The sequence below is a fragment of the Tachysurus fulvidraco genome, chromosome 5 (genome assembly GCF_022655615.1).
Source record: "Tachysurus fulvidraco isolate hzauxx_2018 chromosome 5, HZAU_PFXX_2.0, whole genome shotgun sequence".
In the NCBI taxonomy this organism is placed as follows: domain Eukaryota; kingdom Metazoa; phylum Chordata; class Actinopteri; order Siluriformes; family Bagridae; genus Tachysurus; species Tachysurus fulvidraco.
In genome coordinates this window covers 27,723,476-27,795,096 of record NC_062522.1, presented here as the reverse complement: position 1 = coordinate 27,795,096, position 71,621 = coordinate 27,723,476, and the positions used below count along the sequence as shown (strand labels likewise).

Below are 71,621 nucleotides of genomic sequence, written 5' to 3'. Positions count from 1 at the left end.
GAGGGGGCATGGTGGCTTAGTGGTTAGCACGTTCGCCTCACACCTCCAGGGTTGGGGTTCGATTCCCGCCTCCGCCTTGTGGTTGTGGAGTTTGCATGTTCTCCCCGTGCCTCGGGGGTTTCCTCCGGGTACTCCAGTTTCCTCCCCCGGTCCAAAGACATGCATGGTAGGTTGATTGGCGTCTCTGGAAAATTGTCCGTAGTGTGAGAGTGTGTGAGTGAATGAGAGTGTGTGTGTGCCCTGCGATGGGTTGGCCTGCCTTGATGGTGTATCCTGCCTTGATGCCCGATGACTCCTGAGATAGGCACAGGCTCCCCATGACCCAAGGTAGTTCGGATAAGCAGTAGAAAATGAGTGAGTGAGTGAGTGAGTGAGTGAGTGAGTGAGTGAAATTATGGGTTTTTTATGGGTAAGTTGTAATTGTTGTAGCAGAAACGTAACAGCACTGAACTGTTGAATTATGCTGAGTTATGACCAACAAAATCAGCCATTGTGATAGAATAATGGTTGATCTTAAAAAAAAAAAAACATTTCAAAGCAGTCATAAATCATGAAATCATTTTGTTAACAGCTCAAAAAATTATATATATAATTTTTTTTTTTCGGAGGCAAAAACTTTACATTCAGAATAAAAAATGTTTCTAGATTGTCTTGGAATTCTATCTTACATTTCACAAAATCTTGATTATTGTTGGATTTATCAACTGGCACAGATTGATTGTGAGATTGTGAGTTTAATTTTTAAGAATGACAAAATGAATGAAACATTAAAAACATTACAGAGAACAAAAACAAAAATAAACAACATTTTTCAAAGAACATATTTAAAAACACTAAAAAAAATCAATGAACATAAAAAACAAACAAAAAACAATCGCATCATTGCTTAATAATGTTATTTTTCTGTTATGGTATCATTAAAAAAAGTAGAGTATAGTCCGAATTTAAACATAGTCCCAATAGGGATAATTTCCTGTCCAGAATATGTGGTCTTTATGCCTAATTACAGGAAGATATGATGTTAGAGTTTTTTGAAAAATGGGCAACGGCATTTATTTTCGCTATGATTCTTTAAGAAAAAAATCAGAATGAAAGAAGAAGGAATACAATTTTTTTAGTCAAATGGTTTTATTTTAGGCTTCCTATAAACAGAGTTCGATTTGATATCTTAAACACTTAAAATAATGTGCTAGTAAGGGAAGAGGGCATGTTGACTCTTTATACTGTAACTGTGGCAGACATTAAGTATCATGTCAAGCATGTTTTAATCTGTGAAAAAAGAACAATAAGTAAATCTAAGATGTTGTGCACCAATTGTTATTGCCTGATATGTTTCATACGCATCTGCACCCTTGATAGACTCCAATTATGTTAAGTCATGTGTTCAGCCAATTTCTCCCTGCAAAAAAAAATCAGGCATTTAAAATAATCACTTTTCCCACCTGATCAGAGATAAGGCCCAGAGCACAGCTTACTAAGGCGGTGAAGTAGGCAGAGCCGCAGGAATTTGATTAATTTTCAGCAGCAATTAGATAAAAGGTCTTGATAAAATAAAGCACATGTTTTCCTAATCCTATGTAAACAATGTAGGAATTTAAAACAAAGATGAGCGAAGGGAATGTGTTCTCTTGAGCTGCGATGCAATTTTTTCCTTCATCTCTTTCTTTACAAATTTCATATATGAAAGGTCTCGTTCAGTTTAGTTTAGTCTGAGGGTTTGAAAGTGGCCTATTTAAAAATGGATATTTATGAATCGATAGACTTTCAGCTGAGATATGAACAGACAGCCATAAAATGCTGACAAAATGTCTGATTAAGAGACGCACCGCAGACAGGGTTTAAATCAGACTTATGCTTTTAAAGAAGTCATGAATAATTTAACAAATATTCACACACTGTCTGTTTTTTTAAGTCTTAATTATGCCCAGGAAGCATCTGTAGCTTAATGAGCTATGGCTTCAAAAACATGCCTTTGCATATGGTGGATTAAGAAACAGCAGAAACTTTTTAAATGAAGGCTCTAAAAAGGCAAGCACTCATCGCTACCTCTGTAATTTGTCCCATGTGATTAGTATTTGGTGATTTGTGACTCGAGTGTTACCAAAATGTGCCAATTCAGTATTTTCCATGTAATTAACCTTTCCATTTGGGAACATTTTCCTAATCGACAGAAAACTTGAAGGCAGCTTTTCTTTCCATGCAGAATATCTGCCTGTAAAATCCGTTTATCAAGATGAACCGAGATTTAGTTCTTTCTTTATAGCCTGTAATAAAGATGGCAGCTCTGTGTGGTATGAAGAACAATTTCATAAAGGCTCTGATTTCATTTTCATCTGAAAGCAAAAATGCTCCATTAAAGACCTCATTAACTGCCCACTGACAGAACAATAACACAACTGGCACGTTATTAAGCCAATAGCTGGTAAATTGTTAAAATGAATGTACAAAATAGGTGAAATTGTGCTGCAGGGAAATGAGTTTATCATTAGGTGTGACAAACTTTCCCTCAAACAGGTCAGAGAAATAAAGATCATAATGCTGTCTGCCTTGATGATTTTTTTTGATACGTTGATATACAGTATAATCGATAACATGATATGTGAGCATCTTTTAAGAATCGTCTAAATCTCTCTCCTCTTCAATGCTAAATATTTGTTATAAATAATATATATACATAACTCTTTTTATATTTATTTTATATTTATATATATAAATGAGTGCTCAAACTGTTTTCTTGTTAAAGCAAGTCATTATTATCTTGATATTAAAAAAAGGTTATAAAATCTATTTGCGTTTAATTTACTTAAGATTTGAATTCTGATTCTTCCTGTTTCATGTATATGCATGGATGTGCATAAATAAATAAATCCATCAATTCAAGAATGAAAATTTATTTTTGATTTCTTAGTCTAAATGTACTTTTCAGTGTGAGATTAAACTAATTAACTGTTGACATTTTTATAACCTTTTCTCCACATCTTTACAGAAAGGTGCCAGTAATTCTGGAACTGTATTTTCTCCCACTGTAACTTTATCTGTCTCTCACACAGACACACAGAGACATTTTTTTATAATTAGCTCTCTGTAGATAAAGTTCAGGATATTGGCCTCCTGTGAAGAGGGAACGTGTTAATAAGTCTGAGGATTCGCACCATGAGATTATTTTAGCACAGAGGAACTTTGAAGCACTTCTTTTTTGGTTCTCAGTAATGTCTTGCAAAGATTTTTCAATCATTTGTCAACTGCATATTGCAAAAGAAAGTTTGCTGGTTGTAATAGAAATGTGTCAGAAAACACAGTCCATTGCAGTTTGTGGGGCTGCGTAGCCAAAGCTGACCCTTGTCGACCACCAAAAATGACATACAATGGGTCTTCTGCTAACGTCTTGGTGCCAGATACCACAGCACACCTTCAGAGTTCTTGAAAAGTCCATGGTTCAGAGCTGTTTTGGTAGAACAACTGGTTTTAATGTTATGCCTGATTGCTGTACAAGTCAAACACATGTCCAAGCACCACCAACTAGAATGGAAACACATTAAACCACAATATATTTTCTATATCCAGAACCAAAAGTCTCTGATTTGAGATCAATTGCATTCATGATATTTTTGTTTGTTTATTAAAAATCCAATCCCTAATCAGAGATCAATTTCCCAAAATGCTGATTATTGTTGGATTTATTTTGATTTACATAAAAAAGATGGCATAATATAAAATAAGAATCAAAGTGCATGATATTTGTCTTAATTAAATAAGAAACGAATTTTCAGTAAATGTCACTAAAGCAGAAGGTAAATACTTTAATATGAAGGATTGTTCATGTAAACAGAGTTATCTGGTAGAAATAGGCTAACAGGACAATGTCCGTCTGCTTTTTGAAAGAAAACATACATAAAATAAGGTTCAGTTTATTTTGTGTAACCAAGCAAAGAAAAAGAAACAGAACAGTATATAGACATATCCACAGTATACAGGCTGGGGCTGATTACTTTCTAACCCAGACTGTAGACATAGTTGTGAAGGCATGAATTAAAACACCAGGTGTAATAAACTTGAACGAGGTGGATCACTTTGTCAATCCCATCTTTTTAAAAATGTCTTTGGAGAAAGTAGAAGTAAGGACTGAGTCAGCATTGCCCACTGAACCTACAAATTACACGAAGGAACAAATTGCAGAACCAGGTTTTATGAGGCTTGGACACTACAGGCAAGCTGACATTTCTGACTATCATGCTTGCTATTTGGATATTTTTAAAGACATGACTTAAAAAATAGCAAACAATATCCTTCAATGTTTAAACTCCTATCCTACGACTTTTCCATAAAGCTGTTTATAATTTGAAAGCAGAGCTGATCGGTGGATTTTGGTAGTACATGTTTTTGTAGCCACCCTATTTTTTTCTTGGCCACCATATAATGTCATTCGACACTTAGTTGTGTTCTGAGTCACATCCTTTTTTAACACAGAGGCAACACGATGAAAACATAAACAACTTTATGAATAAAATTAAATATAGTAATGATGTCACAATTAAAAACATCTAATATGCTCAGTAAAAAGCATTCATTTGAAGAAGGTGTGAGATTAAAGATGAAATGAGTAATTTATGGTATTTTGCTTCTAACGTTGATCAGTGTCTTCAAAGACACAAGATAAATCTTTCCATCTCTTTAAAAATGCATCATGCACTTCCATATTAGAAGACTTATTCAAAGTACTAAATGTTGACTTTGAAAGGGTATTAACGGGAAAAGACTTTGAAGCAATATTTAAGTAAGAGCTCCATCATTCAGATAGCTGTCTATCATCCACCATCTGCATTCAGACACTTACATTTGTGCAACACATTTATTCCAGTGTTTAAAAACTCTGTAATTTGGCACATTCAATTTTGGCCAGAAATATTTCTTAAACCAAAACATTAACACAACACATGTACAAGAATGTTCAGTCAAAAGTATCACGGAAATCCGAAGGATTATTGCTTCAGCTTTCAAACACAAAAACCATTACAAATTAGAAGATTTCTGTTTTTTTTTTTTTAAATATGTGAAAAACAAACACAATTTTAATGCTCTAGACTCATATCCAGTAAAGCAGCGCATCACGGTGAGTAAATACATCACACAGTAATGTGCTCTGTCTCACATCATACAGAGAAACACAATTCCTAACAAAACATCATACAAGTTAAGGCTTGTTCTTAGATTTGAGATCATATGTTTTTGGTTATGGACAAATATTGAACATGCAATAGAGTATTCACGAGCTCGAGGCAATTTTTTGGATACTAAAATGCCAGACGTTAATTCATTTTTTGAAAGTGATGTGTTAATATTAAATAATAATCTTTTTTCTTGTGTAATAGATGGAGAACCTCAGAGCGGACATAACGAGCGACGAGTAAATCGGGCATACAAGGAGTCACTGACTTCTTGGATTTCTTACCATACATTGAAGAATAGAGACCATAAAGAACATTTGAATATTTATGGTGTGAAACATCATAAACATAATGTTAAACATTTGATAAGTGAATCATTTAAATGCTCTGGACTATGTGGTTAATATTTCTCATGTTTCTCATGTTTATGAATAACATGTTGGATATGTATCTTATTTCATGCTGTTTGTGGAAAAAAAAACCATGCCAGATTGTGTTAAGCAATATTACTGTAGGTCAAAGTTATATTAATATATAAATTGTTCCATATGTAACATTATTGTCCAGTTTACAAAGGAGGTAAATGAAGTACTGAAAGCAAGTATATGTTCATTTCAGACTTAACCCTGTGAATCTCTCTGAGTTCATCTTTCGCAGTTTGGGAGGCAGGTGCCCGTCCATTCGTCCTCCAATTCCGACCCCAACTCCTCCTATACCTCCGGCTAGTCGCTGTAGCTTCGGTGGCAGGTCCGTCACTGATTGGCTGATAGGATCAACTCCGCCCCCTATTAGACCTAGCTTAGAAGACATTTTGTCCTCTACTGGGCTGAGCAGCGAGCTGATTGGTGGAAGCCTGTCCTCGGCTACGCCAGGGGCTGAGCTGATTCGCTGAAGTTTGGCGGGCAGCTCACCCAGGTTGTACGTGATCTCAGAACTCATGCGCATCAACTTGCGTGGCATGCCGTCCCTTCCTGTAAGCCTCTGTAACTTAGCTGGAAGCTTGGTGCTGGCCAAAGGGGCAGCCATGTTAATTGAGCCGGTCTCGGTATCGCTCTGCAGGGCTTCTAGTCCGTCCATGGTGCTGCTGCCTTCAGTCAGGCCTCCTGTGCTTTGGCAGAGTGATGGGGCGGTGAGTGGCGAGGACAGCAGCAAACTTTCCTCCTGCTCCTTAATGCTGTGTGGAGGTGTGGGCACCTCGAATGTACCATGGAACTGTGAGTAGTCCACCTTGAAGAAACCCTCCTCCAAAGAGATGACTGGGTAAAAGCGGTGACCCCAGAGGACTTCGTCCTCAGTATATGATGTTCTTGCCTGGCAGGTCATGCCTAATACAAACCAACAAACACATATATACTTATAAAAAAAAGCAATGGCATGACACAATGCTGAGACCCAGTAATGATAAGTTTAGACTTTTAACTGAAAGTCGGTCAGGGTGTAATTATAAATGTCAACACTTCTCAAGTATTCTCTTAGTAATTTAGGTCATTTATTACCTAAACCAAAGCTTGCACATATAAACATGAACAAATAAACTGCAGAACATCGAGTTCTTCCTGTCTACACTCTTCTACAACTATATACCATGATTAATTATAAACCTTTGATTTGCACTGGCTCATAACCATAGATTTAGTTTTTATAACCATAGTTGCCAGGTTGCAGCACATTTTCTGTGCAAGTTCATCTTAAGAACCACACAAAAGCCAAAAATGTTCAGGTGCTGGAAAAGAGAGACAGATTTTTCTTTCAGCTTTTCAGTGAGAAACAAGGTCACAGTGGTCCTCATGTATTTCTGATGTACGGTCATGATCCACCCCTTAACTCCACTTCTTGTCTCTTGATCTTTGCAATATACTGTATTTTACAATAGATCTGGATCTGTACATCATAGACACACTGTCTGAACACTTTGCTTAGCTTGTGGAAATTAATTAGATGTAATTCCCATTTTTTTCTATTAAACAGCAACAGAATATTTTTTAAACTAGCTTAATTGAGTGTACAAAAAACTGTTACCCTGGAAACCCTGTAATTAACCGCATTGTACCTCCGCTGAAAACATTCACAGAGTAAGCATGTAACAGCGTATTTTCTGGACCCTGTAGAACTCTCTGGGATGCTTTTTGAATCATCTTTTTGGATCACTAGGTTTAAAAAGACCTATATCATAATAAATGGGGCAAGGTAAAAACATTGGATTAAATATGTGACCATATACATTATGCAGATTCAAGCCCAGAGCTTCAGGTAATGTTCACATCATACATTAGAATGAAGAAAAAGTGACTTTGATTACGGCACAGTTGATGGTGACAGAAGAGCTGGTCTGTGTTTCCCACTGATAATGAACTGAAACTGATGATTTCCTGGGATTTTCATGAATGACAGTTGTATTGGCGGAAATGCTTTGGTCAGAAGAGGTCTGAAGGAACTGGTTAGAAAGACTGGATAGAAAGGATGCAGAATCTCATATAAGCACAAATTACAACTGTGGTGAGTAGAAAAGCACCTCGGGATACTTCAGAATCATTATATCCTGAGGATGGATGAGTTACAACAGAGGAATAAAGCAAAAATTCCACTCCTTTCAGCCAAGAACAACAATCTGAGGCTATCATGGATACAGACTCATAGAAACTGGATTGTTGCAGACTGGAAAAAGAACAGGTGAAATATGGGTGGGGTTGTCCAGGGGTTTGTCATGTTTGGGTAAAACATTTTACTCCATTTAGAGGCTGTTCTGTGTGAAAATTTCAATGATATCAGCAGTATCTGCGTAACCCGGCCCATCTGGAACCAACAACACTGCCATAGTTAAAGTCAGTTTTTCCTCCCATTCTGATGTTTGATGTGAAGATTAACTGAAGCTTTTGACATGTATCTGCATGATTTTATGCATTGCTTTACTGCCATAATAGATAACGGCATGAACGAGCAAATGTACAGGTATACAGTACAGGTCTGTCTCACTTGCCCCTGTAGAACCAATGCCACCATTCACCACTATCCTGTGTCACCCAGAGGAGGATGGTTTCCATTTTCAGACTAGAAATATTCTGAACTCAGCTGAACTGCATAGAACATTTGTCAGTATTAATTTTCACTAAGGTATCATTCTTTGTTGTTAAGAACAAATTGTACTGTTGTACACAAACAAAGCACGCACACACACACACACACACACACACACACACACACACACATATATATATGCATGCGCATGGGAGTAGCATTTACTGTTGAGCAACACCCACGGGAACGTCTGTTCACAGACCATTTGGCTGCATGAAAACAAGAGCTTTGACAGAAGGAAATTCGTTAGATCTGTGGATCAACCACACTGCATCACCTTAATTAGAGCACATAAAACAAAGACTATTAAAAGATTTTTCACAAACATCCAGAAACAGAACTTTTCTGTATAAAAAAACAACAAAAAAAAAACAACATAAAGGTGTTTTTTGTCTCAGAAGGCCAGAAAAGGTGCAGTATGCAATAGTTATCTATTTTCACCAAAGACCATGGATGTAACCGTATATTCAGAGCTGTGGTTTGATCCCCTCATCAACATTTGCTTGTTCTTGTGGTCAGACAGACAGTGTAGATGTGTTCTACAGAGAGCACATGAAGTTTCTCAGCCATCCAGAAGAAATCTAATGGGATAGTGTTAGGAGTCCCGCAGAGGAGTAAAAACCACTGTTTAATAAATGACTCATTGAAGTAAAACTGCACTGACAAATGAGTTTTCTTGACATCCAACACACCGACAACAAATACGCACCCCCTCGCTCTGCCTCTCCTTCTGCTTTTTTAATCGCTTTTGTTGTAGTGCATCGAAGTAACAGAACATCCTGCTGTGTGATATTGATTGGTTTTCAACCCAATCACCATCTTTGCCAGCCAATCCTAATCAGCCGTATTATTACAATGTTCCAAATAAGGCTAAGAGATTATCCCCCCATTTTCTCTTCAATTTGGGTTTACCAGTTCTCACGCATTAGTTAACATTCCTCATCACCCAGCAGCTAAGGAGAGTGGGGCATACACGCAAAACCAACGTCCACGTCTTTTCACACTGCTTGTGCTGTGTCCCAAGGTGGCATAAACCACTCAGAAGTATATGCTATCTACCTTGTGCTGAGTGAATGACTGGCTAGTGTCATTCTGAAAGAAGAGAATATGCCATTCCTCCCACGATAAGAGTTTGTTTGCTTGACTCCCGGCCATTGACAGCAGTTTGGTAGCATCGTTGCATTTTTCCTTGCAATCACCCAGCAATAAGACAGATACTGTTCTGTCCATATTATTTGAGGACTCAGTTCCTTGTAGGAACAAACCTGTAGAGAGAAGAGGCATTGATGGTACAGCATTGTGAAATTACACCCCATTTTTCTAGCAACTGCATAGGATAAAGATATAGAAATAAAGCGTTTGTATTACTGCGACTGCGAACACAAGGTGACTAAACACAGATCTAACCTAGAAGGTTTTTAAATTAACTATGTACCTTAATGCTATTCCCCTACAAACACTGGAAAAAACCCAGAGGTAAAATGGCATATAAGTATAAGCGCGTTCTGTGAATTCTACTCCCGAGAGTTCCTCAGCAACATCAGTTCATAAAAACCAGTGCTTTAGTTCTGTGATATATTTTTTTAACAAATGTTGGTTAATTTTTCCCAAAATCGAAACAAATTAGTAGCCTAAAGTAAAGCACCATGAGGCAGAGCAGACAGATATTGATGACTGCTACAGTACATGTTTATGTTAATGAATGTGGTCAATGGTTATCTTGCACACTGCTCACTCACAACAAGATACAACTCCTGCATGGGTGATATCTTTTGGACCACAGGATTTCAGTCCTAACACATACATAAAGACCTCTAGTCTCAACCACCCTGAGAATTTTTCCGACAAGCTTTCTAAAACACGCACACACACATACTGTACACATACACGCATGCACACACACAAACACTCACACCCACAAGAATGCCTTATTCTTATGTATTCTGTTTTTTTTTTTTTAAATAAATAGGTCAATCAAAATAAAACACATTTGCCCTGCCAGCCATATTTCATTCCATATAAAATATAAATATAGTCATAAATCAAGAGATCAACAGAACATAAAGGCATATTTCTAATTTTCACATAATTTAAATCCTGTGCTTTGGCCTTCATATTTACAAGATCTCCACCTACTTGAACTCCTATAAGAGATATTTGGAGAGACTATCATCATAAAAAAATTACTTACTGTAAGTTCTAGAGATTTTTAGATTCTGCGCCAAGGCTCGGTGAAGCTGTTCTGGCAGCTTATTTTTTGACCCGACACCTTACTAAAACACTTGACCTTTTATGTCAATGTAAGTACATGTTTATACTGTATAAAAAAGTAAACAAATATGACATAGTGGAAATTAGAATATTACAAGATGCGTGCTCTTAATACTCTGACATGGATCTGCTGTAATCATTTGTAGATGTAGTGTCATCATGTATGTGAGCTGAGATTTGAGAAAATTTAACAGGAAGCACAAAAATAAATAGGTGAGATGGTTAACCTTAATAGATCAGGCTCAAAACAGAAGAATCTATCGGAAGTAGAATGGAAGGATTTACTCAGTGTTCACAGTCAGCACCATGCACCAAAGATAAGGAAATATTTACAGTAATGAGACAAAATCCAAGGTACAACAGTAGTAAATGAGAGCACCTGGACTTGTGTTTAGAGTTTTTGGTGCATCTGAAGGGTTCTCTGATCTTATGGCAGTGTTAAAGGCAGTGGTAAGAAAGGGTATTTGGATTGTTTGGGGATCACTGAATGGGGCTCTGAGCTGCTTAAAGTGGCACTTAAAGTCATTTGGAGAGCAAGTCTGTCTATCACTGCTCCTGCAAACACAGGAAAGAAAGCTCAGGATGGAAACGACAGAGGATCATCCGAGACCTTGCTGTCTGCAGCAGAGAACACACACCTCCAGGTTACATAAACTAACGCAGACCATGATCTAACCATTAGACACAAACGCACCCATCACCCAGCCTCTCCAAAACACAGTCTGTCTCTCACCCACACCATATGAGAAAGTTTACTGTCCGTGCTTGCCCATTGTAAAACCCCCATTTCTGACTCGACAAGAGTGTGAAATTTTATTATTCAACTCATGAAATATTAAACAGGCTTTCTGATGTTTACAGAGTGTGTGTGTGTGCATGTGTGTGTATGTGTGCATGGCAAGTGAGGTTCCAGCCTGATTTTCCTCTAACGGTGCTTACATAATCACCCCATATTCACCCATTACAATGAAATTTCATTACCGGCGATTGTTTGAGAAGCGGTTGCGCATATTATATCGTGTTCAGATTAAAAACAAACAAACCAAAACATCATATCACTACACTCCTCTAGATGACAGTTACGAGGGCAATTTATATTTCCAACAGAGATAATGTGTTTCTATGGTGACCGTCATTAAGCGCGCTGTTCGCTTAGCACAGAGGTGCTCTCGATGACCTGGTTCTGTCATCTTTTTCTCGCTATGCTTCACCATCGCTTGTATTTTTTCTCGCTTGCGTTGTTTTGCTGCTGTGCTCATGCCATTTTTTGTTCTCCTTTGATCCCTCTGCAGGTGGGCAGGCTCTCTTTGGATACTTTATGTCTCTTTCTAATAAGCTACCTCTACCTATCATCATTACCTCCATTATGATCATCATTATCTGTATTGATGTCTCATTTTGTGTGCCATTATGTGTTCGCTGATCTAAGCAGCTTTACTATAATCTGTTTCTTTTACTCTTTCTGTCTGTGTGTGTGTGGTGACTGACACGGCACATCACTAAGCTATTGGCTGTAATCGACCATCCAGCTGAACTCAGTCTTCCCCACTGACACAGAGTACAAGACTTCAGGGGTTTTGGAGTCGAGAAGTAGCTGAGTTCCTCCAATTTGCCAAAGTCATAAGGGAGTCTAGCACAAAGCCAAATTGATTATCATCTCTCATTCAGAGTACCATTTGCAATACCTTGTAACCTAAACATCCCTCTGCTGAATACATGAATAGTCCACAGAAAGACAGTGACTTTAACACATTGTATGTACTCTATTTAGCCTAACGTTCCTCTTAAACACGATATGCTAATCTAAGTCTCTGCACAGGTCTCTTAGTCAGGCAGTTTTCAAAATATTGGCTGTAAGATAATAGGCATCAGCTCTGGAAAAGACACAGAGGAGCCGCTTACAGTTTCAGAAAATGCATTGAAGTATGAGAGTGCCTCTGACTGGAAGCTGAAGTCCCAGTTTTCAGCCGATTAATGACAAAATCTTTTCAGCATCTTTTAACCTAATTGCTATCCACTGCATCTGTAGCCTCTGAGTAACATGGGCAAGAATTTCAACACATTATCCTGAAAGAATTGAATGTTTCTGAGTTTCCGTCTGATTTCTGGTATATTCCTTTAATTCTTAATGGGTTATATATACTGTAGACTCTCAAAGTTGCATCTGTTGAGCATAACCTGGAGGTCTGTCATTATTTTAGTTTCCTACAGCAGGAGAAATAGCTACCCTATCACTATTATTAGCGCTAATATGCACATACATAATGCATCAAATCATGCAGATAATGCAGTTTAACAGCCTCAGGTGATGTTTACATCAAACTTCAGAACGGGGAAGAAAATGTGATGTCAGTGAGTTTGATAGTGGCATGGATGTTGGTGCCAAACAGGTTGGTTTGAGGAGCTGATGAATTTTCAGGGTTTTAAAAACATAAAACTGCAGTAATCACTTTACAACTGTGATAAGCAGAAAAGCCAAACAAGACCTGACAGGATGATGGGGTGGAACTTGATATACAGTAGTCTCCAGCCCAGCCTCAATGTTTAATGCATTTTGCATTCTGAGATGCCCAACTTTAAGAGTTGTTTGAGTAACCATATCCTTCTTGTCAGCTCAGACAGGTCTGTTAGTCTGTCAATTGACCTCAACAACAAGACATTTCTACCATCAGGACTACCACACCGTTCTGTATTAACAGAGAGTGTTGCATGTGAAAATCCCAGAAGTTTCTAAAATACCCAAACCAGCCTCCCTGGAACTAATAACTGTGCCAGAATAAGTCATTGAGATTACAATCCAAATTTTGATGTTTAATCTAAACATTCCCAAAGCTCTGTTTTTTTTTGTTGTTGGTTTTTTTTTTATACATGTGGTGTTGTCACATAAACAGCTGAAGAAATAACTGCATGAATTTTCAAGTGTTCCTTATAAAGTGGCCAGCACATTCTTTTAGATAATTGCAGTGTTCCTTCCTGCTCACAACTGCTGAAATAATTTAATCTAAAACTCAAAACTTAAAAAAAACCCACATCTATAAATAATGTCAGCAGAACCACTGTTAGAACCATCTATTAGTGGAAGTTATAGGAATTAAAAAGTTCTATAGCTCCAATAAATAACCAAAATATCTTTATACACTTATTTAAATAATGACACTAATATTTGGAAAATCTTATTTAGGTTAAAAAATAAATTTGTACTGTGGGGCATGGCTGTAAAAGGTTTTGAGATACCCTGATTTAGAATTGACAAATTGCTTTGACAAGATATTTCTTATTCATTTCTCTTCAAAAAAAGAAAGAGGAGTCTGGTGAAGAAACGACCATTAACACCTACTAGAATTTAAGTGATTCGAGGATCTAATTCATTTCATGGACATTAAATGTAACTACATATAGTTCTAATATAAAGAAATAACTGTATTGAATATAAAATAATAAAAATGTGTACATTTCTGTAGAAAATGATGTGGAATAAATCAGTGTTGTTATAGGTAAATAAGTTGCATATTACATCAATAATCTCACACTATATGATGTTTTAGTACTTGCTTATATTTTATATTTAAATCAAATTGATTTTTGCATTTCTATATTTACGTGTATGTATATACAGTTTAAAAAGGGTTATTATTATTATTATTATTATTATTATTATTATTATTATTATTATTATTATTATTATTATTATTATTATTTAATTCCACCTCTTTTCAATTACAAGTCTATACCATGACAATAAAAAGTGTAACACTGAGCTTATCAATCATTAAAACCTCAATTTTGTCCATCTCTAGTTTATGTGTTTATGTAATACACACGAAGGGAAAAAAAACAGATCAGTGTTCCTCTCACATACTTCTCTGTACCTCAAACAGGCTGTGCGACTTTACTGTACTGAGCCCACTTAAGGAGGAGGAGATTTAGTTGCTATGGAAACTGATTCACAATGGGGAGAACAGTGTGCTGACTAACTGTACATAATTCTGTTTTTACCTACAAATCCGTTCACTTTCTGTGGGTGGAATATTCAGACTGCTTGCTGCTGTGCATGCACTGTTCATGTGGAAGACCTGTCAGTGGAACACCACTGTACACTATGTGGAGACTGTACTGTATGAAACATTCAGACACACTGTGTGTGTGTGTGTGTGTGTGTGTGTGTGTGTGTGTGGGGGGGGTGTTTATTGGTCTTGGTATGGCTCAGCGTGCTTTGTATATATTTTTTCATTCTGCTCTATTCAAACTGGTATGCTTGCATGATTTGGTACATTTGAAGCCTGAGGCACTAAAGGTACAGGTGAACTTATGATTGACAGGTTTGCTGATCCTACACCATGTAAGACCACTGAGATGCGGCGTGCTAAATAAAGATTCCCTTTATGTTTCACACGTCTTACATAACAAGGCTGTTGCTCTCGCTCCCTTTTGCTTTCTCCCTCTTTTTTTAGTGTTCCGTTCAACACTAACAACATTCTCAACTCCTCTACAGCACGAAGGAGTCAGTCTAATGCTTTAGAGATTAGCCACCTACACCCACTGACAACAGTGTACATACTCTCAAACACCCCAAACAAAAAACAAAAACACAGTTTTTTTCCTTTCCTTTCTTTTCTCTTTCTTTTTTTAACTAGAACAAAAATAACCCTGTGGCGGCTAACTCTACATTCTCTCTGTAGAATCCCTGAAGACACATGTTTGGAAAGTGTTAGAAGACTCAAGAACGATTGAAAGAGAGTGTGTGTGGTACAAATGTAATGGTCCTTTTTGGTTTAAGTTTGAGTGCCAACCCATCGCAGGGCACACACACACTCTCATTCACTCACACACTCGCACACTACGGACACTGTTCCAGAGATGCCAATCAACCTACCATGCATGTCTTTGGACCGTGGGAGGAAACCAGAGTACCCGGAGGAAACCCCAAGGCTCGGGGAGAACATGCAAACTCCACACACACAAGGCGGAGGCAGGAATCGAACCCTCAACCCTGGAGGGGTGAGGAAAATGTGCTAACCACTAAGCCACCGTGCCCCCACTAGTTAACAAAGTTCATTAAATTCTCTCTCATTATTAGCACTTTCGTTCTTAACCTTATGCCTGACATACCAATAAGTTGCTCTGAAAAATGTTTCTTGTCTCGTCGAATGAACAGAAATGCATTACATTCTATGAAATATGTAAAGGTTTGCATCCCTGGATATTACTGTCAGTCATTTCACAGCCCTTCACAGTTAAACCTAAAGCTTTTGTAAACCCCGACTTCTTGTTTTGACACCAATGAGCTCTGCTAGACCACCAAGGCAAACCGCGCTAAAAATTTAAATGTTTTTTTGTTTACTTTTTGTTACCTGAACATCATACATACTGTAGCTGTGTGTAAAGTAATGCAGGAGAACAGAATCAAGACTGTGAAATGAGGGGGACTAATTGGCCACATCTGATCAATGTTACTTACAGCCCTGTTTGGTATTGCAATGATCGGATGTATTATTTGGCACTCTGTTGCAAGTTAGCCTTAAATCTTTGCATCATTGATATACTGTAGAAACCTCTTTGTTGCACACTTTCTAGCAATTCCGATTACTAATACCACTGGAGCTGCTTATACTTGTTTATACTTCATTATTCTGCCTTTTTTGTATTGATCATTGACCAGTAGGTGAAAAGTATGTTCAAATGACAAAGAGACAGATGACAATTAATTTCCTATGTATCTGCATGACACTGAGCAACAGCAGCAAGCAACATAGCAACAACACAAATAACAGAATTCAGAGTTTCTTAATTGTATTCAACTTAAGTAGGTATAAATCAGTGAACTGACAAATGCCATTTCGACATTTCTTCAGTTTGCTTACTCAGAACATTAGCATCTACCGGCAGTTATTTCCTATTTACTGATTGAAAATTTGATAGTTACATAAATTGGGTGAATGGCTTTGTGAAGAAAAATAAAGCCTGTAAAATACTAGCAGAGGTCCTTTGTGCCTTTGATAAGTGTCTGTAGCTTATACATTTAGCTTGCTTTGCTAATCTGCCAATGCAAGACATGTAATGTCCACACTGATAAGTACATATATAAATGGAGTTCACCTACTGTAGTTACAGTAGCTAGCTTTATATAGCTTCTACCATTTCTCAGCGTAGTTGATAGTACAGTAGTACTTCCTACATTACCATAATGATAAAAAATTATAATTCCAGACCACAATCATCAAATTTATAAATGTAAAATGTTCACTTAAACCAGAACAAAACAGCCAATAGTCATAGGTGTGGTTTTGCATGTGTTTTGTGGAGTGAGTCTTACCTGTGGTCTCCACAATGCCTTCCAGGATCACCACAATCTCAAACTGCTCGGTCTGCATGGACCGCAGTGAAAGGTCATAGAACGGGCTCTTCGAGTCAATTACATGGCAGATGGTGAGAGGCGACACAAGAAAGAGCTGATCGGCTCCTGTACTGAAACCAACGTCCAGCTCCAGCTGGTCCAGAGGCAGGAATTCACCCTCAGGAGTCTGTCGAGACTACAGACAGAGAAGATCTTAGAGAAAGCGAGCTTAATTTCGAAAATAGCATTTGAAAAGGTACACCAGACTTCATCGATGATGCATGGCTAAAATGATGGCTTACATTTTCATCTGTGCTTCATTCAAAACATATAATTTATACTACAATAAAATCCACACCCAACTATCGGGCTAGAGAGAGAAAGAGAAAAATACAGAGTGAAAACCAGAGACGACAACCAACAGCGTAATAGGACGGGTGAGGGGATCGCCAATGGATCATTATACAATGGATCATGATATCTTCAGCATTGCTCTAATGCTTAATCTTAACCCTGCACATTTTGGTATGCTTTAACACCCAGTTTTACTCATTTCTGGCATTTTAGTTAAATGATGAGTCAAAAAAGGTGAAATCACTGAAATATGCAGGACAGTTATAGAGTCCTGACTAATTTCTGTTTTGAAAATTTGACAATATCTATAATCAGACTAAACTAAACTACAGAGCTGAAGCGGTAGGGCAGTGTTATAAATGCTCTGACTATACCCACTATGCTATCCTTGATAATATGTTTTATGTATATAGAAGAGGTCATAAATGTTTCATGATTCATTAAATGTGTATCTTACTTCATAAGAAAGATTTAGACCAATTAATACAACGACCAGTCTCAAATTAAATCTGCATGAACAAACAACTGGATACCAGCCTGTTATGCACTTATCTTGTTTCAGATATTTCATCTGTAGGTTTGTGGTTAGAATGAATTTCTTGTTGGAATAAAATAAGAAGCGACTTTTACTGATACACTGTTCCGGTCCAACTTCTGATCAAAGCTCAGGAAAAGACTAAAAGCGTTACTATTATATACGCTGGAAGTTAAAAACAAATTGCACAAATGCTTTGTTACTAATTTTTTATTCATGTTCAATAACTATTTTCAGCCTGGACCTATTCAGAGTGAATCCTGAGCCTATCATCGGATGTCATGCTATCGTTGTACCCCATGCACACACTCATTCAGAGTTAAGGGCAATTAACAGTAGCCAGTTCACCTACTGGTTTGTTTTTTTAAGACTATGAGGAAAAAGAGAACCAAGAGCAAACATACAAGAACATGAGGACAACATCTGAAGGTCAACCCGGACTGTACCCGTAGTTTAGGACTGAACGAAGGACACTGGATCTGGAAAGTGGCAATGCTACCTACTGTGCCACCATGCTGCCTACTGTGCCACCCACATGACTAATACAGAACAGCACATGCATGTTTGCTGATATAGAAAAACACACATTCTTATGATACATCTCTAGACATTTTCATATAGATTTTTTTAAATATAATTTCAATATAAGCATTACTGTCAACTTTTTTCAAATACCTGACATTATTGGCTGTGATGCCTCCCCAGACACTAATGCCACAGTGCTTTACAGTTGCATGCATGCATGTCTTTATTAACTCGCTCCCTAGCATCCTTCTCACGTAGCTTTTCTATCCATCTGGACTCTATACCCAAAGCCAATCTCTGCTTTAACCTAAGAAGAAGTTCAGACATGCCTTCAGACAAAAATGCTATCCTTTCTCTTTCTCCCACAAATTGTTTTTGCCTGCAGCCACCTCTGTGTGTCAACAACCTTCCTCTGCCGACACAACAATTTTCCTATGATTTTCTCAGCTTATTCTAGGTTTTTGAACCCATTATGTCACTTCTGTTCAGCACTGAATCACATATCAGTCATCATTTATTTATACCCTAACAACTTGTACTTTCAGACCTTAGGTTGCAAACCTCATGTTTTAAAATGAGCATAGACTATGTCCTTCTTATGCAACCTATACAAAAAATTATGGCACACTAATAACCTCCTCAACACACTCAGATAATCGTGAATCACTCTCAGCCCTGGTACTGTACATGATCTTACATGGAAGCCTTAAAGATTCCACTGTCTTCAAAATATAATCATGAATACTGTAGATTTCTGGGAACAGTTGCCATAATCATTAAAACTGTGTTGCTCACACCAAACGTCTTTTCTACTCTATTACTGCTGAGTAATGACTTAATAAGTAAATAATAAATCACTATCCAGTCACACACAGATAAGGATGGGTTCCCTTATGAGTCTAGTTTCTGTCAAGATTTCTTCTGCATGTTACCTCATGGAGTTTTTCCTGCACCTCAGGGTTGAATCTAAATAGAAATCTGTAAATTCTAGAAAGCTGCATTGTGACAGTGTTTATTTTTACTAAATCAAATTAATCTATTTAAACATGGCAAAACCAGATGCCAGAATAAATGGATAAATGTTAGACTAAGTGACAAAACAGCTGGATTGCCATTATGCGCATCTGTTTCTGTGCGTAACGAAGCATCAAGACATAAGACTCGCGGGTTCATCAGGTAAACTTAAACGGTAGAGAAGTACTCTAGAAGTAAACATGCTCACTTTAAGAAGTTTGCATCGGATTTGCGCGGATACCATGTGGCTGTTCCTCAGGTTGCCCACCCGGAACATGAGCGTGAGCTTGCCGTCGCGCATCGAGATGGCCGCGTGTTCGCTGAACATGAGCGTCTCGGCGCGTTTCTTCGGCTGAGACATCTTGATGAACATGCAGCCGATAAGAAAGGCGTCGACTATGGAGCCCAGGATGGACTGGAACAGGAAAAGGATGATGCCCTCGGGGCATTTGTCCGTGATGTAGCGGTAGCCGTAGCCGATGGTGGCCTCGGTCTCGATAAAGAAGAGGAAAGCGGACGGAAAGTTGTGCACGTTGGCCACGCACGGCGTATACTTGTCGTCGCGCGCGCGCTCCAGGTCACCGCGCACGAAGGCGATCAGCCACCACATAAAGGCCATAAAGAGCCACGCTACCGTGTACGTTAGCACGAAGATGAACAGGTTCCAGCGCCACTTGAGGTCCACCAGAGTGGTAAAGAGGTCCGACAGGTAGCGGCTCGTCTCGCCGCCAAGGTTGCCGTGCTGCACGTTGCAGCGTCCGTTCTTGTCCACGAAGCGCTGGCGCTTTCTCTTCTTCTCCTGCTTATAAGCGCCGCCGCTCGAGGACGTCGTCGCTACCTGGAAATCGTCCCCGAATTTCTTCCGCAACGCTGACATTGTGTTGCCGATGAAGTTAAGGCAGGTCCGGCTGAGCGTTGTCGCTTCTCTCCCTGAGCACAGTCTCCTATATCGGCTTTATTCAGAGCTCTCCCGCAGACGCCTGCCTTTCCCGCATGTCTCACGCCGACACTAAAAAAAGTTGCGAATGAAAGAGATTTTGAGAATGTTGCTTGAGAGAAGTGTGGGTGTTGGAAGTGATGGAAATCCGACGCCTCAGCTTTCTCCGCTGCGCCACAGGAGTCTCCCTCCGCTGCGTCTCTGTCATGGGACGGGCAGATGCATCTCACATCTGGTTTTGACTTTCAGCTGGAAATTCTCCAAACCTAGTTATGATGACAGCTTGAAAACAAACACACACACACACACACACACACACACACACACACACACACACACACACACACACACACACACACACACACACACACACACACACACACACACACACTCTCGAAGAAACTGCGCTCTTGGATCAGTTAAGCGCCGCAGCCGCACCAGTATCCAGACCTGCTTTTTCGGGTGATGCCAAAAAATCTCGTGAAAAAACGTTACAAGACCGCGCCAACTTTCCCTTGTCACTGTGTGTGCACTAGCGCCGACACTCATCCTCTGCTCCACCGCGTTCTCCCTACTGTCAAGTATAGCGAAGGGCCATTCAGGAACGAATCGGTTCATTCAGAATGACTCTTGTAAGACGAGTCGGGAGAACCCGAATTCGAAAACACGATTCCCAAACAAATCGTGAATTTAGAAGTTGTGCTTTGACGTGTCGGTTTTACAAACAATTGAAATGAAATTTGAAATGCATGAGCCAATATTTTCTGTTCTCTATTCTCTTGATCTCATTAAATGCAGAATGATTTATTCCCATTATCAAACAAAGGCACTGGGTTTCAGTTAGCCATTGTGATACCTTGCTTCTTTGTAATGACACAATTTGATTTTGTAGTGAGCATTTCTCTTCTATTAGTGAGCATTTCTCTGAGCAGACAAATCAAAACACACCTAAATGATTCATTGACGCGTGCTTGTTGATTAGAACCGAATCAATAGAATGAATCGTAATGCTCGCTCTTAAACACTTAACGGATCCTGCGCATTGCGCGCCTTCTCTTCTCCAACTCCCTCCAGTGCGCAGATTCGGCACATGAAAGGAACTTCTGGGAACTAAATAATGGAGGGAGGAAGGGGTTGTATGTTCTTTATGATGTTATACTTTGATGTTAAGACTTAACTAAAATGTTTATTATTATTATTATTATTATTATTATTATTATTATTATTATTATTATTATTATTATTGTGTGTTTTTGTTGTTGTTGTTGTTGTTTTGTAGCAGTAGTAGTAAATCTTGGTACTTAACTAATTTTTTAACAAAGCAAATTTGTTCCAACTCAAATGTCCATGAGCTGAGTTAACATTAGATCTTAATCAACAGTTTTTGATGCTTAAAAATAGAAAAGCATGATCTAAATTAAGGATTATCTCATATGAGATAATCCTTAATTTAGATCATGCTTTTCTGCCATTTTTCTGCCATCATGACATTTTTATCACACTTAGCAACAAAGAGATTCAAAAGCACCAAAATATCAAATGCATCGGATACATGTACATGATGTAATTATCCCAACACTGTCTGAATGAATTGACGAAGCGGAGCTGAGTACATTTGTCAATTTGCCATTTGACAAATGCCATTTGTGACACTGTCTAATGACGTTTGCTTATGTATCCTGTATTTGCTCTGCATGTGTGTGTGTGTGTGTGTGTGTGTGTGTGTGTGTGTGTGTGTGTGTGTGTGTGTGTGTGTGTGTGTGTATTCACCTCTGAATCTGCCTCTTCACTGTAAGAGGCCAATATGATAAGCCCAAACATTAGTGTGTTATTTTAGTGGCATTTAAATGGCCTGTGTTCTATAAATGGCTGATTGTGTAGCACTGTAGTTGTGGTTGCTATCCACTGTGTTGAACTTTTCTGGACCTCACTTAGATAACACCACTGTCATCACACATCATCCACCACTCCTGTCTTACCTATACACTCAAAAGCTACTCACTGACCCAGCCATTCTTTCATACTATTGCTGACCTTATATGTCAAACCAAACCATGATGTTCACAGTTCTCTGATAAAACCCAAAAGTAGCTACTAATTGACTACAGGTGCTCTTGTTACAGGCCATCTGTGAAAATGTCTTTTGAGGCAGTTGTCAGAAACACAGACACAATTTCAATGCAGAAGTATAATAGCAACAGGTTCAGATTTGAGAAAGGTACAGTATGTGCTTGGGAGGGTTGCTGCATAGTGCGCCATTGCAGTACACTCTAAGTAAATATATAAAGATTAACACTTCTTTTACTTGTGCCTCTTGAGACAAGACTAATGGTTGATGTAAAGTTCTGCAACTCTTTTAAAGCTCTTTGTCAGTAGAACATATTAAGGAAGTTAAGATGAACTTTGTCTAAAGACCCGTTAAGTAATATTTTTTGTGACACACTACAGCCATGTTTAAACAAATCCGTTCCGACTGACCATAACACTCATATGTGCTTATTTGACATCCCATTCCAGATCCCATTTCCTGTTATAATAGCAACTAATCTTTGAGAAGGCTTTACATTAGATTTTAGAGTGTGGCTGTGGGGATTTGCTCATTCAGTCACAGGACAATTAATGTGGTCAGACACTGAAGTCAGGTGAAGAAGCTTGGTGCACAATCAGCATTTCAATTCATCCCAAAGGTGTTCGGTGGGATTTAGGTCAGGGTTCTGTGCAGGACACTCGGGCTCTTTTCATATCATGTCTTCATGGACCTGACTTTCTTCACAGGGATAGTGATGTGATAAAGGAAACAGATTTGGTCCTCTAAGTAAGGGGAGCCTGTGCCTATCTCGGGGGTCATCAGGCATCAAGGCAGGATACACCCTGGACAGAGTGCCAACCCATCGCAGGGCACACACACACTCTCATTCACTCACACACTCACACACTAGGGACAATTTTCCAGAGATGCCAATCAACCTACCATGCATGTCTTTGGACCGGGGGAGGAAACCAGAGTACCCGGAGGAAACGCCGAGGCACAGGGAGAAAATACAAACTCCACACATACAAGACGGAGGCGGGAATCGAACCCCCAACCCTGGAGGTGTGAGGCAAACATGCTAACCACTAAGCCACCATGCCCCCCTCCTATACACTTTATTACAGTTAATATAATTCCAGTTGGTGATGTTATGGTCAATATTATGATATTATGAACATAGCTATATACAAGATATACTGCGTTTCTGCCTGGAAGAAAAAATTACTTTGTATTCAACCTCTTTATGCTAAATTTGTTTCCTGTCCATATACAGAGTCTTTTTGACTTCTATCCATTTTTTCTAATGTGCATCATATCAAACCAAGAAACACGTTTAAATTGCCTAAATGGCATGCAGTTCCCAGTTCAGATGGCATGCACAATCTGTGTCTGCTTGTTATAGGCATTTTCCTCTCATCTCGTTTGCATTTCTGTGTGTGTATGTGTATATATATATATATATATATATATATATATATATATATATATATATATATATATATATATATATATATATATATATATATATATTAGAATGTTTGAATTCGTTGCAAACAACAATATATGACATCATAAATAGTCATTTACACGTAATCTGGTCCATCACTAGACACACTACACTTACAAAAGTAGAGCATAGCATCTGTACATGATAAATTCTACATTCGTTATGTGGAGTTTTACTGTAATTGTAATTGTAATTGTTCTGACTCTGTAATTGAACTTAACTTATCAGGAAGAAAACTTTAAGAATGTGTTAACACACCTAATTTCTAACATACTTGAATGAGCTTCTCTGGCTAATTAATTCAATTCAATTCAAGTTTATTTGTATAGTGCTTTTTACAATGGGCTTTGTCTCAAAGCAGCTTTACAGAACATGAACATAGAACAGAAGGTAAACATAAGGAGAAATAGAGAATTAATATAGTAAAAAATTCAAGATATATATAGTTCACAGTCTGTATGTATGTATGTATGTATGTATGTATGTATGTATGTATGTATGTATGTATGTATGTATGTATGTATATGTATTTATCCCCAATGAGCAAGTCTGAGGTGATTCAGGCTGCAGTGGCAAGGAAAAACACCCTTAAATTGGTAAGGAAGAAACCTTGTGAGGAAACAGACTCAAAGGGGAACCCATCCTCATCTGGGTGACACAAGAGGGTGTGATTACAAATATACAGTCAAACAAATGTTGAACTGGTGTAAAGATCACATGGAGTTCAGATCTCCTCTTGGTATCATAGAGTCCAACTGGAGCTGGTAGATCTGTAGATGTCTCAGGATTCTCATAGAGTCAGCCTCATCTCAGTGGAGGTCCAAAATCTTCATCGCACGGAAGATGATCGGAGCTGGTACAATATCTGGATGCCTCGGGATGGGTGTGAGAGAAAAGCAGTGTAATTAAGACATATATAGGTTTAAAATGTAGTGGTTAATAAAACAGCAGATTAATCAATTTAGGGTGAGTAATTTATTCCTGCTTAAAATAAAGATGGCTCTAAGGCAATAAAACCATTTGGTATGTGAAGGTAATGCATGGCTCAGACCTGCCATGCCACCAAATAATGTCTGCAGAATAAAAGGTATTTATCTTTCCAGAAGTAAAAATAAAATGAAACGGGGGTAAAAGAGGTAATTTTATTTTAAGGTGAAGTAAATAGCCTTGGCTCTTTCTTCTGAGGTATCTTCTTTGATAATGAAAGACTGAAAGGTTGGGGTCAGGGTGTTTTAGAGTGAGTGCAGTGGTTTATGCTCTTGTGACTTAGTTGTTCCACTTTTCCTTTAAAAGTCAGTTGAGTGGTGTGATAATGGAATGTTTCGGATGAAATGACAATAAAAAAACGAGGAACCCTCAAATCCTCACTGCTTCAGGGGGTGTAAAAAATTCATAAGATTTTGCTTTAACAAATAATTTATTAGCTATTAATTTTCAGAAGGACCACTTATCATGCTACATGAGTTCTACTGTGGAACTGGAATAAAACAAAATGTGCAATGTGATAAATCTGCCTATCGTCTCTCAGAGGATGGAATCAATCCCTGTATCAGACAGGGGGTGTTGACCAGGCCATATGGCATTATTAAATATTCATAACATCCCAAGGTTGTGCTAAAAACAGTTTTCTACTCATCACCCTCTCAGATTTTGATCAGGTTTAGATGCTATTAAAGTCTAAATTTGTGAAGACAGTGTTGTTTTTTTTTTGCTGTTTAGGTTTAGTGGATTGCAAATATTTCATGGTGATCTGATGATCATCGGCTGATGAAGAGTGTCTTGTTTCAGGGCTTCATATACAGTATATTCCATGGCATGATGTTTTTAAGTACACTGATTCTGCTGCATCATGCGACCTGAAAACTTCTTTCTGTTCATGGGAATGGTAGGGTAGCTAGGAAAAAGCTCCTTCTCTTCAAATAAATAAATAAATAAATAAATAAATAAATAAATAAATAAATAGCTACATGACTTAGGTATCTGAAGAAAGCATAAACGGTATGAAACAAAATTCTTTAAAATGGTGAGATCAAAGTGGTCATGTTTTTTTATATACAATGGACTATGTTAAAAAAAAATCACATCATGACAAACACCTCATACCAATTCTGAAGTATGATGATTTGAGCTTTTTGCAGCCAAAGCAAACTTGCAGTCAGTGATAAAACTCTACTTTATACCAGAATATTCTTGAGACAAACATAAAGTCATCTGTACTGCAGATGAAGCTGGGTCAAAATTACGTCATGCAATGGGACAATGACCACAGGCACACTGGCAAACTGACTGCAATATGATTGGCTAACAAAGAAAAGTCCAATATCATCAATTGTTGCAAAGGATAGTGGATCAAAATGTATCCAAAATGATGTGAGATGAGATAAACAGAAAAGAATTATTGTAACTTCTTTTTGCCGTGAAAGGTTGCACTGAATTATAGGTTGTACTTCCTTTTTTCCTACCTGGTTTCTGAATATTGAAAAAAAATGACTATCTATTAAAATTGGTTGTGTCACCTGACATAGGTTATTTGTTTGTACAGTATATGTATCAGATCCACTTCAGAACATGATTATATCTGAAGGAGAAATAAAGGTAGCATAATATTCATGACCCAGTAATATTGTGTGCAAGGAAATTCTTGGTCTGTGGTCTTGGCAATCCCAAATAATACGGAAATTGGGGAATACAGTAATAAAAAAATGAGGTCACCTCCCTGTGTGTGACACTGGAAACAGTGTGTATGGGGATTATCTGGTGGATAACAACTTCTTTACACACAGTTAACCCTTTCTTATCCAAAGCTTGAACATAGGTTGTACACTGTTCTCCAGATAGAGAACTATGTACAGTGCTACTAGCTTCAGTATTGATTGGAATGGTATGGGATTGTGGGATGTGGAAGCCTACCGTTAAAGGTGTTGGACTAACAATCGGAAGGTTGTAAGTTCCTATCCCAGATCAAATCAAATCAAATCAAATTTTATTTGTCACATACACAGACATACAGGGTACGACATGCAGTGAAATGCTTTTTGCAACTGTCCGGTATATAAGCATAAAAAAAGGAATGCAATTTAGGATAAAAAAAACAAAACCAAAAGGAGATAGATAAATAAAAAAGTATAAACTATATAAAAAAAGATCCACCAAGCTGCCACTGCTGGATCCCTGAGCAAAACACTTAACCCAAAATTTGAAAGTAACTAACTGTGTAATTGTATCAGGTGAATGAGTACTGAAAGGGAGCAATGTTGTGTCTCAATATGTTGTGTGAATTAAAACAGGGATGCATTTTTTTTTAAAAAAAAGCAAAGACTAGTGGCATCATGGAAAAAAATACATCCTGTCTCTATCTTAAGCCACCTTACCTAACACTGCCACTCTGAGTCAGTTTACACTTATTCCCTAAAAGGATTTAATGGTGCAACATTTAAAACATACTTCTAGCATTGATGTGGTTTGTTGGGAAATACTCTTAACGGCTTAGTTTTTAATCTTATACAACGTAGTTCTTGTTGTGCTCTCTATCTGCCTATTCTTGGCCTCAATTCAATTTTAATGTTCCTTTCTGTTTCATGCTGATATGTCAGGAAAATGTAAAAGATTAAAAAAACGTTTCAGTATGTTGACCAATCTAATGTTATGAAATGTCTTATAACTTAAGTTAAATAAATATAAAACAGAAGTCTTTGTAATTGGCCGTGAGTTTTTTTTTAGAATCCACCATTAAATCTATTAAAGCCTGAAATCTAGCAAGTATTTTGTAAAAATCCTTTTTAAGATGTATACCTATTTCAGTCCTAGTTTTTCATTTTAGCAAATGCTAAAATTGGACATGCATTGTCCTTTCAGGATATGTGTCATCACATCCGGATTATTGCAATCCTTATTCAGGGAGTTTTGGCTCGTATCTAGTTGAGAATGCAGCACATCGTCTTCTTATGAAAACCAAACACTGGTTATTGAACACCAAGAGGAACACTGAGAAATGGAGCCATGGAGAAATGTCTAAAAAAAGACAAGTAGTTAAATCTAATGAGATATGAAACAAAAAATATAGTGAGCGTTGTAACAAAAATGCCTGGCACTTGGTTGAATCGCTCTCATGCTTATCAGGTTAAGCAGTTAGGAGACTAGAGCGAGGGCCGAGTCAGCTGCTGCGGGTCCAGAGTGATGGAGTTTCTAACATGACGGTGATCTGTTATTGATCTCAGAGTTTCTCACTAACAACATGGCTCTGAGCTGTGACTGCTTGAGGAAAGAAACTGAAACTCATTGCACCCATATTTGAAATGAAGCCTTCTTTTTAAAAGCCAGCCAGACGGCTCTAAATGCAATTTTATTTAAAGACGTGGTTAAAAAAAATTTCCTTTCACTAAAATAATCCATCTGACTCCGTCACCACATTGACCCGAATAGCCCAATATAGCATGATACAGAAAAGTAAAGACCAAATTCATCTGACAGGATGATGCAGTTTATTGATGATAAGCGCTGCTCCGACATGACATCCATGCTTCTACAAAACAAGACTCGAATCCATACTCTTTTTAGCCATTCTCCTTATCAAGCACTAAGCCCTCAGCTGCGCATTTTAGTCGTTACTCGTTACAAGGTTTCACCATATTTTCCTCCCGGACATTTGGGAGTTTACCGGACACCATTATCTGCCATCCTTCAAGGACAATGTAATCAAACATAAATACACAGAATATTAAGTGTCCTCGGTTCCCATCCTTCTGGATTTTTCCACCACCTGTGTTTGGTGAACAGCTCATTATGTTGCTGAGGGATCAACATGAGTGAGTCATTTTTCTGCAGAACATGCACATTTCATTTAAACGACTTGTTTTTCTGAGCTTAGTGTTCATTTTAGTGTATTTTTATTTATTTAATTATGATTAGAATTTTGATTCTATTAACCAATTACACTTTGGGCATGTTTTTAGACTCAGACAATCAATCGTGTCTGAGTCTCATCCATGTTGTTTTCTCATTTGTTACACATATGCAAATGCGTCCAGTTGACTCAATGATCCATTTGATTCATTAAAGCGATGCATTGGTGTTCACTGCAGGACTTCATAGCAAAGCAAGAAGTGATACTATTCAAACAAATTAGCATACAAGTACTTAAACAATACATAATAGAATTGTCTAATATATCATGAGCCAAGTCAGTTCACACAGAACATGCTGGGAGTCGATTTAAGGTAGAGTATGAGTCAATGCTTAAGACTCAAGGAGTCAACTCTTCACTTTAAAAATGATTAACATCAAGAAACATGACAAGAAAAATAAACTTCAGATCTGAGTGTGAAGTTTGGTAAGACAGTTGGTGAGTAGCTGCCTTTATTTAGAAGGAAATGAGGCAGAATTGAAACAGGGCTTTAAATGCAGGTCAGAGTCTCTCGAACAGTTGCAAAAAGGTGTATGGAACAATACAGTGGAGTCTGAGAGTGAAAATACTTCTGTTTTGCTTAATTTCTAATGTATTACATTATTTTCTATTGTCGTTTATATTAAGGTATATTAGGGCAGTGGTGACTCAAGTGATTACGGCTCTCGGTTGTCAATTTCCAGCTCCCAGGTCTTCCAAGCTGCCACTGTCGAGCCCTTGAATATTGCACAGTTGTATAAATTGAAATAATAAAAAAAAAAAACTCTGGGTAAGGGTGTCTGCTAAATGCCAGAAATGTAAATGTAATATACAATTGCAGCTGAGCCCATACATGGGCTTTGATATGCCCAAAAAATACACTACATACACCATGGTAAAAATCAATCATCAAACATACCGAAACTAGATATAAAATAATCCTCATGCTAATTTACTCATACTGATTTTCTACAACTGGTATTTTATGCTTGAGCAATTAATCCCTGGGCCTATAAAATTCTAACAAATAGTATCTGCATACTGCATCATGAATTCAAGAATTATATTAGTCATTATATCTATCACATTAGTCATCATATTTCAAAATTGACTTATTCAGTGTTTTGTTTTTAACCCATAAGCTCAATGAAAACATAGTTTACTAACATTGACACGTCTTGGACCTCATTTTGAGAGACAACAACAAACTCCAGAAGGAAATGTCACATTTAGAATCAGCACTAAACCTTACCAACATGAACTTATGAACCAAACACACAAAGCTGTCCAAGAATCGACTGAGAAATTTTTAGTCTGAAAATGTCTGTCCTTAACTTAATGGAAATATATTTGCTCTTTAATTTTGTGCTTATTGCTTTTTTGAGAAAAAGCACAATAAGCTGCTCGATCCGTGCCTCATATAAACATCAAATACAAAAAGCATCAATGTCATATGCTTGAATGTCCAATAGAGATCACCAGGCTTCTTCTCGAGTCACATGAAATTGTCAGTACATTATAACAATACAGTGTATAAATGTTAACGCAGATCACTAAAGCAATGCTTTCTTTTTCCTGCTTCCATGCATCCCCAAAGCTACATGTCTATTTAGTGATATAAGTGCAGTATCAGCCATTTTAATCTGTTCTATTAAGATTTCTCTATACTCATCATTTTTAGTGATCATATCCAGTGCTATTCTTGGTGGCAGATATGTATGACAGTATGTATTACCCACAATGCACCTCAAACATATATTTGTTATTGCAACTAAATGCTATCTGCAAGCATGAGCGATATCTGCTTTAAAAAGTTAGCATTAAAGTAATTAGAATGTAATTATTATGGTTTGAGTTTTTTTCATAGTTCTTATTTTCTAGAACCATTATTTTCTATTATAGAACCTTGTTTTCTTGCAAAAAAAAAAAAAAAAGGTCTTGTTTTTGTCCGGCTGTTTTTCAACTAATTTGTTTTCATGTTATGTTAAGCTATAAAGTTATTCAGACATTTTACATGACTATAAAACACTAAAGGAAACAACTGAAATAAAACACATTAAATGGCATTTGTTTATAAGTAAATTGGTTGGATTAGTTTTGGCCTACAGGTATGCATTTTATTTTGTTCTCATCAAAGGTGAAATTTATTTCCTTCAATGTGCTAAATCTCTAAATGGCAGAGGACTTAAAAATAACTGCCTTTAAATGCCATTACATATGCTGCTTCATATTGCATGACCTTTGTTAGAGGTAAAACATTATATTAAGATTCATACTTATATAATAAGTGGCAGGGAGAAAAAAACCTTCTATGATAATATTTAGAAGAACAACACTTTCAGTCTCAGAGATCTTTTGCTGTAGGTCTAAAATAGGAAATTTGTCTATGTGATTATATAAAGATGTGAATGCTGTGGCACATCTGGACTTCAATCAAGAAAAATGCATGTTACAACCGTGCCACACTTCACTGGCTCCCCCAGCATGGATCCACACTCATCAGGGCCTACGTTCCACCTGATCGAAATTCAGACTCATTTTACTTGAGGCTCTGCGATAGTGGAAGCGGATCGGGGATAGTGTAACTCAATACAGAAGCAGTCGTTGTTTAAGATTATATAAGATTGCATAGTTCATAGTTTGAATGAATACATCTGGGCGAGGTGCTTTAATGGGAAGCAACTTTACCTTGCACATCTGGTGTTCGGTTCAGTTCAATGTTATTTTATTTGTATTTTAATAATGAACATTGTCTCAGAGCAGGTTTACAAAACGTAAGAAATTTTGCAACAGGTACAAAAGGTTAACATTATACAAAGATTTATACAAATATTTAAGATTTATATTATACTTATATTTAAATGTGGTTGTATTTATCCCTAATGAACAACCCTGAGTTGACTGAGGTGACTGTGGTGAGCAAAAACTCCTTTAGACGGAAGAGGAAGAAACATTGAGAGGAACCAGACTCAAAGGGGTATCTCATCCTCACTTGGGTGACACTGGAGAGGGTGATTATAAATTGTTACAAACACCATAGAGTGTTATTATGAATAATGTCCTAAACATAAGGTCCATGTGTTAAAGACTGATTGGCATTTATAAATTGTGAGCGTCTGTGATTGTGTCTTGTGATGAGTTGGCATCCTGTTCCAAGGTGTTCCTCTGGGATAGACTCCATGTTCCATACTACCTTGGGTAGGACAAATGGTACAGAAAATAGATGGATGTATTATGACCAGTGTTACCAATATGCTATGTGTCTATCTCACTATTGTTCTATTGCAGCACTGCCTCATTCATGTGACTTTGGCTAAATCCATTCATTACTGTGCAGTGAATCCAGAGCCTATCTTGGAAATGCCATGCATGAACACATTCACACACTCGTTTACACGTAGCAGTGATTTTGCAAAAGCTGATCTATGACCAGCATGTTTTTGGGAGATGGGGGGAATCGTACAGGGAGGGACCCAAGCTTAGGATCGAAGCGGTCATTTCAAATATTAAGTCATTTTAAATATCTCTTTTAAAAAATAAAGCACCATATAGTAAGGACTATGACTGGGGAGTCAAAACTGTCCAAATCTGTCCCTGAAAATAGCTTTCTTTTCTCTCGTACATTTCTCTCTGTTTCTCCTCCCTCTTCTCTACCCATCTACACCTTTTCCTCTCCATGCCTACACTATCTTCTTTTTTGTTACTCTCTCTCTCTCTCTCTCTCTCTCTCTCTCTCTCTCTCTCTCTCTCTCTCTCTCTCTCTCTCTCTCTCTCTCTCTCTTCTATCACAAACACACACCCACACCCACACAGATACACATAAAGTGCTGAGAGAGGAGAAAGCTCTTCACAGAGGCAGCTTTTTGACGAGAGTGTAATTCGGCTCTGCACAGAAACACCCAGACAGGAATAGCAGTATGTCCTTGGTGCTCTCTCAATCTCTCTCTCTCTCTCTCTCTCTCTCTCTCTCTCTCTCTCTCTCTCTCTCTCTCTCTCTCTCTCTCTCTCTCTCTCTCTCTCACTCTCTTTCTCTCTCACTTTCTTTCCTTTGCCATCCTCCCCCACTCTCTCTGTCTCTCTCCCTCTGGATTGGACTAATGAATCATGTACACATGGAAAAGCATTGCGTAGGAGAAAGAGCATGCAAAATAGACAGCAGAAGAGTGGACTCTCATTTCTTAAAAAAAAAAACTGTTTACATTTGGTACACTCCAGTTTATTGGCAGTTGAGTAAAATGCCATGCTTGAGTAAAACTAAGCACCATTTGTGCTTAACCTTTTCCACCCAAGGAGCTTGAAAAAGTATATACAGTAGTGTGCCTTATAAAAGAGCTCTGACGCAGCTTACTGCAGCTTAGTACCTAGCACCCCACACCGTTGTACCCTTCTTAATTTAAATAGAAATTGATGACTCTCAGTATATAAAATGTACAAAATATACAAAACATTGTATATGTGTTATAATTAATATCTTATATGCATATAGCAACTTGCTTTTAGATATTATATCCTGTGTTAGATATAATAAATCTGTATACATTAACTTGACATGATAATGGATTTAATGTTCCAGGAATTATCACATTGTTATCAAGGTGAAATTATTTATACCATGAATATTCTAGACAATAATTTTTTATAATAGCACTAGTAGTTAGTATTAGTAGTAATAGCTGTAATGCAGGATTCTAAAAACACTCTTGTTTTATATATAAATCACTGTATGTTTTCTATAGTAACATCTCATTCACAGAGTCAGGTATAGCAAATGTTGCTCAGCTGAGATCTCAACTAAGACTAATTAAAAACATATATATAAAAAACTGATTTTATTTAGCAAAGAATAACGTATAATCCTTCATAGGTTTGAGCTTTCGTTAGGCAGATTTTTTCTTTAACATTTAAAGAAGGAGTGTCCAGTATCATCTTTTTCACAGTCAGTGAGAGAACAAACATGGGAACTATACTGTCGTTAACTGATTTGGAATTAATTAATTAGTGCAGAACCACCTCCAGTACATCTAATACAGATTCTATTCTATACAGTTTAGTTCCAATTTTCCAATTTCTAAAAATCTTTAGACGTGTTTCATGTGCTCAATAGTCTGTAACTGATAATGGTGATTTGGCATCGATTTTAACTAGTTTAGAAGAATTCTAGTTACATACATACATACATACATACATACATACATAAATACTCACCCCATCAGTGTACATGCACAAAATGTCACCTTGTCTTTTTCCAGTTTTCAGTGATTCTATTGTTGTTCAATGTGTTGTGTTCCTGGTTTCACAATCCCACCACACACAGTTGTAGTCTTGCTCATTAGGGATAAATATGAAAGTAAAAAGTAACCATTTTAACTTTATAATTTTTATTCAGAATTTTTATATTTTTGTAAATCTGCTTTGAATCAATGTCTGTTATTAAAAGTGCTATACAAGTAAAATGTAATAACAGTTATTGAATAGTCATGAGCTCAAAGCAGACAAGCCACGGGACTGAATGTTATTTGTTTTCAAACCATTCTGAGTAAATTATAGTGTCAACATTTTTACACAGCTCTATGTATGAGCTGATTAGAACAAATACAAGTACCTGTACCTAAGTACATGTTCCTAATATACTGGCCACATGTAGAATGTTGGTGGCAGTGCTTTTAAATCTGACAGGTGCTTTTTATCTGACAGACCTGCTGAAAGCTTTGCATATGATTATATAAGGTAAATGCTCACTGGTAGTTCAGTGTGAAAATAGCCTTCTAACATTTAGGGTGAACAACACCACCCTCTGTTGTTACATCTCTGTTACTGCAAGGAGAAAAATACGAAAACTCCAAATTCCTTTTCTTTTTCAAGAGAAGAAAATGAGAGTAATTGCAATTGTATATCATATATAGCATGTGTATTGTATATTGTATATTGTAAACATATTATATGAATTAAAATAATATGACATAATTGATGTTTAAAAGGTGTGTTCAGCGTCATATAAGAAGTTGACCCCAAAAATGACATGCGTTGGCAATTCTTTTGTTCAAATTATCATGACTATATATATTCCAGTTACTTAATGATGTATATACACATAACATGTGCTACTGTAATAAACATTAGTGTAAGGTTTGCGTACAGAATGTATGTTAGAATTTGAATCATAAAAAAATCTGGAGAGACATACCACATATCACAGTGTATTTGAATTCATGAACATGCACCATTATGAACACGGACAATTATAAACATGCATCAGTTCATGAACATGCACCATTATGAACATGCACCATTATGAACATGCACCATTATGAACATGCACCAATTCATGAACATGCACCAATTCATGAACATGCACCATTATGAACATGCACCAATTCAGGAACATGCACCATTATGAACATGCACCAATTCATGAACATGCACCATTATTGAATTCAAGAACCATGCTTTGTCTTTGATTAAAACTGACTCAGTATAATTGGTTTAGAAGTTGAGGTGTAACCTGCAAAGCTATCTAAGGCTTCCAAGTCTGTCCTAAAATGGTATTCTTTTATAAAATAGGTGAAGTGCTTGATTGCCATCTACAGGAAAATTGGGTGGTGTTCTTCTTTGTCTCTCTGGATAACAGATCTTTCTCCAGGCTTTGTAGTTGTTCTTTAGTTTAGTTTTTGGAAGATGATGATCTACCCTGAAATATTCCTGTTGACATTTACAGCATTTAGCAGATGCCCTTATCCAGAGCGACTTAATGTACCTTTTTTCCCCCTTTCATTTTATACAACTGAGCATTAAGGGACTTGCTCAGGGGCCCAGCATTGGCAGCTTGGTGGAAAAGGGAATTGAACTCACAACCTTGTGAATGGTAGCCCAACACCTTAACCACTAGGCTACAACTCTTGACCTTGAGTATTTTTATTCACTCTTATTACTATGTATTCTGCAAAGAACTGTTGGCTTTGATCATAGCAGTGTTTAACCACTGAAATTAGTTTTTTCTTTCGCCCCTTTCCCATTTTGTCCTGTCTTTTTATCAATAGTGACGGTCTTTGCTTATTGTGCTATTGTCCCCTGTGATAGTTTGGCTCCTGTGTGTCCCCTGCCTTGTGCACCGAGTCCCTGGCGTGGGCTTCAGGTGGGTAAGGTGGCTGTTAGATTTTTGCTATAGGGGGCGATATTTGCACATATGTGCAGAGACTAAAACTCTATTTAAACAAGTCATACAGATGCGTTGTCATCCAGAATGGGCACACATTTCGCCGCTGCTGGTTTCTTGCACGAGCTCTTCATTACTAATTCCGCCAAGCCTCGATAAGTTTCTAAGAAGCAACTTTCTAATTAAGCAACGCCAGAATGAACTGGACGGCGTTTAACGACACAGACGGAGGTTTCCACACCGGGAGCACGGAGACTTTCCACACGTGCTGCGGCACGAACTCCGGCTTTGGGCGTAGCGGCGCGCACGAGCGCGGCTCCTTCGCCCCGAACGTGGTGCAGGTCGCCGTGATGTGCGTGCTCGCGCTCACCGTCGTCTTCGGCATCTTCTTCTTAGGCTGTAACCTGCTTATAAAATCTGTGGGAATGATCAACTTCCTTGTCACGGATAGAAGATACTCCAAGGACGTCGAGGTGGTTATAGTGAACTCGTAGTGGAGAGACTGGGATTTGTACATGCTGATGTTGAGCTCTCATATGGAAGCTTGTGATCCTGCTTGGAAATCTTATCAACACTGTTTGAACTTGCATGCTGGTGAACAAAGAAGAAAGAACTTTATAACCCCTTCATCTGAAAGGACCACCTACACTGAGAAAATGACATGAGGTTCTTCGGAGTTAATTATTCTCCATTAGCTTATTTATTAAGAACTGAAGAAGATGGAAAAAAAAATAAAATAAAATAAAACATAAAACAAAAAAACAAAAACAAAAACAAAACCTGATCATACAGCACTTGTAGTGGGTCAGTTTGTACTTCTTAAATGTGTTCTTAATTTTGGCTGGAATAGAGTAATTCTTGACTCCACAGTAATAACATTTTAGCTTTGCTAAAAGATGATGAGGATGATGATGATGATGATTATTATTATTCTTAGTACTGGAAAGACAAATTAGATTATTCATTTAAATTTCCCATCATGTCTGGTAATTTGCATCCCGTAGGCTACATTTTATGTAATTGTTATTTAACTTCTAATATAATTATTTCTTATTTGAAATTCTACTAATTCTACTATATGAAAACTCCAGTCATTTTTACTTCACAATTAACCGACTATATAATAAGTAATCGGATTGTTGTCCCAACAGCGTTGTATATTTTTTTAGCATTCTACTGTAACACTTCACTTATATGAACTCATTTTTCAATGGTTTCACTTTCAAAGAAATCATATAATACATGTGTAATCTGTTAAATTGCCAGATTGTTGTGTAAATTCTTAAACCTGCAAATTGGCTCTTTCTTTTCTGTAATATGTAATAGTTGTGTTCTCTCCTTGCATTTGTGATTACAGTGATTCACTATCACTTCACTGTGGTTTCTTTGTCGTCGTTGCAGTTAATGAGGTCATAGAATGAAGGGAAATTAACTTGGATGTTAAATAAAATTAGCGGCCACAGAAACTGGCCAAATACAATTATGTGTCTGGAATGATCAGAAATGAACATTGTGTCATAGGATGGATTATAGCTAAGAATAAATCAATACTGAGGTAAATACTAGTAAACACTATTTGAATTAAAGTGCACCAATAAATTTACAGGTGGTGTCAATGACAATATATATACGGCTATTAGGAAGAAGGAAACTTTCCAGATCGCAGGTGTATGACGTACATACTATAGTCCAAACATGATTGTGTGAAATTACACTGAAACAATGACAAAAAGTACATCTTTTGGGCCTATTTTATCAAAAATCAACAGAATGCCTTTACAAATACTTCAGCATATGAAGAAAAAAGATTAATTGCCTTCACTAACCTATATTTTCTATGTGGCTATCCTCAGGAAGGGAAGCTGGAGATTGAATACTGTAATCTCTGACCATGTCTAATGTCTTTTTCTGTTGTGGTTGTTCCAACTCAAGGTTTAATGCAGGTGTTTCTGCTCACTGCAAATGTAAGAGCGCTTACTTGAGTTACTATAGACTTTCTATCAGTTCAGACCAGGCTCTCTGATCTGTCTCATCAGCATGGTCTTTCAGCCTGCAGACCCTCTACACCTTTACACACAGGGTGATTTCAGTCCACCATTAGTAATGGCTGTGTCACATAAACAGATGTAAACAGGAGACAGTTAGTTAGTATTTAGAAATGGACACTCACATCTGCCCCCACAAAGGAGAAGGTTTATATTCAAGTGTGTGTATAAGTTTGACTTTATGTGTTTCACTGCTATGGAAATTCTTTATGCAGTAAAACTAAGGACAATTGAACACAACTCAGTTACAATAAAATTTCAAATCTCTCACTTGTTATTTTTTAAGTTTTAACCAAGCCTGACTAATTATGTGTCTAAAATTGTTTTTAGCATTTATCCAGAGCAACGTACAAAAGTTTAAGTCTCATTAGAAGACTAGAAGTATTGAACTATCTTAAAGTGTGCTGGACAATAAATGATGAGATATTTCCAAGACTTCATTAACGACCCACAAACAACCTCCAGAACTCATCTGTCTTTACAGAAGTTAAGCAAACACAATTATCTCCAGGAAAGTAAACTGTAACCTAATAAGTAAAGTTTAACAACTATTTATTATTATTTCAATTTCATTCATAAATGTTTTCCTCTTTTTCATTTTTGTGTCAGTTTCTGTGTTTCTAATACAATGCAATAGTCTCAGTATTTAAACAGTATTTATAGTTGTATATAGTTTCAATATGTTAAAAATAATGTTTTTTTGGTTTGTTTTTTTTTGACATATAAAACTTTTTTGGGGGAAATTGTGAGGGTGGTCACAATGTTTTATAAAACCTAATATATCGATTAATCTCTCACTACAACCAAGTCTCTGGTAACAATCTCCATAATAACCAAGAAAATAAACCCACACCAACTTCTATTACTAGTCCGCTGTTTGTCTTGTGGCGTATCGTATAACTGGATGTTACTAATGATGTCATAAATTCCTAAAAATGAGACAACACGATTACTTGGAAATGTGTGTTTATTGGCATTTTGTTCTTTTATACATGAATTTAAAGAGAATGAGAGATGATACACAACCTAAGTACTGAATCAGTCATTTTCATATCCCTGAGTGGTCCACAGGAATAACACCACAAAACAAAACAAAAAGAAAAACCACGATATCTTGTCAGAAGATTTAGTTTAGTCGGTGAGAGTTTGAGGAACTTTTGAATGTAAGAACTAACAAATAATATACTAAATGTCTAACATATAAATCTTACATAGCACAATAATAACATCAATAAAAATATTATCACAGGCTATGATAGAAGTCCCCAAATTATACAGAACAAATCCTCTGAACGATACTAGATACTAGATGAACGAACAAAATATACTGTACATCACTCGTATGTGAAACATTTAGCATGTTTATGGCTTATATGGTCCTCGTAACATGGGGGAGACGAGCTTGAAGTGTTTGGAATGAAATCTCACAAGATTAAATCCCACATGTAAATTCCTTATTTTACTTTTAATCTCAGTTTAGTAGCCTGTGGTTTTGATCATTCCTGGTCACACAGAAAAGGTTCAGGGTGTCCTTTCTGGGCTGCTGCAAAAATGAGACATCAATATTTAGAATAACTAAACATTACTAAGTCTCTGCGTCAACCAAGTGGTGAATTAGCTACTTTATTTTCAAACAGAAAACTCTTGTTGAAAGTGAATCATTTCAAAACAGGTTAAATCACCATATCTTTCAACAGCAGTATTGAATATTTATTTCATTAAAAGAATGTTTGCCTTAATAAAACACAAAAGGTGTCTGAGGAATTTATTCATTACAGACTATTAAGTTGTTTAATTGTAATTGTATAAACTTTTACAATTTTATCTGAACACTGTACATACTATACACCATACAAGATTATATTGTTTATTATAGATTATATATTATATATCCATTTCTACCATGAATTGTTTGCATATGAAATGTGTATAAAATATGTATAAAAAACTCTATTGGGAAGCTGATTGCTATACAAAAAACAACAACAAAAAAACAAAGTTAGCTCTGATGCATTCCAGATGTAATGAATAGAACATTACTGCTGCGACATTGAGTTACTCTTAAAAAAAAAATTAACACAAATGATAAAACATTATTTTGTACTCATAATAACCTAGAACAAATTATTTCTCTGATGTTTTTTTTATAATGTCTAAAGGGCAACATTCCAGTTCTTCTAAATGTGTGGTACATAAGCAGGTTTCATACACTTTCAGCATTGTGTATACAACCATCCCTTGATAATTAAAGTTCTTTTATTATTCAAAGCCAGATTCATATTCCAATAAATAACAGGAGCTTTGCACCCTCACTATTTTTTTTATTACCCATATTTGCCTGATGATCATGAAGATAAGGTGAGGACAGTGTCCTAGGCGATGGTATGTGTGGGTAGGTCCTAAATAAGACACCAGAAGAAAGCGAGTCCGGCCACAATGCCATTGAGTATAGCCATGCTGTAGCCCATATGGAAGGAGTGGCCAGTCATTTGCCTGCAAACCAGACACACACAGACACAACACATTAATTATATACACTCTATAACTCAGCATAGGCCTGAAGCTCTCTGTTTTGCCCTCCATTATGGAGGTGAACTAAAAACAAAACATACCAGGACATGACATGAATCATCACTTGTATCAGTCCTACAGTGGACATGTAGAATGTGTGGTCAGGCTTTTATAAACCCACAAGCCTAGGAAAAGTCATTAACGAGTATTGTGGCATCCCGTGATAGGGCACTCCGTTTCCATAATAGCCAATTTACCTGATGCTTTTAGAGGAGTAAGATTTGTCTGGTGCTCTATTAGAACTTAAAAACATAAGTGCTATCTGTAAATGCTTTTCTAATGGGCTTTGATTTAATCTCATTTAGCCAACTGCAATTCACAATCGTTGTAAACCAGTTTCTGTGTTGTTTAGTTGTGTTATCCCAACTGAAGAAATAAAAAAACAACTGAATTGATACCCATTTTATTTTTTAGCTCTTCATCTGAGGAAGAACTCAAATCATATCATAACGATAATGGTGGAATTTGTCCAAGATTATGTGGACTATATGGACTTCTGCAACAATATTTAGCTTCCTCGGACCGAGAACCTGATTCTGTTTGTAAGACATTATATTCTCCTTGTTATCATCTCTTTCCAGATTGAGCAAAGATGTGGTTTCTTTCAACCTGTATCAACTGCAGTGTAAGTCAGTCAAGCTTCAACATATCAATCTGACTTGCTGTTTCTGAAAGAAATACAACGATATGGAATCAAACCACAACTTTAACTGTAAAAATAATTTCACTCACCGTGACGGATTTATTTTATAAACTCAACTATTTAAGTATTCAAATATTAAGCTTGTTATTTAAATAAGAGCCACGTGCAATGAACCTCCTGGTTATTAAACCAAAACCCTGACGTCTGACATACCACTGCATTTACATACTGTGAGGTGCGAATAAACCCAATTCATTCATCACAACTGAATTTCTCCACATGGTCAGGAAAAGGACAGACTTTTGTTTTAGACAGACCACTTTGTGTCTCTAGATCAGTCAGTATATGTATGTCTTGTGTAGTTTTTACTGCACTCTCACCAATGTGGCCCAGGTTTGATACCTGGGCAGTGAATCACTGAGGGGTTGACTGTGTCAGTAAGGGAATCCAGCATAAAACCTGTACCAAATCAAAATATGTGGATCAGGTGATTCACTGTGGTGACCCTGAACAGGGAGTAGATGAAGGACTACAACAACATACACATACATATACACACACACACTAATATATATATATATATAAAATGTATAAAAAATAACAAAACAAGAAAGGCACATGGTTTTCTGCCCTGTTAGTTAACTGTATTAATTCACAATTCACATGACCCAGAAACATAGTTCTTATGACTGGTCATTAACTTTTCACTCAGTAGAATGTTACATGCCTATTTCCAGGTCTACCGAATGTGAATTGGTGTACAGGAACACGAGAGGACATGAGCATGCATTTGCTATTGTGTGAAACCAAGGTCCGGGTCAATCAATAGCGATCCATCAGGCTGGTCAATAAGCTGTTGCATGTAGGCTGGTTCAGGTCTGGCATAAGAGGGACAGAGGTGTGTGATTATATAACTCGCTCACATGGCGACAGTTTGACCCTGCAGCTCATCATCATCCCCACAGACATAATCAATGTTCTAATACTGTAACAGCCAATCAAGGGCAGGCTCATGGCTTTAGTGTCAAGCAATGTAAAAAAAACACATTTGTTGTCACATTTGGAACACGGCTGTCATATCTGAGCTGGCTGTATACAGAGACTCCAGAAATGAGACTCCATGCCTCATTACTAAAATGACCTATAATCCTGAAGCGGACAAAACAGCACAACAATCACCATCCTTTAATCTTTAATCCACAGCATCCCAAGGAGGTTTGTTATTTTTCTCCTTTCTCGCACAGCATTTCCAGCAGGTTAAGCTTTTGGTCAAGAAGAACTCTCGTTCCTGGTTTGAGAAACCAGGTTTCATCAATCTTACCTTTACCTTTCGACAAACTTTTAAGCTTTAACACAACATTTTTTACATCAGATTTTTAAAGGAACACATATGCTCTGCTTTGGAAAAAAACGGTTCTAGAAGCCGAGCCCTGGCTGTCACAGGGGTTGCAAAGTCCCCCAAAACAGCAAATCTGCATACAAGACAAGAAACTGAGGTGTACAGGGAAACACCAGGCCTCGTTTAAAATATGTTAAGCCGCGTGACTGAGCTGACTGAGCTTTACTCTCAACATTTAACATGAACATCACAACATTGACATTCTTGTTGAATGGGATGTGATAAGATCGGATTGGATTTTTATGGAAGAGAAATTATGAGCGATGTCAGAAGCACCATGATCCGCAATACCATTGTCCTAGTTAGGGCAAGTCTGGTCTAAATGTTCTGCTCTCAACGAGTACATCATGTCTCATTTAACTCCACATTTCACTCAAGTCTACATAAAAACAGCACTTCAATTTAAACAATAAAAAAACCTAGCTGTAAAAATAGACCTGAATCAGAGGTGCCACCAGATTATAATACTCGTGTGGTCTTTAGCTGCATTTATTCTATTCTTCAGTACAATCATGTTTTATTGCTTAGACTTATTGCCTTAATTACTAGATAGAATGATTTAGATTGAGTATGCTCAAAGCACGTAGTATTAATGAAAACCATTTACATTGTGAAATCTCATGAGAACGTTGCCACTGATGGGAACTAGAACTAGTATTAAATTGAATGGGCTTAACGTATTTGTGTTAAGGTGCTTGGCCAACTGAATATACCTGAATTTGGCTGGAGAAAGTGGTGTGGACATCCCCCCGGACATCCCAGGCTCAAATGAGTCAAAGTAGGTTAGAGTCCAGGAGAAGCTGCAACACAACACTCCAGCCAAGGTGGAGAGAACCAACATACTCCAAAAGCCTGGAAATAAATACAAAAGTAGACACATATTTGTCTAAATCATACGGAATGAGGACTGGCTTTGTTGGGATGACAAGTTGTGCCTGCTAGTCTCATGTGCAGTATAGCAGCATTGACCTGTTGTTAATGATGTTGTTTATGAGTGTAGCAATGGAAATGTTCAGAAATCTAAATGTTCAAACTTCTACATAAAACCACAATATAACCATATGAGTGTTGTTCAGAATAATACATATTTTTAATATTATGTCAATTTCTGAAAATTAAACTGTATTCATTTAGTACTGGTTACTAGAGTATAGTGTAAAGCATCCATATTAGCATAAATTATGTGTTAACTTCCATTATTAAGCATTTAATAAAGCTGTGTTTTATCTGAGCAGATTTTCTGTCTGACTGTCTGTTGAAAAGTAGTAATAACAAAATAAATGAGAAACCAGTATCAGGGAACATCAGGAAAACATAAATCATCTGTTTAGTCAAATTTGGTCACAATTGTGATTTTGAACATCAAGAAAAACTTTTTGATTTGTGACACTTTGACAGAATCACATTAATTCATCAGAATAATTCTCACACTGGAAATGTGTTCACCTGTACTTTATTGTGGCTTAGCATTGTGAATGTAGTGTAAATGTTAACAAGCTTGCAAAAAAAAAAAAAAAAAAACACCAAAAATACAAACAATAAAGCTGGTGACCTGTACCTACCTAGAAGCCTTACTTCTGTCCCATCTTCAGTGGTAACTCTCTCTGCCCGAAGATCTTGAGAACAAAAATAGTATATAATTGAATAAAACCACAATTATGTGCAATACAAAGATGTTTACAGTAATGTCCCCTTGGCTACAAATACTGTACATCATTTCTCTTTCTGTCATAATATTTATGTCTACTGCTTATTGCTTTTTAGTATATCAGAGGTCGCGATACGGGTACAAAGTAATAGTTTTAAGATTTCTACCTAGGTAGATGTTTCACACATAAAATCATAAAGCATAGATTTTAAATTGATGATAAACATTAAATCAGGATCTGCTTATATAGCCAAGAGTGCTGTATTATCCTCTACTAATACTTTTTTTGTTCTAAAAAGTGCTGGTATGAATATCAGCAATAAACAAACACATTTATTGAGGGAATAATGATGGAAAAATCCGGAAGACAAAAAGTTATTAAGCCCTGAACTGCAAGATATTTTGACATTTTTCTTATTGTTGAATGAAATACATTCTTTAACATTATATGTATATGTGTCAGCTGAATTACATCTGACTTTTTTTTAATTAAAATACAGAATAAAACGTATAAGAGAATACAATCAAATTAATATAATATTTTGGTCTCGTCATCTACAGTCTACATCAATCAAACATAGGTCATAATACATGAACATTAATTCCATAACAGAAAAAATAGTACATTTCTAGATATTGTGAAGCCTTGATGTCGATATCAGTCCCTGCATTATTGCAAAAACCGATACCGTGATAACGATTTAACAGTCGATATACCGTCACGCCATACACTATACAGTCATATAAACGACCTGTTGCGCTTGGTGTGAGTAAATAAAGCAGTCAAACCATGTTATACGAGGTCTTACCTTTTAAAATGACATACAGGAAGGAAGAGAGTACAGCAATAAATGACACAACGACCAAACAGCACAGCATGGAGCAGACACGAGCTGGCCACTGGCTCTTCCAGTACCTCAGCACCGGAGACTTAAAGCGCTGAAACCGAGACTTAACTCGGTCCAACCTGCTTTCATCTGAAGTCGTGTACAATGTAGCTCGACGTGTGGCATCGTTTGTATCAATATTATCATCTTCATCCCCTGAAAACGCGTCCGGACCCCGGAAACTCATCCGCATGGTTTCTTCCAAAAGTTTCCCTTTTAACTCTGCTAACTAACTTAGCCTTCTAGCTAGCTCGTTGCTAACAACGCTAACGTCTCATAAAGGTAATCTTACTAAAACCTGTGAATCAGTAAAAAACAAAAAAAATCGGTCTAAAATCATTACAATAGCGTGAAAATTTTTATTGTTTTTAAGATTCAAACTGTTATTTGCTTTCAAAACATCGCGGTTCACACTTCCGCAGCCACGATAAGTCCCGCCTACTCCCATATCTGTCAAATCCGAAGCGCTCCATTGGATAAAATGACTGTCATTCAAACTAGAGTCTAAACTGCGTATAAATCTTTCCGTGCGAGTGAGGAATGTTTCAGTGTGCAAACAAGTTACAAGAGTACTGACGTGTTTGTTCCTGTTTCATAAAATAATGTGAAGGAGGATCATTATCCCTATTTTTTTTAAACCACGCTTGTTTTTTTTTCCCTGAAGAGCGACGAATAAGAAGTATTTCTGTGGTTGCCAAACACTTCTGTATAGAGATGTGGATAATTATGTGATAATATAATAGATGATGTTAATATATTGAGTAATGTTAATTTCTGCATGCGACAGCAATCTCAAATGTCTTGAGTAAGTGATGGGATGAGAAGACAGGGGTGTGGTTAAGGTGTTTACTACTGGCCAGATGGTCATGAGCTCGAATCCCAGCTCCACCAAGCTACCACTGCTGGGCCCCTGAGCAAGGCCCTTAACCCTTAATTACTCAGTGAAAAAGAGTGAGTATTAAAAAAAAACCCACTACCCCATTCCCCTCTTTTTTTCTCTTTTTCAACTTTTTCCACCCCTTTTCCTTCTTCTTTCCCCCTCCAGGCAGTCCTTTTCCCCTGGCTTTAGACTAGTGGTTAAGGTGTTGAACTACTGACCAGAAGGTCAGGAGTTCGAATCCCAGCTCCACCAAGCTGCTACTGCTGGGGCCCTGAGCAAGGACCTTTACCCTCAGTTGTATAAATTGAAATAAATTCTAGGTCACTCTGGATAAGGGTGTCTGCTAAATGCCGTAAATGTAAATATAAACATAAACCATTTCATATAATAAACATCTAGGCTTGAATAAATGACCCTTTTTTCTTCAGCCAGAACTGAAGAACTGTATGCAGAACTGTATCACGAATAGCTAGAAATACCATTTGATTGCAAAGCCTATAGGGGTCTGTTAAGCTGAAAATCAAAAATGAATTTCACCTTTCAGCATGATAATGACCATATCAAATTAACAGAAGAAAAAAGAAAAAACAAACAAAAGAACATCAATGTTTCTGAATGACGTAGCCAGAGCTCAGACCTGAATCCAACTAAAAATCTGTTTTATATAGATCTTTGCTGATAGACTTTCACTCAAAAAGAATGAGTTACATAATAAACTCAGACATGTTTCAACAATGTAGTATTTAGGATTGTGTATTATATGTAAAGTCATTTTTTGACATCACAAAAACCTGCCTTTTTTAACAGAGGTGTCTTTACTGTTTATATCCATTGCAGAGATTAAAAATATTACAGAAAATTATATTTGAATTATTTTTCAGTCATTTGTCCTATTAAACACCCAGTTCACTTTATTCTAATAGTAATTATTGTACTTAAAAATGGTAAGTAATATTTAATAGTAGTGTTAATACTTTTATTAGTGTTTTATGTCTTTATTTATAAAAAGCAAACATATTTGCAAGTGTTTTGCATGCGTGTCTAAATGATCTTTGCTTATTAAGAAATCCAGATGAGTTATATAGTCAGTTTCTCTGGCGTCATTACACTGCTGCCATCTGCTGGTTACAATCTGTTACTGCTAATATATTTACAGGTTCTACAGCACATAATGCACCCACAACAATTTAAAATATAACTTTACTACTTAAATTACAGACAGCAGTAAAGCATGAGTTGAGCCTGCTTAGTTTAGCAAAGATTTGAATGTACTACACACGGGCAGAAGATGATGTAGGTTGGTCATTGTCAAAAAATAAAAAAAAAATAAAAAAGGTTCTCAACTTTCCTACTATTTTGTATGAAATTTAAGGATTAAAGATTTTAGGAGAAATTGTAAGTGTAAGTGAGTAAGTGTAGGTTTAATACTCAATGGATGGAGTAAATGGTGCATTGACTTCACTACACTGATGCTGACTAATTGTGAACTATTTATTATGTTTCTTTAACATGCCATTGGATGGCTTCATCAGACATCAAACTATTCCCCCGGTTTATGACCGTGTCTGAGCGAGGTTTGTCAGTTTAACACCTTAAAAAGATTTCTCTGTAATGGTGCCATCCTCACTGGGAGGAACCCATCCAACAGAAGAGCAGGCAATGCCAGGAGTGTACATGCTGTTCTAAGGCATGCGTGAAGTAGCTGTCATAGAAGAAAAGTGCATCTATATTGTGCATCTATATTCTGAGGCATTGAACAATTGCATAGAAGTGATCAGATGTCACCTTCTCACAGTACAAGAATCAAGATCACGCAGCATTCCTGTATAACCACCAAACCCCAAACTGTTTGTTAAACCCCAAACTGAATTACATTCCAGTCTACAGTAAATCTCCCCTTCTTTTATTCGCCTCTCGCTCCCAGCTCCTTTCAAAGTTCCGTGCTGGAATTTTATTTTGATTCTATTTTATTTGTCATAAAGACATCTACTTAGGGAAGAGCTGTATTGATTTATGTGATTTAATCATATGCATTCATATGCTGTACTTGTATTCTTTTCTTTTGTTGTTCATTTTGTAGTATTTGATGTCTGTATTGTTTTTAATGTTCTGTCAATTTATTTTTCCTCTTTTCTACAGTTAATTCCATTTGAATTTATATATTTTGACTTATTATTACTTATACATTTATTACTATTCTATTACTGTTTTTACTGTTCTATACGGAAGCGTATTGCATTCAATTGAGGAAAAAAAATCTACTCTGTTTTTCTGAATTAACGACTTAATTATCTCAGAATTATGAGATCATTTTTCATGCATAAAAAGTTTTTTGCTCTGTTTTTCTGAATTAACGACTTAATTATCTCAAAATTATGAGATAATATTTCATGAATTAATTTTTTTGCTGTTTTTCTGAATTAATGACTTAATTATCTCAAAATTATGAGAATTTTTTCATAATTAATGAATTAATGAGATCCCTCAAAATCCTGCCAGGAGCTCTATTTTAGGTGGATTGCATGGAAGTAAACATGTCTTTCAAGTTTAAGGGATCTCGTTAATTCAGAAAAACAGAGCAAAATATTTTTTTTCATGAAGATTATTCTCATAATTCTGAGATAATTAAGTCGTTAATTCAGAAAAACAGAGCAAAAAACTTTTTTGCATGAAAAAGTATCTCATAATTCTGAGATAATTAAGTCGTTAAGTCAGAAAAACAGAGTACATTATTTTCCTCAAGTGAATGAAATACGCTTCCGTAGTTCTATTTCTATTCAGTTTTTAAAGACAGATGTGCCACTGTGTATGACTGTGTATGTGACTGATAACATTAGAATTTAAATCACATGTCTCATTGCAGTACAGGGTAAATTAGCAAGGAAAATACAAGAACACACAATAGTACATTTCTGGTGTTGTTGCTTTATTTTCCATTGATTCCAGTTCAAACAGTGTAAACCAAGGAATGCTATATGTGCTGCTAACATCCTAACATCCGCCCAAGCTTTTTGAGTGTAATGTGCAAACCACAGACTATTACCATTACCATTACGTGTGATGAGTGAGATATTTAGCACAAATTGACCGGATCCACTTGTTTCACCACTGATCTTAATAATACTGCAATACATTGTGACATCATAACATTAAACTGATTTCAGAGGAAGCGGATTGTTTCAACAATATTTACAATATCACAATGGATGGTCAATGTAAAAAATAAGGGGTTCACTTTTTGTAGCAAAATATCTGTATATTTAAAAAAAGGATCCTTTTTTCCTCGATGCAGTATTTTTCTTTTAGAAAGAAGAAAAGTAAAAAGTCCTTTCCACGGTTCACGAACATCACGAGAGAAGCCAAGCAGGAGAAGTAGTGTGTGCTGACATACATTTAACACTGAACTTCATCGATTAAATAGAGATTTTGTGAATCGTTGGTAAAGAAGGAGATTGTCCTCAATAGCACCAGTGATAGAGACTGTCCTCCATAGCACCAGTGATAGAGACTGTCCTCCATAGCACCAGTGACAGAGCCTGTCCTCTATAGCACCAGCTGTCTGTCTTCCCTCATGCTGGTCTTTCTTAAATCTCCATCCAGTTCTTTTTTGCAAGATCGTTCATTACGAGGGCTGAATATTTAAAAAAAAAAAAAAAAGCAAAGTGCGTCTTCGGTTGTGTCCCAAATCAGACATAAACACTGTTCACGGGAGATCGAAACACCATAGTAGTCAAGCGTGTGTGGACACTTTCTTTCCATCCTGTCTGTCAGTCTGAAAAAAGCTGTTCGTAGAGCCACTTCCACTTGCAGAGTGCACAAGACATGACATATGACTCCTGGCTTCCAGTCATCTTCTAAATGCATTGCAGGTGAATCAGTTCCAAGTGCAATTAATAAGAAAAAAGAACATGAAACTATTTTTAGTTTCTACTTTAACCTTTGGAACTAGTGAAAGGTGCAACACAGTGCTCCCCTCTTTTTCTTTTTTTCTGTAATAATTGAACCCCCTTCTCAGCAGATGGTGGCCACTCGGAGCAGATGAAGGCTCTGTCTGTCAAAGCTATTTCTCCCACTCCTTTGGACGGCATCGGCCCGGCGGAAAGGGTGACTGCGCAGGTCTGCGTGGGCAACACAGTGACAAGATATGTTTAAATATCTACAACATGTATTAAATTTCAATGTCCAAAAGTCTGAGTCATCAAGAATTACCAAGAACTGTTTTAATTTGGTCAGGAATCGTCAAATTTCATTTATTTCTCCATTCAGATCTTAACATGACGTTTCAGTAAATTCAGTACTAAGTACCTGGACCTGAATTTCATTTTTTTCCCCATTTATTCAGAAAGATCTTAGTTACTGACTCAGATTTTTGACACGACTCCAGGGGACACGTTTGTAGTTACAAATTCAACAGTTTGCATCGGTGCATGCATGTGATGTATAGATGAAATGCCAGAACCGGAAAATAAGATTCATGCAGGAAAAGGAACCTGTAGACGTCATGCTCAAAATAATGCAGAATGAGTAAAAACAAGTAAGAAAAAAGAGACAGGTATGAAGAAGGATGGACAAATCAGGATGGGCGAGAGAGAGAAAAGCCACCTTTCTGAGGGAGAGAATTTAATTTAGTAATGGAAGTCCTCGGAGTGGGTGGGGTCACAGAAGAACCGTGAGCCGCGCTTGGCTGATCGTGCAGTAAAGGGGACGGTCTTCAGCACTGTGGCAAAACAACATCCAATCACATCACAGGAAAACGACGAGGTGTTTTTTTTTGTTGTTTTTTAGACGTGTCCCAACAACTAGATGCAATTATTTTAAATATGATTTAACTCATAGTTTTCATACAGTCAGTATATCTGATACTCAAGGATCTGTGCATATTCCCAAGCTGTCTACTCAGTATATGATATGTGTATATTCCCAAGCGACTGTACAATGTTAACAACATGCCTTTACACTACTGGTTAAAGTGTGCGTAAATGGTGTTGTTTCTGCTCATTTTCTGTTGTTTTTTTATCCCACTAAACTCAGATGTGAAGGCATGTACATTCCCAGTTAATCTTGAAGCCAATACAGTGTAACACATGTTGAGAGGAAATCATTATCTGCCCTCTTTCACATACACAAGCTCTGTGGTTGGCTACTGTGTCTCTGATTGACAGGTGAGAGAGAGTTTGCCATCAGTCCCACCTAATATTGCATCCCTGGCTCTACACCATGGAGATAGAGACTTGGTGGCATTTTTAAAAAAAATTAAACTCACAATATCCCTACAACAGGGCTTGTTTAGACAATGTATACTCATCTAAAATTTGAATTGGAGTCAGGAGAATAAATAAACACATACTTCCTAATCTGGATGATCTGCTTCTGAGTATCAAGCTGTCAGGTTATATGCTTTTTTTTCCCATGATCACTGTAAGGTGGACATGGAGGTCATGGAAGACGTAATGTAATGTACTGGAAGAGGTTTTGTTCGTCAAATTAATCAAAGACGAAAAGGGTTCTCTTTAAAAGAACTTTAAAAAGCAAAACAAAAAGCAAAACAAACGTCATCAATATGCCACAGAGATGAAGCTGAACTACTGTGACGTTACTAGGTTAGTACCAGGTTACTGATATCTGTAAGCTTAAAGCTTTTGATGAGCATTTTACCCAATAAACTGTTCATATTTGCCACAAAAGCCCCATTACACAGGATGTGATGTGAAACGTGAATGAATTTAATGGAAGTTACATCTCCAACACCTGAGTTTATTCTTATTTTTGTTATTGATTTGACTCCTCCTGTATTGATTGTAGGTTTTCCTCTGATTGTTGCCACCACCGTGGTCTTATTCTTGTCGATTGCTGCATTAATGCTCTGGGGATTTTAGGTATAGAAAGCATTCACACTTAACCCTGTATCCTCCTAAGATTTTATTCACATGCATTAACACTAGTTAATTCATTCTGTACTGTACATGTATATGAAATAAATAAATAAATAAATAAATAAATAAAGATAACTGTATACAATTCAGGAAGAAATCTAGGTGGAATTCTATCATATAAAAATCATTAATATCAATTTTGTTTTCTGTAATTTGCCCTGTATTCTCATGCTAAATAAAGACATGTTCAAGTCTCTCGTTCTTTTGCTAAACTGCATCTTAGACCTTCTGAAGCACTTCATGTGGTTGGATTTACATCTTTTTATGATTAAATCTGCATTTTTATACGCTTAATCTCTTTTTGGATTTAATCCTGACACACAGGATGCATTGTGTGTGAGGTCTATGTACATCTACACTGCTGTCAAAAGCACATTTGTTTATCTCTTGACTCCAGGCATTAATCTGTGCCTGAGCCACACCTGTAATTATGTCTTCGATGGCGCCGTCTTTGCCCTCGTAGACATGGCGACTGTCCTTGCCTTGCCTCTTCCTTAGCTCGGCAATCAGCCCCTGCTGCTGCCTCTTGCCTTTATGAGATGGAGACTAATATGTGGGAAAGAAAATGATGAAATAAATGCATTTCATTTATACAGATATTTCTATATTTGTTAACACCAGTTTGAATTAAGACTGGGATGTTTAAAATAAACGTATAAATAAATAAGGATTTATGAATCACTCTGCCTTAGACACTGATATATGAGAAGCAAAAAAAGATAGAGTACATTTTGAAGGACGTTCTGTTTACCTGTTGATCCTCCTGCTCTTCCATCATTGCCTCTTGTTCCATAAGCTTCTCCATCATCAGCTGCTCCTGCTTCTTCTTCTGCTCGTTCTCATCATCTGCTTGCTGAGGAGGAAGCGATAAACAGATGAATAAAATGTTATTCCATGTGAAGCTATTTTTTTAATCCATCTTAATTTTTTTTGTAGTTCTCTAGCATACAAATTCTAGAATAAAAATGTTTTCCAAGATGACAACCTGCTGATTTAAAAAAAGATTATATAACATTAAAATGAATGTAGTGTATAGAGTCAGTAACATACACGAAAACCTATTAGGATTCTATTTATCTTTATGTCTCCAAGATTAAAAAAGAATAATAAAAAAATCCAGACTCACCCTGTAGGCCTTAACAAAGCGGACAAAGACTGGGAAGAAGACAGAAGGTGGCATTGTTTTGGGGCTTTCGCCAAAATACTTCACAACTTCGTCGAAAGCGTCCTGTATGAACACACATGATGTCAACTGACTGTCACATATCCTCCCTGTTCACCATCAATCTCTCTCATTCCGCTCTTTTTTTTCCTTTTTTTTTTTTTTACACCTCTCCATCATGAGTAGGCTCCTGTTATACCACAGCACTTTTTATTTCTCAAATCTGATTGGTCAGACGATCGACTGCAGTATCTTCACTCATGCTTATTTGTATGGAGGATACTACATGCAATTTAAATCTAATACTAAACAGATTAAAAAATGTTCTGCTCAATAACAAAATAAAACATACAGGCAGAATGATTTGATATAGTGCCAATTTTCTGTAAGAAGACATTTATTTAACATTTAAGGTAAGATCCTTCAGTGCCAACACTTTCAGTTAGAAGTAAAGTCGTTTTCCTCTACAGGAAACTCTTCAGGATGAAAGAGATTGTAGTTTCTCTGGAACAGAAGCTCTGTTTCTTATTTGCCTGTTTAGAGCAAATGCGGTGCTAATTCTGCTTCAGAGCCGGGTTTAATAACCTGGATAAAAATTAACCCAGGTTCTAAATTACAAGTCTGAAACGTTCCTCTAGCCTGGTTTAAAAATGTACCTAACAAGTCCAAAAGCTTATTTATTTTTTACCTGTGAGATTCTAGCATCATCCTGTAGTTTTTTCAGCCTGTTCTCGTTGTGCTGGATGAAGTCTTTGAGCAGCGAGTTGTGGCCGTGCATGCTGTATTCACGACGAGTCAGATCCATCCCCCTCTGCAGCTCCCTCACATCCAGCAGAACATTGTCCAGAGAGACTAAGCAAAAAAAATCACAGTACTGTAAATCTCTCAGTTAAACAGAGGAATACAACATGCTGCTGGGATCAAACCTTCAAATGCTGCAATAAAATACGTCTTTAGTTTATTTTCCCTCTTTAATGTAAGAAAACTGTTAAATACTCTAAATGAAAACGCTTAAAGCAAACAAATAAATATAAACACATATCCATCTTTATTCGCAATACATTTGCAACAGAGTGCATTTCCTTAGTGCTCCATGTGCTTGACAATCTTTTCACTGCTGCTCATACATTACTGTGATAATAAATAAACACTTACCAGCAGCAGCTTTCTCTACATAATGGAGTTCATTGTAGAACATGCTCACGACGGCGTATTTCTCCCTCACCACATTAGCGATGTAGTGCAGAAGGGTCTGCTTCCTGTCTGTGGACTTGGTCTCCAGCAGCTGAGATAAAAAAAAAGATTCAGATTTGATTAGAGGATGTAAAAAATAGTACAAAATGTGATTCATTATTGAAGCGTTTGGTTTGTGTGTTAGGTGCCTTGTAAATGTACAGAAACTAAAATACAGAAATTCACCCAAGAACAGAAGATACAGAATCAGTGGCCAATTAGTTAACAGATAATTACTGTATATCATGGACCTTTTTTTTACCCGTACGCTCGTGGTCCTTTTGCTCAGCAGAGTGAAAATCAACATATCAGACATTTTCAATAATTATAAACAAATGAATAATTGTATTGCAAATTAGTCAGGACAGATATTTTTTTCCTCTGTTGGGAAAACCTTGCACTACATTTTAGTTGTTTAGATTTTGATGTTTATCATCAAGCACTCGTGGCATCTCAGGGTTTGATTTCATTATTTACTTTGAAGATGTTTACTTCACTGTAAAGTCGATTTGCTCTGAACCAGAAAAATAAAACAGGGCTGATTCGAATGCACCAAACACAAAATACTAATATTGATCTGCAGACTCACCAAATCTAAACTTTGAAGCTTGAAGCCATACACAGCTCCTCTCTTACTGCTGTTCATGTAGTTCCCCAGAGCCAGAATGATCTGATAAATGAGAGATATGAGAGAAAAATTGTATCAAGTGAGATAAGGAATTGCTCTGTAGTGCGTCTCTGTATAAACAGTCCAACTCACTTCAAGGATCTTCTTCAACTTCTGGGAGGATTTAATGGACACAGATGCAGCAATGATGGCATGAAGTTGCTGGAAAAAAAGGATGTAGACGTAAATAACCATGTCCACTACCATCTACCTATCCTCTTTTACCCATCCATCTGTCCAGCTATACATGCAGAGATTATAGCAGTGTTTAATCGTTCTGTCTGTGTTTAATATTTGATATGATTTATACCCTTACTCACTTATCCTCTCTTTTCCCATCAGTGTGATTAACCCATCCTATATCCTTTCCTCCATCCATCCCTCTATCCATTGAGCTACAATATACTATGTAATGTTTAATCAGTTCCAATGAATTCCTATCTATTGTTTTAATCCTGTGCATTTGCCATCCATTAATGTGAGCTATCAATCTTCTCAATCTTCAGTTCACCATCAGTCTCTCTCCATCTAACATTACTACCCATTTTTTCTTCTTCATTAACTGCTTTTAACTGGTCAGGGTTGTGGTGGATCCTGAGCTTATCCCAGGAACACTTGATGTGAGAATACATGGTGGGCAGGATGCTAGTTCATTTCAGGGCATCAGGCATGTAGACCCATTCACAACTAGGGGCAGTTTACAGTAGCAAACCCATGTTTTTGGGAGTTGGGAAGAAACTGAAAGAAACCCAGAAGAAGATTAGATGAATATGTAAAACTCTGAACAGACAATAAACCTGAGCAGAGCAGAACCCTGAATATGAGAACCCTGAACCCTTAATCATGCACTTTTTTCCACCCCATATCTCCCCATCCTAAAAATCTCTCTATTATTTCATATCATAACATCCATGGACATTTTTTCTTTTCTAACACCTTCTTCTCTGCCCCATCCTCCATCCCTTCTTCTGTCCACAACATAATTACTACCCTCTACCTCCCCCTCTATCACTCACCGGTGTGAGCATCTGCAGGCTGTCACTAAAGTTGCCCATGAAGGCCATGATGGTCATCCTCTGAGGTAGCCGTTCGATCTTGCTGAACATCATCATGAAGCGATCCTCGTCAGTGAGTTCCACCAAGGGTCGCCGCTCCCTCTCGTACTGTCGCAGCGTCTTTACCTCTGCTTCGGTGGGCATAAAGCGCATCAGACACTCGGCGAAGTCCACAGGCACGGTGCGTAGGTCAAACCTGAGAGACAACGGACAGGAAGTGGTTCGGCTGTGAACTATATATGGCTGTAAAATTCACCCGAATCAAATCAGCCCAGCAGAAATATTAAAAGAATGTACAGATTTTCTAATGACCTCTGATAACCCTTTGGTTGTACTTTAGATAATACCCTATGGAGAAGTGTACTGAAGTGCGGAGGTGTATACTCACGACTGAATTGCTTTGCAGATCTCCTCAGGGCTTTTTCCTGCTTTGCGTAAAGTGATGGCAAGGTTCTTGGCCCTGTTGGCCTCTAGGAGTGACACTTTACTGGGGCCTTTCTGTGGAGCTTTCTGCTTGCTCAAGGTCATATCCACTGAAGGACCCTGGGCTTTGGTCTTAAACATCTCCTCGAACTCATCCACATTCAGATCCTGCCAGTTACAGGTAAATGGAAGCATGACACTTACGTATAATACATACATATAACATATAATCCTATGTGAATGGGTTGTCACTTTTTTTTTTAAATTAAAACATGTCCAGTGTAAACTAGGCTCAGTAGGCTTCCACCATCTGTGTTTTTTGACTAACTAAACTGAGCAAAAAATATGTCTGTGAAGATTCTCAGTCATCCAGGTGTGGTTATCTGAAAGTTAAGTCATGTTAACTGGATGTCTCTGATCGTTACCCCTGAGAATATCCAGAGAGTGGAGGATCCTTAACCCTGGAGGATACAAATTTGTAGAATTTGCCAAATTCCCTCAGACTGAAGTAACTGCTCAAACGACTAGTGAAATGTTTTGATGTCACTAGAAAGAAGTCCAGCTGACATGACTCAAGTTACAGAACTCTGACTCATGGTTAAGCATGAACTACATATTTATTCTTATGGTTAAGTATGATCGTAGAATCAAACCTGCCAGAATGTACTCAGGGGTAACGATCAAAGACATCCAGTTGACATGACTTAGCTTTCAGATAACCACACATGGAGTTGCAGGAGTAGTTGTTCTCTAACCAGGATTTATCTACCATTCATTTAACCTAGTCAATAAGTCCAGTGAGTTAGCTGATAAATGTATCAATTGTTACCACTACAGCAACATGTTAATTTAAACCTTTAAATGTTTCAAAGGCATGACCAGACAAGTAATAATACGATTCAAGCACTTTTGTGCACCACTGTTGTGAAAGGAAGGTAAACATCCCAGATGCCTTATTACCTCCAGAATCCTTTCATCATCAATCTCATTAAAAACAGTGCCATTGATCTGATTAGGTTTCAGAGCCACCCAGTTAAAGACCGGCATCCGGAACTTGGTCTTGATTGGCTTTTTAATTTTCACCGCTGGAACAGGGAAAAGATGCAGATGTGATCATCAAACTTTTTTTTATTCAATTAGGCAACACACACACACACACACACACACACACACACACACACACACACACACACACACACACACACACACACACACACACACACACACACAAAAACACACACACACACACACACACACACACACACACACATTTTATAATGTATGGCCACAGAAAATAAACACAGCAGAGATCACCAAAACAGAGGAAACCTACAGAAGAGCTTGATTGGTCCATCTTTGAGAGCAGGAAGAAAAAGAAAAGTAGATAAAAGCAGAAAAGTTTAGAGAGTAAAACAAACTGCAAAAAGTCAAGCAAGCAAAAACAGAAATTTGCCATGAAATGTAAAGAAAATAACTGGCTACGGAATAGAGGAATCAATTAAGCAGAAGCAGAAATCAATAACTTGGCAAGATTTTTTGGACTCATACACACAGCTACATAGCCTGCACATATACAGTACATTCACAGATATATCCACCTAAAGTACATACCTGTTAGGCCTGAATTGAATATGACTGTGGGGGTGCCACAGCCAGGGAGAGGAGGGGCTACAGGGGGAGGAGGCGGGGGTAGTGGGGTGGACATCTCCATGGCCCGCCCAAGAGGAGGGGGTGGAGGAGGTGGCGGTGGCGGTGGTGGAGGAGGAGGAGCGGCAGTGACGGCTGATGGTTCGTTTGATACTGCATGACAGAGCAAAGAATCTATTGTTTACATTTATGACGTCTAATAAAAATAAAACTGAAAGGACCCTTAAACCTATGTTCAAGGATAATATAATATTTGTTAATGTTCTTTTAAAATAAACTAAATATACTGTAAATTTTATATGTACATTTAGCTTATTCGGCGGACATGTTTTACTCACAGGAGGAGTCAGGCATTGGTGGTGGTGGAGGAGGCGGGGGTGGAGGTGGAGGAGGAGTGGCTATCTTTCTCAGGGTTCCAGTTTGTGACGAAGAAGCATACGAGCTGCTGGCACCTGCACCAGCCTGGACCATGGCATCAGGGCATGGTGAGAGAGGCATGGGCTGAGGAGGAGAGGGCAGAGGGGACGTTTCTCCCTCACCATCTCCCTCTCCTCTCACCTGGATCTGCAGACTACCACGTCGCTCAAGCTCGTGAATCTTCTTCTCCAGCCTGGTCTGCTTCTGGATGGCTTCATCCTTCTCACGCACCATACGCCGAAGTGAGTGCACCTGAGAGCTAGCGTCCCTGTACAAAGCCTGCATCACAGTAAACAAACAAGTGCGTGATTTTATTTCACGTGGCTGATTTTAAGTCAAATCTAAACTGTCATTTTTTTTCTGAATTATAGTTTCTAACTCGGTTGCTTTGAAATGGTTTGAAAAAATGTCGTTTAAACCCTCACCCGGAGGGAGTCCAGCTCCTTGTTCTTCTGCATCAGCTGCTTTTCCAGCTCCACAATCTTAGACATGGCCTCATTCTCCATGTCCAGCAGCTTGTCCGTCATCTAGCAACAGAAAAATCACAGATGGCAACAGGGTTAATTTCAGAAAAACTCATTTCAGAGATTTCATCAAAGAATGAAAAATTCATTAATTTTATAACGTTGTACCGATCTGACCTCTGACTGTCTTTTGTATTTAATAAATGTTAAAATTGCTAAATATATTTGATTTGTTATATGTCTCACCGGTTATAGTTAGGTCTTAATGCATGTGTGTGTTGGATTGTTATATTCTGCTGCACATTCTGTATACATTGTGTTAAAACTGTGCTGAAGAAGGTGTTTAGATTAGATGAATTCTTCATACTTGTGACAGACTCTCCTCCAGCTCCTCCACGCGTTCCAGCGCTGCGTTTTTGGTCTCAGCATCCTCCAGCAGTGTGCCCACATCGAACAGGTTATCTAGGTACGCCTGGATCTGTACCTGCAGCTTATCACTTTCTGTGTGTTTCAGTCTCTATATGCGCACAGAAAAGTGTAAGAGTACGAGTGGATGGGTTTTAGTTAAGGCTGCACTTATTTTTTTCAAGACCTCAGTTGAAGACCTTTTATTGACCGTGGTGGATTATGCTATGAATATCATGGTTATCACATGCCTATTACCTGTTTAATCACATACCTATTAATCGATTGGTTCTTGTATAATTAACAACCTTGCTAAGTTATGTCCATTATATACGATATAAACAAACATTTGCATAAATACAAAAAAAGTTCCTTAATTATCTGTTTCTTAACCATTAAATCTGAATGCCTGTGTTAAATAATCCCCATTTCAATAATTGGGCAATAATATTGAAAGACTTAATGGTGTCTTACTTCCAGATAATCATCCAGTGCAAGCTTGGTGAAGTCATACTGCAGGTGAACTCGAAAATTCATGTCTTCTACAGAGTGAACAACGATGTTGATGAACTGCATGCATGCAACCTACAAAGCAGTGGCACAAATCATTAATGGTGCAAATGCTCACAGAAAGCCATTAAGATTAGAGGGTTCTAACATGAACTCACCATGAAATCAATATTGTTGTCTTCGTTTTTAAAATCCTCCATTAGCTTCTCAAACCGCTGAGACTCTGAACAGACCTAGAAGACCAAAAATGAGCTCAGATCAAACAAAAACCTCATTAGCAGCCAATCGTGAACCCAAAAACTCATAAAAACATCATTACATTAATAAGTGGAGTTAAAAAGGATCTGAACTGGTGTGACTGAAGTCAGAAGCTCGAGTACCTCTTTGAAATGGTCAAAGGCTGCAAGGATGATCTCATGCCCTCCTCTCACAAGACACACTGCAGCCAGCAGCTCCAGAACCAAAGCTTTGGTCCTATCCAATACATGACACAAGCAAGTCAGAAATGATTAGCTCCTGTCTCTATCATGCTGGAGAAGAAACCACATCATATACTTCATCACAGTAAACTGCAAAAGTCCTTCAAGTCTGAAGTTTACACTAAAGATGACTGTTGTCTTGCCCATAATGGGATCCAGTGATAATGGTTTTGTGAAGAAAGACGATCAGGCATATTTCATCTCAATGTCTTAGTGAGCTTCATTCAGACAAAGAGGACATAAGTAAATCACTTTAATCAACATAGAGAGATGGATCAATGATCTGACACAATGCAGGAGAAAATTTGACCAATCCCACTCAGTCCAGCAGAAGGTTTGACCAATCTCACCAATTCCAGCAGAAGGTTTGACCAATCTCACCAATTCCAGCAGAAGGTATGACTAATCTTAAACTGCTCCAGCAGAAAGCTTTAACAATCCCACCCAGTCCTGCAGAAAGTTTGACCAATCCAGCACACTCCCACAGAAAGACTTTTGACCACTCATGCAAGACCCAACATAAATCTTGACCCACCTGCTTCAGCTGGAGCATTGACCACCCCCTCCCCCCCACACACAGACATTCTGACCAATCCTGCCCATCCCAGCTAAGGTTTTGGCCAATCCTGCCTGCTCCAGCAGAAAGTTTGACCAGTCATGCCACATACAACATAAAGCACACTAATCATACCTGCTCCAGCATTTTTTTTTGTAATAGACCTCAATATTTTATATCTTCTGTACATTGTATGATATTGTGAACTGTGTAATCTAAACAACTTTGAGGATACTGAAGGTGAATAAATGACTGTAAAGCCCATTTCACACCAGACCATATTAGACCCTCTACTTCCACTGAAATGTTTAAAAGGGTGATATGTGTCTTTGAAACTTTCAATACAGAAATAAACATTTTTTTTTAAAATGTAATTCATTCTATTAGGCCTATTTATTGTGGCTTACCTGGGATTTTTGATGTTGAGGCTCAAAGCAATTTCATTTACTGCATGTGGATGTGACATAACCATGTTGAAGCCGTACTATAGACAAAGAAAATGTGAGGGAAAGGATTAAACTTGTAATAAAAAGTGTCTGTTTTTTCCAACAAAGTTTTATACTTCTTTCTAATCCACATACCTGGTAGTTCATAATGGCTCTGAGACACATGATACAGACGTGCACATCATCTTTCTTACAAACCAGACGGGAATTTTTGAGAGTTCTTCGGCTAGGAAGAGTGTTGGACCTGAAAAACAAAGTATGATTAAGTTCCTAATGCTAATGTTAAAAATATTAGGAATTAAAAGAACAATTTAATGTGACTGGTTTACCTTAAGGAGTGTCGTGTGGAGCGCTGAATACTGCTGCTGCTGACTGGTGAGGACAGATTGGTGTCTCCGTGTAGATCTTCTATAGATCTGCTCCACGGGGTCTCTACAGATGCCTCTCCACTAGCGCTTTCTGCTGCATCTCCATCAAAGCTGGAGAAGGGAAATGATGATGTAAAAAATACAGATTAATCCTAATATCCAAGCTAATAGATGAAGAGCATGAGTGAAAATATGAGAGAGAAAAAGACTCACGTAACGGCATATTGTGCGAAGGATAGGTACTCCACCAGCACGTCCAAGCCTTGATTCTCTTCATTCAGAAACTCTCTTACCCACCTGAGAGCACAGGAAGAAAAGAATCTTAGTAAAAGAACTTGCTTAGTTAAAAAAAACTGTATTAATTTTAAAAAGGAAGTAAGAAAATGGTTGAAAAATAAATCACACAAAATGGGCTAATTTAAGACATTCATGTGAAGTCTTGTCCCCCGGAGTGTCATCGGCCATCCTAAAAAAAATTCTCATACAGTTAACACTTTTTATCTCTACTTGTCTTCCACTACATATGCAAATCTGTGACCTCTGAATGAATGAAGTGTCCGATATTTTCGCCCTATTGAATAAGTGTATCATCCATGTGAACAAGCTCCAAAACTGAACTGAGTTAGATCAAAATGCTGTTAAAGGCACAATTTTAATTGGTCAGAAAATTCATTTACAGCTTTATAGACCTATAGTGATTTTATTATAGTGGCAACTAACACAAAAACTTTAATGATGAAAGCTCCTCATAAACAGATTATTTATATTATGCTGACATTTTCTGTGAGCAGATGTTTATTTTGCATACTTGAAAAGAGCCACCAGTGTCAACTCTATTTTAAAGTCAGAGGTAAAGCTGTAACTGTATGTTTTTCATTGGATTTTATGTCATAAATATCTAGAGAAGCTGGTGATAGAATACAGCAGCTATAACAAACACAAGTTGGCTGAATGTTTGCATACAACTGACCATCACCCTCATATAATATAGATTTAGTTATAATCATTTTATTATTGGTTTTATTATTATTTATTATTACTCATTCAGCCACAAGATCATTAATGATAAGCAATAAAGGCCACTTTATTCCTTCCTGTCCAACCTTGGCAAAGCGTCTTCATGGAAATTGCTATAAACTATATAAACAAATGAAAAGTATTACATGACATTAATTTGATTATCAAAACTGCTACAGTTTGAGGAATAAAACACTCTGGAATGTCTTGCTATTATAAAATAATCAGCTTCGGGTTAGTAACAGTAAGATAATTAGCATGAACATGATTAGCAAGTGATTTATTCCTTACTTATTCTTGGTCATATTTTGTAAACCACTGTTTAATGGTGCTATGGAATTAAAAATAAAACTGCAGCAGCAGGATCCTGCAGCCCGGGTTTGATTCCTGCGCATGGAGCTAACCCAGCCACTGAAGAGTTATTAGTTGCGCCTAAAAGTGCATCCATCATATAACCTGCGCCACATCTAATATGCGGACCACGTGATCCGCTGTGGCGATCCCGGACACGGAGCTGCTGAAAGAACAACAACAATCCTCTGCGATCTTTAAACCAATCCATTGCTTTTTAAAAGAACTCCTAAGTAAGACTGTCTGACAACACATAACTCACCCAATATGATTAGTTCGGAGTGAGATTTCCAGCTCACGGAGCACCTGGGTGGATTCCTGAACTCTCCTCCTGAATTTCTGCAGGAAAAGTTTATAATTTTAGCAAATTGATGCAAACAATACCAGGCATCACACAAATACATATTTGCTGAACAAGGAGCTCAAGTGGGAGGCCTCACTTCCATGTGCTAAATAAACTGAATAATGTTCAGGGGCCCAGTAGTGGCAGCTTGGTGGACATAGGAATCGAACTCACAACCTTCCGATTGGTAGCTCAACACCTTAACCACTAGGCTACCACATACCACTAGGCTACACACTCACGGACACATGCATGCAAGCACGCACAGCAAAAAAGAGGTCACAAATTGTTATATCACATGTAATGTACATGCTAACTCTCTCACACACATGATAAAGTATATCTCAGAATTAAAAGGTCACAACATTCTTCACCATAGAAAATGACTTCAGACTCACTATAACAATGATAAATCCATTGTTCTTTGGTTTTCTCAGTTGGAAATGTTAAATGCTGATATAAGCACAGCCTTACAGCACAGCATTGGAACATACAGTATATTTCTGTGCTTTTCTTGTATTATAAAAAATAAGGTGTGTCTCAGGCTTGGGTCCATTTTTCTTGCATGATATCAGCTAAAGCATTGTGAACAATTGTGAAATCAAGGGTCAGTAAAGGTTGCACATAACCATATGTTCTTGGCTGTTTTGGGCTGTAAATATAAAAAAACCTGTATAAATGCCACTTGAGGCCAACATGTATAACATTGTTAACGAAATTCATTTCTGGATGAAATTATGAATTAATTTAAGAGTTTGTAGATTAAAATGTGATATAATATGATGTGAAATATAATAAAATGGAATATATAAAATGATTGTAAGAACCCTCTGTGTTTACACCTCTCTATTTTAGCACAATGTCATGTAAACATACATAATGCCTGCACTGTCTATTGTCTCGCACGCTGTCTATTGACTTGACTTGATATGCTGGATCAAGTGCCTTTTTTTAAGCTGTGTGTTTACTTGTGTCTGAATATGAAGACCCTTCCTTGTGTATAAATGTTGATGTATTGACTGTAACTTGACTGTGTGTGTGACTGCATAAGTATCGCGTGTTGTTAAGAGCCGGTATTAAAGGTATCAGCGATGAACATTGCCATACAAAGAGTAACATTATCATCTAGATAAAACCTACAGTACCTTTCTTGTGACAGCAGGGTCGAGAAATCCTCTTAGCTTCTGGATATATGTGTGAGGAGGATTCTTCACCTGGAATCGTTCCTGTTGCATACAAACACACAGATTTAAGTTATACTAATCATAAAAACACAAGAATTGGCCTTGCTGTTTAAATACACTTGGAGGGACTTTATACACACATACATACATATAGTATGTCTGTCTGTCTGTCTAACTATCTATCTATCTATCTATCTATCTATCTATCTATCTATCTATCTATCTATCTATCTATCTATCTATCTATCTATCTATCTATCTATCTATCTATCTATCTATCTATTGTCTATTCACTACTGTGAAAGTCTTAGTTGCCTTGTTTTTTTTTAACAGATTTTGCTAAACATTGTGGATTTCTAGACATTACTTCTCCAAAAAAATAATGTTATGGAAAGATATTTCAGCAAAGCGCATAATATCAGCAAAGTGCAAAAAAAAAAGAAAAGATCTAAGAAACCACTTTTGACATAAGAGACGATTAAGGCTAAGAGCTTGTTACTCCAAATATTGGCTTTGTGTTGTTTATTACTGTTTATTACTGTTTACTTTTATTTGTCTTTTAAGAAGAATGATCATTTAAAAAAAATGTTTAAGATTTTTGCACAGTATTATATGCAATGGAAATTCATTATTGTATATACAGTATATATATATATATATATATATATATATATATATATATATATATATATATATATATATATATATATATATATTCTGATACAAAATGATATTTGTGGCTTGGTGTGGCCTTTTAACTTGCCATGATGTAAATTATTCAGCTGAAGGAAGCTCATCCAGAAAGGGAACCATTTTCCACACACATTTTTCTTCTCTTATTTCATTCACGCTCTCTAGTCTGATTAGAGATGTGACTAAATGGCGTGTTGCAAAGCTTGATTAGAAAAACAGAACGTTTAAAGATGAATGAACAAATAAAGCGTCTTTATATCAGCTCAAATCGGATCTCGTCTGCGTCCGGGACGTTAATCAATAGTGATAATAAGAACCTCCTGAATGATAAAAACATATGCCTTATTTGCTATATTTTTATATACTATATTTATATTATTTTAAACATACTTAATATTAAAAGGCTTCTGCTAATTGTTTATTTCATTTAATTATTACCATTTAATTTTAATATCTGTTTTAAATGATCATCTGAGTGAAATCTATTAATGTCTGATGTTGGTACTGGACTTTTAAACCATACACTATATTACCCAGGTAGCATCCACCAATTTTATTTTCCTCCTTCCAGCATCATCCTGCATGTCTCATGAGAGAAATATGATCATGCATTATTAATATCTCATTCGTTCAGTCGTCTCAGCAAACACATCCAGGAAGAAGAAGAAAAAAATAAAAAAAGTCGACCATGCTCTCGCTGGCACACATTAGTGTAACCATGGCAACATCTCATGCGTATGCAAATGCAGTAGGTGTGTATTTGTTCCTAGTGAGAGTTCCAATCAGTGTGGGGAAGTGAGGGAATTTGGAGAGAAGTAGAAGCACAAAGACTCACTTTTAAAGCAGCATATATAAAGTATAGTTCCTAAGCTTATTATTGCACATTTCTCTATTCTGATGGTTGGAATAACTGAAAAAAGGAAATACATCCAGGTTAGACATCATGCTTCAGGCTTGACTATGTGCTTTGAATTCTGTTAACTATTATATTTTACAATAATGCTTTTTAAATAAATAATTGTTTATATGTAGTTGGCCAGCAGAATGTAAACTGTGTCAGCAAACACCAGGTTCACTTACCTTTACTGGTTCATCACTTATAATCAAATATCTAAGCGATCATATTCTAAAACTATTCGGCTTTGACCCTTATGCTATTTTTAAGTATGTTTTTGTTTGTGTAAAAACGTTTATTAACTGTAGTCTAATTAAAACTCACTGTACATAACAAGCATACAGTATATTCTAGCTGTAGTGCATTATTGACTCAGGTAGTTTTTGCAGAAGGACGTTCTTTATTTGTCAGTTTCTCCAGTAGTTTAGCTGTGATGCTTGTGGCCACAAGTGCTTGATTTTGAAGTGACTTCATTTGCAACGGTCACATTAAATTATGTTAGATAGATTTACTCATTTTAGATAGAGTCATGCCAGTTTCACATCCTATACCAGTCTATAAAATGTTAATAAAGTAACAAATAGATGCAGCTTAAATGTTTGTTTGGGGCTTTTGCTGAATGTGCACTGTGATGATGTCATTGACTTGTCTTGGCCCAAACCCGTGGTAAATCTGTGCTAATTTGGAAAAATTCGCTAAATAATTGCACTTCTAGATCACTTTAGAGAGTTAAACTGTTTTTATCCTAATTTCAAAATTGAAGCATTTTGTCTATACTGTAACCACTTCTGCTACTCATACTAAATGATAATGGTAAGAAGAATTATAGTGATCCAAGTATTTTAAACAAAATATTGTCAGATCATAAACCATTCTCCAGTGTCATCTCTACTTTTTTCTTCATTTACCTCCGGTTTTTACTTAATAAAGAGTTTCCAGCCAGTCTGATGCTCGTGCAGTGATGTTTAGCAGCATTAAGAAATCGATCGTGCCACTCACCTGATCGCAGATGAGCTCCCACTTCTTCTCGTTATCGTACTGCCGTAGAAGTCTCACCTTGTCTGGTGGAAGGTTCATAGAGTTCTGCAAGATACAGAGACCATCATCTGTCACTCACGTGTCTGTTTTAGTCATGCTTTGACTAGACATTGTGAACATGCCAAGACTCACACCCACTTATTGAGTTTGTCCAGATGGATTGACCAGATTTGAAATAATTAAGATTAAGCACTTGCTAATCTCATGAACATATGGCAGGGCCACATGTAAGGAATAAATCCAATAGGAAATACTATTACACTATTGAACATGAAGCAGAGTAGCATGGTAGCATGTTGGAATTGATTGCTTTTCAATAACAGCGCATCCCAATGTGTTTTGTTATTCTTAAATCACAACAAAGGATCATTAAAATTTAGCATTTATTGCCACGAAACAAGTTAGTTCCTGTTATGTTATAGCAGCTTTAAGCAATTGTTTTCCCCAACTGCATGTGTTGCTTTCTCTTTCTTGAAGCTAAAAAAATCAGCAACGAAGAACTTCCCACAGGAACCACAACAGGAACAGCTTTACTGCTGACTGTTATAAATCACTGTCAGATGTAGACTCTTTCCAAAAATATTAAATTATTAAATGTCCGACCCAACCCAACCCTCACCCACATAAAAACCTGTACTTTCACTATTGTTATAAATCAAATACCATACTAGCATACGTTCTTACTGAGTGCAGTATTGCGAGTGTTTATGCAAACTTCGTTTTTCTCTTCTAAACTGCACTTGGGTGTGAGGAAGTCATTATACAAATAAAAGCCATGATAATAACCGATCTCTGGATTTACTCAGGTTCAAAACAGATTGTACTGTTGGAGGTTTGTACACATTTGCATAGATTTCTTTGGAAAAACACTGAACTAAAATGACTTAAAGTCAGTGACTATTAAACATTATAAAAGAAGTGTTTTGATACTGTTAAAGATTTCTTTGAGGAGATTTTATTTTTGGAAGGTATCTCCATGTCAGGGAAGTTTTCAAGCCATAGGATGAGGAATAAGGAATATGATATTACGGTATCATATAAACGAGTTTGTTTCTTTACATAACGCATCAACTGAAATGATTAAGAAAACACCAGCACATAAAGTAGAAAGTCCGAGGATACATACGCGTCATATTATTTTATCCCGGGACACGGAGAAAGCAATCTACCAAGCATCATAGTGAGCACTAAGCACAGACCTTTCTGAATGTAAGCACAGATGCATTCTGACTCTCTTGGGAACAAGAGGCGGGTGCACAGATGATTAAATGATTAATCGGTTAAAACAGAACAACTGTGCTTCTTATTTAATAGAGAGTTCAAAGAGCATTAGACTCTATAGTCAGTCTCAGTGGGGTAGAGTTTGTGATGCAAAGTTTTGGCATAGAGGTTGGATTTGCATTCCCTCCATTTTATACACCCTCTAAAATAACACTTATAAACACAAGCATTTATGGATTGCAGGTCTGAGTTCAGTTCCTAGTAGATCTGATTTAATCTTCTCTGCTCTGAACCTGTCCAGGAGAAATTCTTTATGCTAATTACACCCCATTCATCAGTTCATGAGATCTATCAGATCTATCAGTACACCCCAAAAACTTGTCACAAGGGCACTCTGTACTTTAAAGTCACAAACAGCTGGAACCAAATTCTTTGTGTGTGTCAACACACTTGGTCAATAAACCTGATTCTGATTCTAATCTGATTCTGATGTCTGTGCATTTATTTGTTATCTAAACTGGATTTCTTCTAATCGTTCAGAATAGCATCTCACCAACGTGAATTAAAAAACGTTTCTGCCAAGCACAAAGTGATTTAGTTTTGTGGTTAAAAATCAGTTTAGCAGTTTTGAATTACTATTTAATTATACTGTTCATTATATATTGTCTAACATCGTCTGTATTATCTTGTATAGTCTGTTTTGTCTTGCCTTGTATAGTTAAATGTATAGTATGGTGTTATTTATGTCTGTACTTTTGAGAGTCACAAACAGTTGGAACCAAATTCCTTGTGTGTGAACACACAATAAACCTAATTCTGATTATGATCATTTAGGATATATCTATACACCTTTTTTTTTTATATTATTCCCACCCTATACCAGTCTATAAAATTGTAATACATAAAAAAATAATAAAGTAGTTTTTGGATGCAGCTTAAATGAGTATAGGGTCCATTGTATATTATTTGTCAAAAATTAATAATGATGTGAATTTTATACATTCTTACTTCATGCTGTTTTGACACACTACATAGTGCAGTGTTTTACGAACATATTACCAATTACAATATATATATTTTTTGGTTGTTTAAATGTTGCAAATCATGACAATTTGGAACATCAGTATAATATATGGTTTTGATTCTTTGCAATTTGTCAGGTTATAGATACACTGTCTGCACTTATACTTTCCCTTTGTTTGCCTTAGACTATGGTGAGGGAACTGATTAGATTTAATTCTCACTATTTGCTTTAAAAACAGATCTGTCCGCAAAAACTTTGTTTTCTACATTATCCCAAACTGGCGCACTTACTTTTTCCGCCCTCAGTATACATATATACAGATAGACATGACTTAGTACAGTATTGCTTCTTAACTTTTGTATAGTAATAGTTGTGTTGCCATATCTCGACATACAGTTATAGCTGTTTGCATTTATTATTGTGTCACCATACAATTTTGGCATACAAATTCTACTATAAATAAATAATGAGTACAGTAGTATATAGTTGTGTAATACATCTGTATTATGATTAATTGGCAATTAGGGTATGTTGTCTATTTTTAAAATCGATATACAAATAGAAAAACGAGATTAAATTATTACAAGTGGTTTAGTTACATACTATTTATGCAGTATTATGGTATGTACAGTAAGAGTACTGAACAATTCTTCCTTTTTGACACATGAATAAGTGTTCACAGCGTTTCCTGTTATACTGTACTTTGTAGTGTAAAAGGTGAATATCTAATATTGTGATAAAAAGCATTATGATCAGCAGAACAGCTGGTATAGACGGACACAGGCAGGTGAGGGGTGGCAGGCTTGCGCACAGGTTTCTCCGCACAGTTACGCAGACGCTAAAATACCCATTCCAAGTAGCTATTGTGCAGCCGCAAACATCACATATCCATCCAGCCAAGCTGCACACAATAGACGCGCGCGTGTGTGTGCGTGTGTGTGTGTGCTGCTGCTTTCACAAGCGATCTGGCCAAAAGGGGAGGGGAGGGGAAGGGGGTCTGCCGTCTAGAAATCCCCACTGTGCCATTACTATTAGGTATTTCTATTACTGAATCCTAACCCAAATTACAGGATGGTACAAGCAGACATTACCAAAGCGATGGAGAACCTCTCCTCGAGCTCGGCGGGGTCAGGCATGGGCAGTTTGGGCGGCTTGTTCCTCGCCCTGAAGTCTGTGAGCTGCGCGTCCACGCTCTCTGCGTTGCCCATGGTTGTGTTTCTCTGTTTCTCTGTTTGACGAAGATGATGGTGATGAGGATGAGGCTGAGAGTGGCTCATACACCAGACGATAAACTGGTTGGTGTTTCTTTTCAATCAAAAATGAATCCTGGTGATGCACAATACAGTTTTCAAAGATGCGCAGATCCTGATTTTTCCCCCCTCATAGGTCACTACACGTTTCCATCGATGGATCAGACGCGCTGTAAATCCACTACATTGTTAATCCGTGCTTTTAGAAATTCTTTATCCACGGTTCGGCCTCGCAGCGCATCTTCTTGCATTTTAAAGCAACGATCATAGACACAGACACCGTCTCAGTGGGACATCGTTGTCCGCATCAAGCGCCGTTAATGTCTCATTCTCCGTTAGAGGCTCGTCTGCGCGCATGACTCTGTCTCCATGGAAGTTGCTGTCCCGTTAATCCTGAGGCTCTGACGATAACACACGGAGTCCGAGCAACATTCAGCACCCGACACAATGAACCCTTTCAACATAAGAAACCCCGCTGAGGCGTGACGAGAGTCGAGGGGGTGGAGGTGGGGGCAGGGGCGGCAATGTTTTGTTCTGTTGCATTCTGGGACGCGTAGTTTGCAGAATGATTCAGATTCAGATTCGGATTCAGAATCAGAATCAGGTTTATTGGCCGAGTGTGATGACACACACAAGGAATTTGGTTCCAGCTGTTTGTGACTCTCAAAAGTACAGACGTAAATAACACTATACTATACAAGACAATGCAGATGTCAGACAATATATACAGTACGAGTATTAAATACAGTAGAAATACAGAACATATGACTGATCAGTTATGTACATAAAGTGTGAGAAGTGAATGGTAGTGCAAATAACAGTATTGTGCAATTTTATGCTTTTTGTACAATATGCAGAAGCAGTAGTGTGTAACGTGTACAGATGATATACAGTGAAGACTGACAGTTCTGATAATGCAGTACTTATTGATATGAAGCAGTGAATATAATTATGGTGAGTTGTTAATCAGGGTGATTGTCTGG

The 71,621-nt window shown here is 37.2% G+C and overlaps 3 protein-coding genes across 11 annotated transcripts; 1 reads left to right on the top strand and 2 right to left on the bottom strand.

Annotated features, from left to right (window-relative positions):
* Positions 1 to 3,780: 3,780 nt before the first annotated feature.
* On the bottom strand, positions 3,781 to 21,177 carry kcnj3b (potassium inwardly rectifying channel subfamily J member 3b). The gene is made up of 3 exons (XM_027133640.2): positions 19,482 to 21,177; positions 16,825 to 17,041; positions 3,781 to 6,490 (listed from the first exon to the last, which is right to left on the bottom strand). Exons 1-3 carry the CDS (start codon positions 20,148 to 20,150, stop codon positions 5,775 to 5,777), a joined length of 1,602 nt encoding a protein of 533 aa, XP_026989441.1. The 5' UTR covers positions 20,151 to 21,177; the 3' UTR covers positions 3,781 to 5,774.
* A 14,636-nt stretch (positions 21,178 to 35,813) lies between these two features.
* Positions 35,814 to 37,154, top strand: rprmb (reprimo, TP53 dependent G2 arrest mediator candidate b). Its single transcript, XM_027133403.2, has one exon. The coding sequence runs from the start codon at positions 35,982 to 35,984 to the stop codon at positions 36,276 to 36,278; it is 297 nt and encodes a 98-aa protein (XP_026989204.2). The 5' UTR covers positions 35,814 to 35,981; the 3' UTR covers positions 36,279 to 37,154.
* Positions 37,155 to 38,778: 1,624 nt separating this feature from the next.
* fmnl2b (formin-like 2b) lies at positions 38,779 to 71,189 on the bottom strand. Of its 9 annotated transcripts, none has more exons than XR_007140585.1 (30): positions 70,480 to 71,189; positions 67,105 to 67,188; positions 64,479 to 64,559; positions 63,253 to 63,329; positions 61,836 to 61,919; positions 61,584 to 61,733; positions 61,390 to 61,498; positions 61,216 to 61,292; positions 60,154 to 60,247; positions 59,932 to 60,006; positions 59,738 to 59,848; positions 59,226 to 59,375; positions 58,820 to 58,921; positions 58,316 to 58,673; positions 57,942 to 58,130; positions 57,664 to 57,684; positions 57,291 to 57,415; positions 56,296 to 56,498; positions 55,869 to 56,103; positions 54,946 to 55,014; positions 54,775 to 54,855; positions 54,108 to 54,237; positions 53,641 to 53,804; positions 52,917 to 53,018; positions 52,542 to 52,643; positions 52,213 to 52,336; positions 44,005 to 44,058; positions 43,156 to 43,294; positions 41,424 to 41,502; positions 38,779 to 40,322 (listed from the first exon to the last, which is right to left on the bottom strand). XR_007140585.1 is itself a non-coding variant. In XM_027133539.2 (29 exons), exons 1-29 carry the CDS (start codon positions 70,663 to 70,665, stop codon positions 40,229 to 40,231), a joined length of 3,570 nt encoding a protein of 1,189 aa, XP_026989340.2. In that variant the 5' UTR covers positions 70,666 to 71,189; the 3' UTR covers positions 38,779 to 40,228. The 9 variants fall into 9 exon arrangements, 7 of the variants coding, with proteins under 7 accessions (XP_026989340.2, XP_026989341.2, XP_026989346.2 ...); XR_003438534.2 differs by lacking the exon at positions 41,424 to 41,502 and having other exon boundaries at positions 38,779 to 39,372; positions 40,158 to 40,322; XM_027133539.2 differs by lacking the exon at positions 41,424 to 41,502.
* Positions 71,190 to 71,621: the final 432 nt, after the last annotated feature.

What these genes read in the sequence shown, in the direction of transcription:
- kcnj3b (XM_027133640.2), bottom strand. Translation starts at nt 20,150, where the DNA reads ATGTCAGCGTTGCGGAAGAAATTCGGGGACGATTTCCAGGTAGCGACG. An exon ending in TCCGATGCAAACTTCTTAAA is followed by an intron (nt 17,042 to 19,481) that starts GTGAGCATGTTT and finishes CTCTGTCTGTAG; the next exon opens with TCTCGACAGACTCCTGAGGG. An exon ending in AGGCATTGTGGAGACCACAG is followed by an intron (nt 6,491 to 16,824) that starts GTAAGACTCACT and finishes GGTTTGTATTAG; the next exon opens with GCATGACCTGCCAGGCAAGA.
- rprmb (XM_027133403.2), top strand. Translation starts at nt 35,982, where the DNA reads ATGAACTGGACGGCGTTTAACGACACAGACGGAGGTTTCCACACCGGG.
- fmnl2b (XM_027133539.2), bottom strand. Translation starts at nt 70,665, where the DNA reads ATGAGCCACTCTCAGCCTCATCCTCATCACCATCATCTTCGTCAAACA. An exon ending in CTCCGAACTAATCATATTGG is followed by an intron (nt 61,920 to 63,252) that starts GTGAGTTATGTG and finishes CTGTGCTCTCAG; the next exon opens with GTGGGTAAGAGAGTTTCTGA. An exon ending in ACCAATGCCTGACTCCTCCT is followed by an intron (nt 58,131 to 58,315) that starts GTGAGTAAAACA and finishes TCTGTCATGCAG; the next exon opens with TATCAAACGAACCATCAGCC.